The 60,948-nt window shown below is 48.6% G+C and overlaps 1 protein-coding gene across 1 annotated transcript; it reads left to right on the plus strand.

Annotated features, from left to right (window-relative positions):
• Positions 1-3,484: 3,484 nt before the first annotated feature.
• Positions 3,485-41,356, plus strand: LOC116957181 (uncharacterized). The gene is made up of 2 exons (XM_076055247.1): positions 3,485-4,444; positions 39,242-41,356. The coding sequence occupies exons 1-2, from the start codon at positions 3,485-3,487 to the stop codon at positions 40,238-40,240; spliced, it is 1,959 nt and encodes a 652-aa protein (XP_075911362.1). The 3' UTR covers positions 40,241-41,356.
• Positions 41,357-60,948: the final 19,592 nt, after the last annotated feature.

A 60,948-nucleotide genomic window follows, 5' to 3' on the forward strand; every position in this document is an offset into this window, starting at 1 on the left:
TTAGTTTTACACAACACTGCAACATTATCAAAATCAATTGAGCGTCCTTGTGACAAGCATGTTCTGCCACTGCCGACAGTTGTGTTTGAGGATGTTCTTTTAGTCTTACGCTAATGTTACGTCCCGTCTGTCCAATATAGCATCTGCCACATAAACAATTAATCCGATATACACCTTCTGTCGATAATTTAGGTAATGCGTCTTTAGTGCAAGATACTAGTTTTTGGATTTTGTGTACTGTACCAAATCTTACTGTAATGTTTTGCTTTTGCAAAACACGGGCTAATTTGTCAGTTACTCCTGAGATATATGGGATTTTTATTGTTTTAACAATCTGATCGCTTTCAGCAGTATCGCTTTGCGATCGTGATTTGGCATTCAGCGCTCTGTTAATTTGAGCATTATTGTAGCCATTCTGTCGTAGTGCGTCTTTAATGTGTTTGATCTCTCTCACTAGACTCTCACCATCTGACACTGTTTTAGCTCGATGTATGAGCGTCTTGATAAGAGAGGATTTCTGAGCTGGATGATGATATGAATCTGCATTCAGATAGGCATCAGTGTGTGTTTGCTTTCTGTAAACGCTGTGTGTTATTTTACCGTTTTGGCCATGTCCAATCAAAATATCTAGGAATGGGAGTGTGTTATTCACCTCCATTTCCATGGTGAACTGGATGGCCGGGTTTTGTGCATTAAGATGATTTAGAAAATCATTAAGTGTATCTTTACCATGTGGCCAGACAACCAACGTGTCATCCACATATCTAAACCAAAAGGATGGTTTTAATGTGCTCAATGCAAGTGCTCTTATTTCAAAGTTTTCCATGTACAAATTTGCTATAGCAGGGGATAAAGGAGAGCCCATTGCTGCTCCTTCCTTTTTTTAAAGAAATCCCCTCTCCATAAGAAGTGTTATTTAAACAATGGTCAGCAAGTTAGGGAAAATCTTTTGGTAAACCGGTATTCTTTACTAGTGTATCAAGTAATTTAAACGATTCGTTCACTGGAACCTTAGTGAATAGAGAAATAACATCAAAACTTACCAGAATATCTTCAGGAGTAAGTTTAATATATTTAATCACATTCACAAGATGTTCTGAATTTTTTTATGAATGAAGATGTCCTACCGATGTAGGGCTGTATTTATTTGGTTATATATTTTGCCAATTGATATGTGGCAGAGCCAATTGTACTAACTATGGGTCGTAATGGGATGCCGATTTTATGAATCTTTGGTAGCCCATAGAGTCTAGGTGGTTTTGAGGCCCTTGGCTTAATTTGGTATTGCTCATTTTTAGGGATTAATGAATTTGCAATTATTGCAGTGGTCTTATGTTTCAAAGTATTTGTTGGATCTCGTTTAATTTTAATGTAGGTACTTTCCTCTAGTAAATTTCTAATTTTATTATCATAATCGGCTCGTGACATCACTACAGTAGTGCGGCCTTTATCAGCTGCTAGGATTTGGATATCCTTATTTACACGCAGCTCTCTTAAGGCTTTTGCCTCGTTAGAGCTAATATTTACTTTTGGAACTTTGCTATTCTCAATTATTTTGGCAACCTCATGTCTAGTCATCTCTGCCTTATTATGTGGAAGGAGTCTAATATATCTCAGGAGTAACTGACAAATTAGCCCGTGTTTTGCAAAAGCAAAACATTACAGTAAGATTTGGTACAGTACACAAAATTCAAAAACTAGTATCTTGCACTAAAGACGCATTACCTAAATTATCGACAGAAGGTGTATATCGGATTAATTGTTTATGTGGCAGATGCTATATTGGACAGACGGGACGTAACATCAGCGTAAGACTAAAAGAACATCAGATAAATATTAAATTATCTCAAACACAACTGTCGGCAGTGGCAGAACATGCTTGTCAACAAGGACACTCAATTGATTTGGATAATGTTGCAGTGTTGTGTAAAACTAATTATTACTGGCAAAGACTAATTAGAGAATCCATTGAAATTGAGAGGAATAAAAATAACTTTAATCGCTCTGACAGCTACAGGCTTAGTGCGGCCTGGAAGAGTATTATTAAATAATACACATTACATTTTGACTTAAAGCTTTCGTGACTGCAGTAATTCATGTTCTTGGCTCTTTCGGTGGAGTCGTGTTGGTGGGAAGCAATCAAATAACAAAATATATATTTGTTGTTTTGTTGTTTCCCTTCAGCGTGGCTTTGCCGAGGGAGCTAAGAATATGAATGCACATTACAATTCCTTATAGGGGAAACACATACTAATTAACGGATTACTAACATAGCATAAAATCACTAACACACATTACAACTAATTACTAATCTACAACTCATTACTAACCATAACCATTGACTGATTACTAATCGATTATATGATTACAATACCCCCCCCTCCACCTCAAATCACTGCACCTGATATGATTTAAATGATGACGTCACCCTGCTGCTCTATTTAAAACCGGGAGCAAGCGAGGGCTTTACCATTCTGGCAAATTTCCGATGATGCTGGATGTATTTACGAGCGAAACGTCGTACTCAAACTGTAAATGTTGTGGATTCACTCTTCAAAACACCGGTGGGCTAAAATAGTGAATTATTTGTCTTTTGTCAACGTGACACTTTTTTTTGCTGATTGGCCGTGCCGGGTGGTGGAGGGTTACGACACATTTATAAATAACGCGATCTAACTCAAAAACCTTTATTATGAGGAAGGCTAATAATTTACCCTTTTTTATTTACAATTTTACTGTGCAATACAGTATTGTCATTAATAAATACATACAGTATATAGTTTATACAGTACGGTACTGTGAATTGCTCTGTTTTGCTAAATTATAACCATTCTATAAGACTCCTGGGTAGACTAGGCCATTTTCGACTTATGATATTTTCGACTTACGATGGGGTCGTCGTAACGCATCTCCATCGGAAGTCGGGGACTACCTGTAGTCTACACGCATGGTTATAATTGCGGAGAAAACCAATCCACATGACCACGGGAGAGAACATGCAAACTCCAAATGCACAGCAGGCATGAGGATCGGGATCTAACCCCCGAACTAATGTATACGAGGCGAGGTAGATGACATCTCAAAACGGAGAGAGACACACAGACTCCAAATATAAATCAGGCATCGTCAGGTTCAGAATAGGCACCCACAACCTCCCGCATACCGGGCGATGTAGTTAACATCTCCTTGCCACCGTGGAGCCTTTAAATAAGTTCAAATTGCATTATCGGGGGTATCACTCTTTTTCATTTACTCATGGAGATGTAGTGACATGTTTCTTTCACAGCGGTATCCAGCCGAACGTGCGTCGCCGCTCAACGAACGAACTGAGCACTCGCTCAAACTTAATCCCTCCCCCCGCCCCCCCCCCTCCCCCACAGTCCCACCCTCGAGTTTTTTGGGAGGAGCAAAGGGGAGAGGAGTCACGTGGGAGGGGACGGCGACAGCAGTGGCCGCCATCTTCCCGCTCGCAGCAAATTACAAAATGGAGGACGGCCCCGGGCCCAACGTCTCCGCACCCCTCCTCGCGGCCGCCGCCGCCGCGACGGACCTCATCCACATCCAGATGGTGTTCCGTGAGCCGCCCACTGTCAGGCGCTCCGTGTTCGCCTTCCTCCTCCTCGTCTACGCCCTCACGCTGGCGGGCAACTCGCTGCTGTGCCTCGCCATCGCCCGCGACCGTCGTCTGCACAAGCCCATGCACCTGCTCGTCGCCGCGCTGGCCGTCACCGACCTGGTGGAGAACACCAACGCGCTGCCGCGCACGATGTACGACCTCGTCGGCGACTCCCCCCGCATCTCGGCGCCCTGGTGCATTGCCAAGATGTTTGCCTACCACGTGTCCTTCCGCGTGCACGGCTACATCCTGGCGGCCATGGCTGCCGACCGCTACCTGGCGGTGTGCCGACCGCTCGCCTACCGCGGCGCGGCATCCAACGCCGTCGCCCTCAGGGCCCTGGCCTTCGCCGTCGCGCTCGCCGCCGCCCAGAGCCTCGGCAACGTCGCCATCGCGGTCGATCTCGACCTGTGCAAGCCGCGCTCGTTGATCACGTCCACGTGCGACTTCCTGGCCCTCAGGGTGCTGTCCTGCAACCACGTCGCCCTCGGGCAGGCGTACACCTACGCCATGTCGGTGGCGGGCATAGCGCTGCCTCTGTGCGCCATCGCGGCTTTCTACGCGCTCGTCCTGCACGAGTGCCGCAAGCCGGCGCTCCGCCGCGGCCGGAACAAGGCCCTGCGCACGTGCGGCACCCACCTCGTGGTGGCGGCCATTTACTTCGGCGCCATCCTCGCGACGGTCGCCAGCGGCGCGGGGGGCGGCACCCCGTCGTCCGCGGCGTCGCCGGAGCTGAGCGTGTCGCTCCAGAGCCTGCAGTTCGTCCTGCCGCCGGTGCTCAACCCCATTGTCTACGGCCTGCGGACGGCCGAGGTGAAGGAGAGCCTTGTGAGGTTCTTGCGAAGCCGGGTTAGGCCTGCGAAGCCTCTCGCCCCTCTGCAGGAAGACACGAGGATCGGGTAGCCCTCTCAACTCCCCTCGGGATGTACGGTACCACGTTCACGCGGACGCATAAATAACACCGGATCTCCTCGGTGGTGCCGGACGATAACGCCGTGATTGTTGTGAGCAACGCCACATGAGGAATGGTCAATTTTTATTGGCTTATCCCCTCAATGGCGCTTGTAGCCACCACAGCGGCCATTGGGGTCTCTAAACGGGTGTGAGAGGCTGGTAACCCCTCCACCTCCAATTAAAATACCACACTAAGACATGTAGAAAATCTTACTAAGCTTGTCCCGGAGGTCGCGGGGGGGACAGGCGTCTATGACGTTACCTGGCCATACCCCATTTGGCTGAGTCAGGAGTCTCATCTCATATCCTCGGGGTTGCTCCAGAAATGGCAAACAAAATCCTGCAAGTGGCCATGTTGAATGTTCAAACGCTCACTGCGCAGGAGAGCTGCCACTCCTCTGTCGGGATCTGGACCGGTACCACCTGGATCTCTGCGGCTTTCTTTAGGTACGGTGGACTGAATCTGGCTCCAGTCCCCATGGGGGGTGGACAGTCCTCTACTATTGAAGGAGACTGCCAAACAACAGGGAGTGGCTCTTCTTCTGAACAAAAACATGAAGGGAGCATGGGAGCGTGGAGGTAATGTTTGGGAATCTGTAAGCCCCAAGCTACTGTGGGCTCGCCTTCCTATCAACAGGAGATGAGGGATGGTGGCGGTTCTAGATTTAAAGCTTTCGTGACTGCTAGGATCCATACTCTTTGGTTCTATTGGGTAAAGTCACGTAGGTGAAAATAAAATAACAAAAAATCACGACGTTTCAGCCACAACACAAGCGGCCTTCATCAGGTGAAGGGACGAGACTGTCTGGAGGACAGCGCTGGAGTGGAAGAAGCCACGCTTAGATCACGACCTTTAAGCTGTGTGAGAAGAAAAAGACCACGCGCCTTGACAACGGAATTAGCATATAATTTAGCATTGAAATGGCTCATTGAAATAGCTAAGTTAAAGTATACACATCCGTAGAGGTACCCCTTGACAAAGGAATTAGCGCTGGAGTGGAAGAAGCCACACTTAGATCACGACCTATGAGCTGTGTGAGAAGAAAAAGGCCAAGTGCCTTGACAAAGGAATTAGCATATAATTTAGCATTGAAATGGCTCATTGAAATAGCTAAGTTAATGTATACACATCTGCAGAGGTACCCCTTGACAAAGGAATTAGCATCGATGCTAATTCCTTTGTCAAGGGGTACCTCTGCGGATGTGTATACTTTAACTTAGCTATTTCAATGAGCCATTTCAATGCTAAATTATTTGCTAATTCCTTTGTCAAGGCGCGTGATCTTTTTCTTCTCACACAGCTTAAAGGTCGTGATCTAAGCGTGGCTTCTTCCACTCCAGCGCTGTCCTCCAGACAGTCTCGTCCCTTAACCTGATGAAGGCCGCTTGTGTTGTGGCCGAAACGTCGTGATTTTTTGTTATTTTATTTTCACCTACGTGACTTTACCCAATAGAACCAAAGAGTATGGTGGCGGTTGCTTACGTCCCTACAGAAGGCGGAATGCAGGCAAGGCTGATGAGTCAGATGCATTCTATGACCTCCTGTCACAGGTGATAGCTAAGTGGCCCCTCGAGAGTGATCCTGTTGGGTGGCTTTAATGCCCGATTGGGTCATGACACTGGCACCTGGTTTGGAGTGATTGGAAGCGATGTGCCAGACATGTCAATAACGGTAGGAGGCTGCTAGACTTCTGTGAAGCCCATGGACTTGTAACTATCAACATGCTATTCCAGCATCGGCAGATCCACACAACATCATGGATGCATATCGGGTCCAAACAAGAACATCTGCTGGACTACATAGTGATGGAGCGGCAGATGCAGGCCCATCTCTTTGACTTCAGAACCTAACATGGAGCTGATCTAGCCACTCACCATCACCTTGTCATCTGTAAGATGCGCCTTTTAATGTTTCCATTTCGGTGGTAGGTGTCCATACATAATATCATTAAAACCCACAGAATTCGCTCGGAGATTTGGAGAGCCGTGCGGCGCTGTAAGGATGAGTGGTGGTCGTGGGTGTCTGAGGAGATGGAATCTGCCTCAGTAGCCCGCGATCACAAATCATTCTTCAATTCCATCAAAAAAATAACTTGCAGCGCCACACCTATCACCATCCTTAAGGGAAATATTGGTAATACGATGTCTGACCCCCAGGAATAGGTTTTCTGGTTTGCTTAGCATTTCTGTGAGATCTTGGGGGAGGCGAAATCCCTCAGTCAAGAAAACATCGTGGCACAAAGTGGGGATGAATCTGCTGAGGCTGTCGTGCCTCAAATATAGGAAGAAAAAGTCAGCCCCTGTGAGTGGCTGGCTGAAATGCCATCTGTTGAGGAAGTACAGAAGGCAATCCACAGTCTGAGACCAGGAAAAGTGCCGGGCAGAGATGATCTCCCAAACGAAATACTGAGGGAAGGTGGCGTTTGTGTGCAGACTGCTCTAGATGACATTATCATAACATATTCTTAGCTCTTTCGGTAAAGTCACGTTAAAGGGAAACAATAAAACAATAAAATATATATTAAACAATAAAAATTTCACGACGTTTCGACCATAACACAAACGTTCGTCATCAGGTGTGAAAAAACCAACGGCAATAGAAGTCTGATAGATGCCCGGGTGCGGTCATGGGATGGCTCTCTATTGGTCAACCATGTTACGTATGCCGATGATCTGGTGATTGCTGCTCACTCAGAGGAAAAGTTGGAGGCGCTGCTGCAAGACCTAGAGCATGCCACGAGGAGGTGGGGTCTTATCAAATGCAACCGCCACTTCTTTCAAATGTTTCTTGCCGTTGGTTTTTCACACCTGATGATGACCGTTTGTGTTATGGACGAAACGTCGTGAGACTTTTTACAGTTTAATATATATTTTATTATTTTATTGTTTCCTTTCAACGTGACTTTACCGAAAGAGCTAAGAATATGAATTACTGCATTCACGAAAGCTTTAAATCATCATAATAACAGTCTGTTTAAGAAGAGGGACTGCACAGACTGTAACAACTAGAGGGGAATCCCTCTTTCCAGTGTGCCGGGAAAGGTCCTGGCAAGGATTATTCAACATTGCTTAGCCAGGCACGCTGAGGAGAGGCTTGCGGAGACCCAATGGTTTCACCCCAGGGCGGTCCTGCACAGATGCCATATTTTCTGTCTGTTTGCTACAGCAGAGGTGCATGGAATTCCAAAAGGACCTACATCTCTGCTTTATTGACCTGGCCAAGGCCTGTGATACCATCAAAAGGCCTGGGCTCTGGGTTGTTCTCCATGCTTTCGGAGTTACTGAATCTCTGCTAACAATATTTAAGGACCTTCATGATGGTGGGCAGTCCCAGGTAAAGATGCGTTGCCAGGAGTTGGAGCCATTCCCTGTTCACCTTGGGGTGCGACATGGATGTCCTCTGGCTCCCACTTTATTTAACATCTTTATTGACCACGTTGGTCGAGAAGCTTTCCATCCCTGTACTGGAGGAATCTCCATCTGGTACAGGTACAATAGAGGTCTGATAGATGCCCGGGTGCAGTCATGGGATGGCTCTCTATTGGTCAACCATGTTACGTATGCCGATGATCTGGTGATTGCTGCTCACTCAGAGGAGGTGCTGCTGCAAGACCTAGAGCATGCCACGAAGAGGTGGGGTCTTATCATCATCCCCACCAAAACTAAGCACCTTCCTGGGTATTGCTTGCCATCAAACACTTTACCTCCTCAGCTCCCCATTGGTTGTTGGGCAGTTGTGGAGAGAGTGGAGAGTTTTCCGTACCTGGGAAGTGTGCTTAAGACAGGCGCTGGTTTGAAAGCAGAATTCTCACTCCGAATCAGTCTAGCCGTATTATATTTTAATCGGCTAAAATTACGCTGTGTGGAAGCTACCTGGTCTGTCACTCCACTCAAAGCCTCAGGTCTTCCAGGCAATGATCATCCCCTCCCTTCTCTACACTTGCGAAACGGGGACCCACCTAATGGAACATCTTCGGCAGTAAGAAACATTCAGGCTGGCCTGCCTACAATCCATCCTTGGTTTATCAAGCCTGGGTTGTGGGAGGAGCTTACAAATCCTTGAAAGATTTAGACAAAGTTACATCGGTGAGCTCAGGGCCGGAACCAGGGGGGTGACAGGGGTGACATTCTGCGTATAAGTGTACGACACTCGGTCTGGCGGACTCCGTGCAACTGCATTGTCAGAGTGTGTCGCCAACCGATGGCGTCTAGTTCAACAAGCCTGACTCTCTAATCATTCTTGAAATAAAAATTTGTTGAATGTCACCCCGGGCTGAAAATCCTGGCTCCGCCCCTGGGTGAGCTCCTCCGGCAGGCAAGGCTGCGTTGGATGGATCATGTAGCCCGCATGCCCAGCCGCCGCATGCCTACATAGCTTTTGTTCAGCCAGAATGAGGGGGCTAAACGGGCGCGGCTAGGACTTGAGATGAAATTGAGTGATGTGGTACCAGTAGACGTGGAGCTGAGTGGATTTGCCGATGACTGGTACCAGTGGTGTCAAGATCGGTCCTCTGTGGAGGAGGCTCGTGAAGCACACAGCTCCTGGGCAGCTGAAGGCAGTCGCCCTAACAGCAATATCGGGGGGCAGAGGAGCAACGCTCAACAGCAATGAGCGGAGCGCCGGGTGGCTAAAACACAGCAAGCTGGTATAGTAGGTTCATCAGCCAGTCATCTCAGTCAGTCAACCCTTGGCGCCTGGGTCTGTCCCGTGGCCTCCTGCCAGCGGGCGTTCAACACTTCACGTGGCCTCAGGGTGCACATAGCCTGGCACAAGCGTCGTGGTGATGTCACCACCACTTAGTGGCGAATGGCGGTTGTTGTTGTTGTTGTTGTTTTCGTTGTGTTCGTGGTACTGTGTGGTAAGACTTCGCTAAATGCACGGCGATCACGCTGTGAATCACTCCTCCTCCCCTCCCCCTCCCCGCTCCACCCTCCCCCCCATCCTCCACCCTCCTCCCTCCTCCTTCTTCTTCTATTCGGGAAGACTTTCCATACAGCGTGGAACGCGCCCCTCCTACCCCCGCCCTGTTATAACACAGAACGGACCCCCATTATAACGCGGAACACACACGCCATTGTGACGCGCAACACACACGCCATTGTGACGTGGAACACGCACGTCATTGTGACGCGGAACACACACGCCACTGTGACGTGGAACACACACGCCATTGTGACGTAGAACACACACGCCATTGTGACGTGGAACACGCACGCCATTGTGACGTGGAACACACACACGCCATTGTGACGCGGAACACACACGCCATTGTGACGCGGAACACACACGCCATTGTGACGTGGAACACACATGCCATTGTGACGTGGAACACACACGCTATTGTGACGTGGAACACACACGCCATTGTGACGCGGAACACACACGCCATTGTGACGTGGAACACACACGCCACTGTGACGTGGAACACACACGCCATTGTGACGTGGAACACACACGCCACTGTGATGTGGAACACACACGCCATTGTGACGTGGAACAGACACGCCATTGTGACGTGGAACACACACGCCATTGTGACGTGGAACACACACGCCACTGTGACGTGGAACACGCACGCCATTGTGACGTGGAACACACACGCCATTGTGACGTGGAACACACACGCCATTGTGACGTGGAACAGACACGCCATTGTGACGTGGAACACACACGCCATTGTGACGTGGAACAGACACGCCATTGTGACGTGGAACACACACGCCATTGTGACGTGGAACACACACGCCATTGTGACGTGGAACACACACGCCACTGTGACGTGGAACACACACGCCATTGTGACGTGGAACACACACGCCACTGTGATGTGGAACACACACGCCATTGTGACGTGGAACAGACACGCCATTGTGACGTGGAACACACACGCCATTGTGACGTGGAACACACACGCCACTGTGACGTGGAACACGCACGCCATTGTGACGTGGAACACACACGCCATTGTGACGTGGAACACACACGCCATTGTGACGTGGAACACACACGCCATTGTGACGTGGAACACACACACCATTGTGACGCGGAACACACACGCCATTGTGACGTGGAACACACACACCATTGTGACGTGGAACACACACGCCACTGTGACGTGGAACACACACGCCATTGTGACGTGGAACACACACGCCACTGTGACGCGGAACACACACGCCAGTGTGACGTGGAACACACACGCCATTGTGACGTGGAACACACACGCCATTGTGACGTGGTACACACACGCCATTGTGACGTGGAACACACACGCCATTGTGACGTGGAACACACACGCCATTGTGACGTGGAACACACACGCCATTGTGACGTGGAACACACACGCCATTGTGACGTGGAACACACACGCCATTGTGACGTGGAACACACACACCATTGTGACGCGGAACACACACGCCATTGTGACGTGGAACACACACACCATTGTGACGTGGAACACACACGCCACTGTGACGTGGAACACACACGCCATTGTGACGTGGAACACACACACCATTGTGACGTGGAACACACACGCCACTGTGACGTGGAACACACACGCCACTGTGACGCGGAACACACACGCCACTGTGACGTGGAACACACACGCCATTGTGACGTGGAACACACACGCCACTGTGACGTGGAACACGCACGCCATTGTGACGTGGAACACACACGCCACTGTGACGTGGTACACACACGCCATTGTGACGTGGTACACACACGCCATTGTGACGTGGAACACACACGCCATTGTGACGTGGAACACACACGCCATTGTGACGTGGAACACACACGCCATTGTGACGTGGAACACACACGTCATTGTGACATGGAACACACACGCCATTGTGACGTGGAACACACACGCCATTGTGACGTGGAACACACACGCCACTGTGACGCGGAACACACACGCCACTGTGACGTGGAACACACACGCCATTGTGACGTGGAACACACACGCCATTGTGACGTGGAACACACACGCCATTGTGACGTGGAACACACACGCCATTGTGACGTGGAACACACACGCCATTGTGACGTGGAACACGCACGCCATTGTGACGTGGAACACGCACGCCATTGTGACGTGGAACACGCACGCCATTGTGACGTGGAACACACACGCCATTGTGACGTGGAACACACACGCCACTGTGACGCGGAACACACACGCCAGTGTGACGTGGAACACACACGCCATTGTGACATGGAACACGCCTCTTTCCCCCCTCCCCCTCTACCCCCCCCTTCAGTCAACCTGTCCCACCGTCGCAGTAGCTCCCTCGCCAAAACGGATCGCCGACGCGGCGTTGTACGCGGGGCGGGGCGGGTGGGGGCTGGTGGGGGCGGGTGGGGGGCGGGTAGGGGGGGGGGAACTCGACGTGCTGGAGGTGCGAACGTCGAAAGTTACCACGGCCCTTGGTGGTGGGTGGTAGGTGGTGGTGGGTGGTAGGTGGTGGTGGGTGGTAGGTGGTGGTGGGTGGTAGGTGGTGGTGGGTGGTAGGTGGTGGTGGGTGGTAGGTGGTGGCGGGTGGTAGGTGGTGGCGGGTGGTAGGTGGTGGTGGGTGGTAGGTGGTGGTGGGTGGTAGGTGGTGGTGGGTGGGGAGGGGATAAAGGAGGCCATGTTCACCGCGTCATCGCGCGGCACTTACAAATGTGGGGCGGGGGGTGGATATCGGAGGACCCGGAGAAACATCCACAGGCGTCAGGCTTGGGATCGAACCCACGACTTCCTGTATACCCGGCGAGGTAGTTAACATCTCACAGCCAACGTGATGATGATGATGAGAGAGACACACGCAAACTCCAAATATACAGCAGCAGGCGTCAGGGTAGGAATTGAAACCCACGACCTCCTGCATACCAGGCGAGGTAGTTAACATCTCCTAGCCACCGTGATGATGAATCAAACGTGTCATAGCTCCGGGCGGCTTCCTAAAATCTGAAGCAAGAGACCCATGGAGACCCACCGAGACCCACCGAGACCCACAGAGACGCACAGAGACCCATTCTCACATGTCTATATGTTGAACTTCGAACGCACCGTACGTAGCCAACCCGTGCTAATCGGAGGTGTGGGGGAAGGACGGCGAACTTAACACAACAAGCCACTCTGAAGAAATATGTTTGTCAATCCAGATGATGACAATGATTTAAAAGTGGCACGATAGCTCCCAGAGAGGCTTCCTAACATCGGAAGGAAAAGATCCATAGAGACCGACAGATATCCAGACTCGTATAGAAGCACAGAGACCCCCAGACACCCATAGAGACCTGTTCTCAAGTGTATATGTGTTGAACTTCCATAGCGCCGTACGTAGCCAACCCTCCTAATCGGAGGTGCGAGGGAAGGACGGGAAACAAAGCGCACAAAACCAGCTAAGAAGAAGGTCCATTGCCTGAAACGTCGCCTATTATATATCTAGCTTTTCTTTCAAGGCTGACACACACGGAGTGTTGTTGACCAATGTCTATAGAAGTCCGCCGGAACCTCATTGAGTCTCTGCGGCGGATCGCGGCTCGTCCATCACCGCTATTGTCCCAAAAAGGGATTTACTTCCGTGCTATTGCAAAAGGGCGATGGCCTGAAACGTCACCCATTATACACGTATGCGACTTAAGGCCACGCACAAAGATCAAAGATCCCCCGTGGTGGCCTTAACATACTGTCGGGGCAATTGCTGTTCGCGAGCACCTATGAAGGCCGGCACGGCACACTTGGGGGTGGGGTGGCCAACACCACGCCCGGCCGCCTTTGTCTCCCCCAGTGGCGATGTTTACTCCACACCGCACCAGGCCACTCATTTGAGGCTGAGTCGACCTCACACACGTGGCCCTGAGATGTTGACCAACTCGCCCGGTGTACGGGAGGTCGTGGGGTGATCGAACGATGCCGTGTGGCGAGGCGCTGGGTCACGCGTCCTCACCGGGGGGGCCACTCGCTCTGAGCTGTGTGTAAAAAATATATATAAAAAAATTAAAACACGCTTTTATGAAATGTACTAATCAATCACATCGTAAACATGAATATACTGTAGTAATAGAAGGACTCCACGACTTCAGGAAGTGGCCCCGAAGCTTGCCACAACGTAAGGGGACCGTGGGCAATTACAGCCAACGTCAGTTGACCGTGGGACAATTAGACCCAAGCCGAAACATAACATATGAAAAAATTAATGTTTCAAAATATAAAAATTTTCTTTTTCACGATAGAATATAGTATTGTCATCAGTATGACATAAAGTACACCGAGTTTGTAGTCGATACCATAGTGGGAAGTGGGTTAAAATTGAGCTACAAGATTTGAGGATACAACAACGACAAAAACAACGACAACAGACAGAGTGAGTTTAATAAAAGCGTGTAATTAAAAAAAAGAAGTTCAATGAATCTCAATGTAAACGCGGACGGGATAATAAAGTTGCCTCTAAACCCGCTCAAGCATCCAGTTAACCACGTGACTTCTGTGTGGCCACTCCCACTCACTCTGAACCCCACCCCCTCTCATCGCTCTCTCACTCTAAACCCGCTCAAGCCTCCAGTAGACCACGTGACTTCTGTGTGGCCACTCCCACTCACTCTGAACTCCTCCCCCTCTCATCTCTCTCTCTTTAAACCCGCTCAAGCCTCTAGTAGACCACTCGGCTTCTGTGTGGCTACTCCCACTCACTCTGAACCCCTCCCCCTTTCATCTCTCTCTCTCTAAACCCGCTCAAGCCTCCAGTAAACCACGCGACTTCTGTGTGGCCACTTCCACTCTCTCTGAACCCCTCCCCCTCTCATCGCTCTCTCTCTCTCTCTAAACCTGCTTAAGCCTCCAGTAAACCACGTGACTTCTGTGTGGCCACTCCCACTCACTCTGAACCCTCCCCCTCTCATCGCTCTCTCTCTAAACCCACTCAAGCCTCCAGTAAGTCACGTGACTTCTGTGTGGCCACTCCCACTCACTCTGAACCCCTCCCCCTCTCATCTCTCTCTCTAAACCCGCTCAAGCCTCCAGTAAACCACGTGACTTCTGTTTGGCCACTCCCACTCACTCTGAACCCCTCCCCCTCTCATCGCTCTCTCTCTCTCTCTAAACCTGCTTAAGCCTCCAGTAAACCACGTGACTTCTGTGTGGCCACTCCCACTCACTCTGAACCCCTCCCCCTCTCATCGCTCTCTCTCTAAACCCACTCAAGCCTCCAGTAAGCCACGTAACTTCTGTGTGGCCACTCCCACTCACTCTGAACCCCTCCCCCTCTCATCTCTCTCTCTCTCTAAACCCGCTCAAGCCTCCAGTAAACCACGTGACTTCTGTGTGGCCACTCCCACTCACTCTGAACCCCTCCCCCTTTCATCTCTCTCTCTCTAAACCCGCTCAAGCCTCCAGTAAACCACGCGACTTCTGTGTGGCCACTCCCACTCTCTCTGAACCCCTCCCCTCTCATCGCTCTCTCTCTCTCTAAACCTGCTTAAGCCTCCAGTAAACCACGTGACTTCTGTGTGGCCACTCCCACTCACTTTGAACCCCTCTCATCGCTCTCTCTCTAAACCCACTCAAACCTCCAGTAAGCCACGTGACTTCTGTGTGGCCACTCCGACTCACTCTGAACCCCTCCCCCTCTCATCTCTCTCTCTAAACCCGCTCAAGCCTCCAGTAAACCACGTGACTTCTGTGTGGCCACTCCCACTCACTCTGAACCCCTCCCCCTCTCATCTCTCTCTCTCTCTCTAAACCCGCTCAAGCCTCCAGTAAACCACGTGACTTCTGTGTGGCCACTCACTCTGAACCCCTCCCCCTCTCATCTCTCTCTCTCTCTACACCCGCTCAAGCGTCCAGTGAACCACGTGACTTCTGTGAGGCCACTCCCACTCACTCTGAACACCTCCCCCTCTCATACCTCTCTCTCTAAACCCGCTCAAGCCTCCAGTAAACCACGTGGCTTGTGTGTGGCCACCGACCCTGAACTAAAACTAAGCGGTTTTTTATTTTAATTTAAACCACTTCAGGCCCCACAGGACCACATCGCTTTTTTTTTTTCACAAGCGACCTGCCTATCGCAAATGACAGCAGCGCAACCAACTGGCGGCTTACCACGTGGACATTTATAGCGGCTAGCCAAATAACTCTGAACGCGTGCAGACGGTGATTCCGAACGTCGAGGGTGAAAACCGGTAGGACCCGGAGAAAAACCCATGCCACCACAACAGGGAGAGAGAGAGAGAGAGACACGGAGACTCTAAATGTACAGCAAAAGGCGTCAGGGTCGGGATCGAACCCACGACTACCTGTAAACCTGGTGAGGTAGTCAACATCTCATAGCCACCGTGATGATGAGCGAGAGACACGCAGACTCCAAATATACAGCAGGCGTCAGGCTTGGGGTCGAACCCACGACCTCCTGTATACCAGGCGAGGTAGTTAACATCTCACAGCCAACGTGATGATGATGATGAGAGAGACACACGCAAACTCCAAATATACAGAAGCAGACGTCAGGGTAGGAATTGAAACCCACGACCTCCTGCATACCAGGCGAGGTAGTTAACATCTCCTAGCCACCGTGATGATGAATCAAACGTGTCATAGCTCCGGGCGGCTTCCTAAAATCTGAAGGAAGAGACCCATGGAGACCCACCGAGACCCACCGAGACCCACAGAGACGCACAGAGACCCATTCTCACATGTCTATATGTTGAACTTCGAACGCACCGTACGTAGCCAACCCGTGCTAATCGGAGGTGTCGGGGAAGGACGGCGAACTTAACACAACAAGCCACTCTGAAGAAATACGTTTGTCAATCCAGATGATGACAATGATTTAAAAGTGGCACGATAGCTCCCAGAGAGGCTTCCTAACATCGCAAGGAAAAGATCCATAGAGACCGACAGATATCCAGACTCGTATAGAAGCACAGGGACCCACAGACACCCATAGAGACCTGTTCTCAAGTGTATATGTGTTGAACTTCCATAGCGCCGTACATAGCCAACCCTCCTAATCGGAGGTGCGAGGGAAGGACGGGAAACAAAGCGCACAAAACCAGCTAAGAAGAAGGTCCATTGCCTGAAACGTCGCCTATTATATATCTAGCTTTTCTTTCAAGGCTGACACACACGGAGTGTTGTTGACCAATGTCTATAGAAGTCCGCCGGAACCTCATTGAGTCTCTGCGGTGGATCGCGGCTCGTCCATCACCGCTATTGTCCCAAAAAGGGATTTACTTCCGTGCTATTGCAAAAGGGCGATGGCCTGAAACGTCACCCATTATACACGTATGCGACTTAAGGCCACGCACAAAGATCAAAGATCCCCCGTGGTGGCCTTAACATACTGTCGGGGCAATTGCTGTTCGCGAGCACCTATGAAGGCCGGCACGGCACACTTGGGGGTGGGGTGGCCAACACCACGCCCGGCCGCCTTTGTCTCCCCCAGTGGCGATGTTTACTCCACACCGCACCAGGCCACTCATTTGAGGCTGAGTCGACCTCACACACGTGGCCCTGAGATGTTGACCAACTCGCCCGGTGTACGGGAGGTCGTGGGGTGATCGAACAATGCCGTGTGGCGAGGCGCTGGGTCACGCGTCCTCACCGGGGGGGCCACTCGCTCTGAGCTGTGTGTAAAAAATATATATAAAAAAATTAAAACACGCTTTTATGAAATGTACTAATCAATCACATCGTAAACATGAATATACTGTAGTAATAGAAGGACTCCACGACTTCAGGAAGTGGCCCCGAAGCTTGCCACAACGTAAGGGGACCGTGGGCAATTACAGCCAACGTCAGTTGACCGTGGGACAATTAGACCCAAGCCGAAACATAACATATGAAAAAATTAATGTTTCAAAATATAAAAATTTTCTTTTTCACGATATAATATAGTATTGTCATCAGTATGACATAAAGTACACCGAGTTTGTAGTCGAAACCATAGTGGGAAGTGGGTTAAAATTGAGCTACAAGATTTGAGGATACAACAACGACAAAAACAACGACAACAGACAGAGTGAGTTTAATAAAAGCGTGTAATTAAAAAAAAGAAGTTCAATGAATCTCAATGTAAACGCGGACGGGATAATAAAGTTGCCTCTAAACCCGCTCAAGCATCCAGTTAACCACGTGACTTCTGTGTGGCCACTCCCACTCACTCTGAACCCCACCCCCTCTCATCGCTCTCTCACTCTAAACCCGCTCAAGCCTCCAGTAGACCACGTGACTTCTGTGTGGCCACTCCCACTCACTCTGAACCCCTCCCCCTCTCATCTCTCTCTCTTTAAACCCGCTCAAGCCTCTAGTAGACCACTCGGCTTCTGTGTGGCTACTCCCACTCACTCTGAACCCCTCCCCCTTTCATCTCTCTCTCTCTAAACCCGCTCAAGCCTCCAGTAAACCACGCGACTTCTGTGTGGCCACTCCCACTCTCTCTGAACCCCTCCCCCTCTCATCGCTCTCTCTCTCTCTAAACCTGCTTAAGCCTCCAGTAAACCACGTGACTTCTGTGTGGCCACTCCCACTCACTCTGAACCCTCCCCCTCTCATCGCTCTCTCTCTAAACCCACTCAAGCCTCCAGTAAGTCACGTGACTTCTGTGTGGCCACTCCCACTCACTCTGAACCCCTCCCCCTCTCATCTCTCTCTCTAAACCCGCTCAAGCCTCCAGTAAACCACGTGACTTCTGTTTGGCCACTCCCACTCACTCTGAACCCCTCCCCCTCTCATCGCTCTCTCTCTCTCTCTAAACCTGCTTAAGCCTCCAGTAAACCACGTGACTTCTGTGTGGCCACTCCCACTCACTCTGAACCCCTCCCCCTCTCATCGCTCTCTCTCTAAACCCACTCAAGCCTCCAGTAAGCCACGTAACTTCTGTGTGGCCACTCCCACTCACTCTGAACCCCTCCCCCTCTCATCTCTCTCTCTCTCTAAACCCGCTCAAGCCTCCAGTAAACCACGTGACTTCTGTGTGGCCACTCCCACTCACTCTGAACCCCTCCCCCTTTCATCTCTCTCTCTCTAAACCCGCTCAAGCCTCCAGTAAACCACGCGACTTCTGTGTGGCCACTCCCACTCTCTCTGAACCCCTCCCCTCTCATCGCTCTCTCTCTCTCTAAACCTGCTTAAGCCTCCAGTAAACCACGTGACTTCTGTGTGGCCACTCCCACTCACTTTGAACCCCTCCCCCTCTCATCGCTCTCTCTCTAAACCCACTCAAACCTCCAGTAAGCCACGTGACTTCTGTGTGGCCACTCCGACTCACTCTGAACCCCTCCCCCTCTCATCTCTCTCTCTAAACCCGCTCAAGCCTCCAGTAAACCACGTGACTTCTGTGTGGCCACTCCCACTCACTCTGAACCCCTCCCCCTCTCATCTCTCTCTCTCTCTCTAAACCCGCTCAAGCCTCCAGTAAACCACGTGACTTCTGTGTGGCCACTCACTCTGAACCTCTCCCCCTCTCATCTCTCTCTCTCTCTACACCCGCTCAAGCGTCCAGTGAACCACGTGACTTCTGTGAGGCCACTCCCACTCACTCTGAACCCCTCCCCCTCTCATACCTCTCTCTCTAAACCCGCTCAAGCCTCCAGTAAACCACGTGGCTTGTGTGTGGCCACCGACCCTGAACTAAAACTAAGCGGTTTTTTATTTTAATTTAAACCACTTCAGGCCCCACAGGACCACATCGCTTTTTTTTTTTCACAAGCGACCTGCCTATCGCAAATGACAGCAGCGCAACCAACTGGCGGCTTACCACGTGGACATTTATAGCGGCTAGCCAAATAACTCTGAACGCGTGCAGACGGTGATTCCGAACGTCGAGGGTGAAAACCGGTAGGACCCGGAGAAAAACCCATGCCACCACAACAGGGAGAGAGAGAGAGAGAGACACGGAGACTCTAAATGTACAGCAAAAGGCGTCAGGGTCGGGATCGAACCCACGACTACCTGTAAACCTGGCGAGGTAGTCAACATCTCATAGCCACCGTGATGATGAGCGAGAGACACGCAGACTCCAAATATACAGCAGGCGTCAGGCTTGGGGTCGAACCCACGACCTCCTGTATACCAGGCGAGGGAGTTAACATATCACAGCCAACGTGATGATGATGAGCGATACGCAAAATCGAAATCAACAGCAACAGGCGTCAGGATCGGGATCGAACCCACGACCTTCTGTATACCAGGCGAGGGAGTTAACATCTCACAGCCAACGTGATGATGATGAGAGACACGCAAAATCGAAATATACAGCAACAGGCGTCAGGGTCGGGATCGAACCCACGACCTTCTGTATACCAGGTGAGGTAGTTAACATCTCACAGCCAACGTGATGATGATGATAAGAGCGGGGGAGAGAGACACACGCAAAATCGAAATATACAGCAGGCGTCACGGTTGGGGATTGAACCGACGACCTCCTGAATACCAGGCGATGTAGTCAACATCTCACAGCCAACGTGTAAACAGCGTGGCACTAACCAGCACGTGCCCAGAGTGAATCGGAGCGTTTCCGTCAGGCGGTGCCCCTTACCCCCCCCTCCCCCCTTCAGCTTCCACCGTTCTGCCCCCCCCTCTACGGCAACAAACATTGAGAGTGGTGGGAGGACTTCAACTTTGGTTACCGAAGTATCGGGGGGGGGGGGAAGGAGGGGGGGGGTGGGGATTTGTGAACCCCAAGCGGCAACTTTTCCTCCCGTCTCCCCCTATCGTTTTTTGCGGTTTTGCTACGAAGCGCACGTCGTTATAAATACACGAGGCCGGCAGGCGGCCGCCTCTGTCCCCATGGTGGCACGGGTGGAAGATTGAGAGATCCCTCGGGTGGCGGTGGGGGGGAGGGGGGGGTGAAGGGGGTTTGCAGGAAGGAGGGGTACAGGAAGGGGTTGGGTTTACACATTTATACACATATACGTATACACATATATACACATACATCTATACACACATATATACACATATATATTATTCATCCTTCGGGGCTCTGTGGGGGCTAATGCTCCCCTCACCACTCCCCATTATGTGGGGGCTGATCTCCCCCTCGCTCACCTCGAGCGGGGGGGTGGGGGGCGACACTTCTAATTGGTGGGGGCTGATGCCCTCCCCCCCCCCCACCGGCCATTGGGGGGGGCGGGGGGGTCAATCACCTCCCCCCCCCTCCTCGCGCGTCCTAACCACGTGGATTACTTAATTGTTTGACTCGCCAGCTGTGTGGGTTTAATTAATAATTTCCTAATTTCCACGAACGCTCCCGAGCGGTTTGGATATTAATAAATTAATCGGCGCTCGAGCGGGCGCCCCCCCACCCACCCCCACCCACCCACCCCCACCCACCCCCCCACCCACCCACCCACCCCACCCACCCCCCCACCCACGCGTTTTGTCCCGGCGACACTCGCGCGCGTCGCACCGTCTTGGGACAGTCGGGAATTCTGTGGAGACGCGGGGAGGAGGAGGTGGAGGGGGAGGGGGGGAGGGGGTGGAGGGGGATGAGGAGGAGGGGGTGGAGGGGGATGAGGAGGAGGGGGAGGAGGGGAATGGGGAGGGGGAGGAGGAGGTGGAGGGGTGGATGGGGAGGAGGGGGAGGAGGGGGAGGAGATGGAGGATGGGGAGGGGGGGAGGAGGTGGAGGGGGTGGAGGGGGTGGAGGGGGAGGAGGAGGAGGGGGAGGAGATGGAGGGGGAAGAGGGGGAGGATGGGGAGGGGGTGGAGGGGGATGAGGAGGAGGGAGAGGAGGGGGAGGAGGTGGAGGGGGAGGAGGGGGAGGAGGGTGTGGAGGGGGAGGAGGGGGTGGAGGAGGTGGAGGGGGAGGAGGGGGAGGAGGGGGAGGAGGAGGTGGAGGGTGAGGAGGAGGTGTAGGGGGGGGGGAAGAGGTGGAGGCGGACCAATGCAATGGAATAAAAAGCGAGAGATTGAAGAGAGAGGGAGCGGGAAGACGCGGAGAGAGCGTCCAGCGGCGTCTTCACCAGCATCATCATCAGCATCATCACCAGCGTCAGCGACATAATCATCAGCATCATCATCAGGGGCATCATCAGCAGCAGGAACAGCATCGGTATAATCATCATCAGCAGCAGGAGAATCAGCAGCAGCATCGGCACCATCCGTAGCTTCATCATCATCATCATCATCAGCAGCAGCAGGATCATCATCATAAGTAGAATCATCATCAACAGCAGCAGGATCATCATCATAAGTAGAATCATCATCAGCAAGTTGTTCTTCACAACGCTACCATGACGGTAATGTACACGACAGCGAGGTTATGTCTGCGTGTATATATATACATACACACACGTGTATATGTATGTATATATGTGTATATGTATGTATATACACATGTGTGTGTATGTACATACACATACACACGTGTATGTGTATATATATACCCATACACACGTGTATATGTATTTATATATACATGTGTATATGTATGTATATACATATATATATGTATGTATATACATATACACATACACACGTGTGTGTATGTACATACACACACGTGTGTATGTATATATATACACATACACACACGTGTATATGTATATATATATACATGTGTATATGTATGTATATACACATGTGTGTATGTACATACACATACACACATGTGAACATACATACACACACATGTGGGGAGCGGTGGTGCAGCGATTAGCAGAATGCGCTACGAACCCGGCGACCCGAGTTCGATTCCCGCATCACGGCCACGAACACCGTGTGACGATTGTCGAAACCAGTCCTGGGCCATCCCTAGGTCGACTCAGCCTAAGAATGAGTATCTGGTGCGGTGTGTAGTAAACATCGCCACTGGGGAGACAAAGGCGGTCGGGCGTGGTGCTGGCCACCCACCCCCTCGTGTGCCACAGTGCCGGTCTTCATGGGTGCTCGCGAAGAGCATTTGCCCCAAAAGTTTGTTAAGGCTACACGGAGGATCTTTTTCTTTGTTTTGTTTGTGATAAATGGGGGGAGCGGTGACGCAGTGGTTAGCGAACTCGTTCACTCGCCTACTCACCCACTCACTCACCTACTCACCCACTCACTCACCTACTCACCCACTCACTCACCTACTCACCCACTCACTCACCCACTCACTCACCTACTCACCCTCTCACTCACCTACTCACCCACTCACTCACCACTGGTGGAGCTCTCAACTCACCCACCCACTCGTTCACTCACCTACTCACCCACTCACTCACCTACTCACCCACTCACTCACCTACTCACCCACTCACTCACCTACTCACCCACTCACTCACCTACTCACCCACTCACTCACCTACTCATCCACTCACTCACCTACTCACCCACTCACTCACCAATGGTGAAGCTATCAACTCACCCACCCACTCGTTCACTCACCTACTCACCCACTCACTCACCTACTCACCCACTCACTCACCTACTCACCCACTCACTCACCTACTCACCCACTCACTCACCAATAGTGAAGCTATCAACTCACCCACCCACTCGTTCACTCACCTACTCACCCACTCACTCACGACTGGTAGAGCTCTCAACTCACTCACCCACCCACTCGTTCACTCACCTACTCACCCACTCACTCTCCACTGGTGGAGCTGTCAACTCACTCACCCACCCACTCGTTCACTCACCTACTCACCCACTAACTCACCACTGGGGTTACCATTAACTCATTCACGCACCCACTCGTTCCTCACCATGGTACCTTGGACCACATAGTAAACCCATAGAGACCCATATACATACAGAGATCAGTAGACATACACACAGACACATAGACATTCATAGAGATACATCAAAGACACACGCCACAGGAGTGTGACTGTGGTCATGCAACCTCCGCTATGGACCACACAGTGAGCCCGTAAAGACTCAAAGAGATACAGAGACCCATAGGGAAACCTATATACTCATAGAGATACATAGAGACCCATGGAAATACATAGAGATCCACAGAGACGCAAGAGATAACCCACTACACGTAGATAATCATACACATACACAGATACCAGGAAAGATAGATAGAGACCCATAGATATGTATACACCCATCGAGATACATAGGGGCTCATACAGATGCATAGAGACCGATAGAGATACATAAAGATCCACAGAGACACAGAGAGATACATAGAGACCCATAAGCATACACAGAGACTCACAGAGATAGCTAGATACCCATAGAGATTCATGGAAACTCACCATTACAGATACATAGGCACATAGAGACGGAGAGAGACACATCAATAGTGATACATAATTTACCTATATAGATACATAGAAACACATCCATATAGACACTTGAAGCTCCACAGAGATGCATAGAGATACGTTGATACCGCACAGTGAACCCATGGAGACCCATCCATAGAGATACATAGATACTCGTCCATAGAAATACATAGAGATGCACAAAGATGCAAGAGATACATAGAGACTCATCCATAGAGATACATAGATATGCACAGATACATAGATATACTTAGAGACCCAAAGGGACACATACCGATACACGGGGACCAATATAGATACATTGGGGCTCATAGAGACACACATTGACACATAGCGATACATGGAGACCCATAGATATGCACAGAGATGCATAGGGATGCGTAGAGACCGCAGAGTGAGCCAGTGACTGTGGTCTACTCTTCTTCAACGCAGGTGCAGGGACAGCACAACCACACGAACTCGCTCTCTCTCTCTCTGCTGGAGCTCACTCTCTCTTTCAAGGTAGCAGCAGAAGTTGCAGCACCTCCATGTTGAGTATCGAGACTCCTAAATCGCAACAAAATGGCTGCTGTTGTTGCTGCTGCCGTTGTCGTGGGCAAGAACACGCCAGCAACTGGCCCACTGGCTCACCGAAGCAGTGCTGGGCACCAGTGGTGAGTGAGTGAGTGGGTGAGCAGGTGAGTGAATCAATGGGTGGGTGGGTGAGTTGACGGCTCTACCAGTGGTGAGTGAGTGAGTGAGTAGGTGAGTGAACGAGTGGTGGGTGAGTGAGTTGAGAGCTCCACCAGTGGTGAGTGATTTGGTGAGTAGGTGAGTGAACAAGTGGGTGGGTGAGTGAATTGACGGCTCTACCAGTGGTGAGTAAGTGGGTGAGTAGGTGAGTGAACAAGTGGGTGGGTGAGTGAGTTGACGGCTCTACCAGTGGTGAGTGAGTGGGTGAGTAGGTGAGTGAGTGGGTGAGTGAGTGGGTGGGTGAGTGAGTTGAGAGCTCCACCAGTGGTGAGTGAGTGAGTGGGTGAGTATTTGAGTGAACAAGTGGGTGGGTGATTGAGTTGACGGCTTTACCAGTGGTGAGTGAGTGGGTGAGTAGGTGAGTGAACGAGTGGGTGGGTGAGTGAGTTGAGAGCTCCACCAGTGGTGAGTGAGTGAGTGGGTGAGTGAACAAGTGGGTGGGTGAGTGAGTTGACGGCTTTACCAGTGGTGAGTGAGTGGGTGAGTAGGTGAGTGAACGAGTGGGTGGGTGAGTGAGTTGAGAGCTCCACCAGTGGTGAGTGAGTGAGTGGGTGAGTAGGTGAGTGAACAAGTGGGTGGGTGAGTGAGTTGACGGCTTTACCAGTGGTGAGTGAGTAGGTGAGTGAACGAGTGGGTGGGTGAGTGAGTTGAGAGCTCCACCAATGGTGAGTGAGTGAGTGGGTGAGTAGGTGAGTGAACAAGTGGGTGGGTGAGTGAGTTGACGGCTTTACCAGTAGTGAGTGAGTGGGTGAGTAGGTGAGTGAATGAGTGGGTGGGTGAGTGAGTTGAGAGCTCCACCAGTGGTGAGTGAGTGGGTGAGTAAGTGAGTGAGTGGGTGAATAGGTGAGTGAACCAATGGGTGGGTGGGTGAGTTGACGGCTCTACCAGTGGTGAGTGAGTGGGTGAGTAGGTGAGTGAACGAGTGGGTGGGTGAGTGAGTTGAGAGCTCCACCAGTGGTGAGTGAGTGGGTGAGTAGGTGAGTGAGTGGGTGAGTAGGTGAGTGAGTGCGTGAGTAGGTGAGTGAACGAGTGGGTGGGTGAGTGAGTTGACGGCTTTACCAGTGGTGAGTGAGTGGGTGAGTAGGTGAGTGAACGAGTGGGTGGGTGAGTGAGTTGAAAGCTCCACCATTGGTGAGTGAGTGAGTGAGTGGGTGAGTAGGTGAGTGAACAAGTGGGTGGGTGAGTGAGTTGACGGCTCTACCAGTGGTGAGTGAGTAGGTGAGTGAACGAGTGGGTGGGTGAGTGAGTTGACGGCTTTACCAGTGGTGAGTGAGTGGGTGAGTAGGTGAGTGAACGAGTGGGTGGGTGAGTGAGATGAAAGCTCCACCATTGGTGAGTGAGTGAGTGGGTGAGTAGGTGAGTGAACAAGTGGGTGGGTGAGTGAGTTGACGGCTCTACCAGTGGTGAGTGAGTGGGTGAGTGAACGAGTGGGTGGGTGAGTGAGTTGACGGCTCTACCAGTGGTGAGTGAGTGGGTGAGTAGGTGAGTGAACGAGTGGGTGGGTGAGTGAGTTGAGAGCTCCACCAGTGGTGAGTGAGTGGGTGAGTAGGTGAGTGATTGGGTGAGTAGGTGAGTGAACCAATGGGTGGGTGGGTGAGTTGACGGCTCTACCAGTGGTGAGTGAGTGGGTGAGTAGGTGAGTGAGTGGGTGAGTAGGCGAGTGAACGAGTGGGTGGGTGAGTGAGTTGAGAGCTCCACCAGTGGTGAGTGAGTGGGTGAGTAGGTGAGTGAGTGGGTGAGTAGGTGAGTGAACGAGTGGGTGGGTGAGTTGAGAGCTCCACCAGTGGTGAGTGAGTAGGTGAGTGAGTGGGTGGGTGAGTGAGTTGACGGCTCTACCAGTGGTGAGTGAGTGAGTGAGTAGGTGAGTGAACGAGTGGGTGGGTGAGTGAGTTGAGAGCTCCACCAGTGGTGAGTGAGTGGGTGAGTAGGTGAGTGAACGAGTGGGTGAGTGAGTGAGTTGAGAGGTCCACCAGTGGTGAGTGAGTGGGTGAGTAGGTGAGTGAGTGGGTGAGTAGGTGAGTGAACGAGTGGGTGAGTGAGTTGACGGCTTTACCAGTGGTAAGTGAGTGGGTGAGTAGGTGAGTGAACGAGTGGGTGGGTGAGTGAGTTGAGAGTTCCACCAGTGGTGAGTGAGTGGGTGAGTAGGTGAGTGAATGAGTGGGTGGGTGAGTGAGTTGAGAGCTCCACCATTGGTGAGTGAGTGGGTGAGTAGGTGAGTGAACGAGTGGGTGGGTGAGTGAGTTGAGAGTTCCACCAGTGGTGAGTGAGTGGGTGAGTAGGTGAGTGAATGAGTGGGTGGGTGAGTGAGTTGAGAGCTCCACCATTGGTGAGTGAGTGGGTGAGTAGGTGAGTGAACGAGTGGGTGGGTGAGTGAGTTGAGAGCTCCACCAGTGGTGAGTGAGTGAGTGGGTGAGTAGGTGAGTGAACAAGTGGGTGTGTGCGTGAGTTGATGGCTCTACCTGTGGTGAGTGAGTGGGTGAGTAGGTGAGTGAGTGGGTGAGTAGGTGAGTGAACGAGTGGGTGGGTGAGTGAGTTGAGAGCTCCACCAGTGGTGAGTGAGTGGGTGAGTAGGTGAGTGAGTTGGTGAGTAGGTGAGTGAACGAGTGGGTGGGTGAGTTGAGAGCTCCACCAGTGGTGAGTGAGTGGGTGAGTAGGTGAGTGAACGAGTGGGTGGGTGAGTGAGTTGATGGTTCCACCAGTAGTGAGTGAGTGGGTGAATAAGTGATTGAACAAGTGGTTGAGTGAATACATTGATGGAAATACCAGTGGTGAGTGAGTAGGTGAGTGGGTGGGTGAGTGAATTCAGCAGTAGCAGAACACACGTGCCAACAAGGACACTCAATTGATTTTGATAATGTAGAAGTTCTGTGCAAAACTAGCTACTACTGGCCTAGACTAATTAGAGAATCTATCGAAATTGAAATAAATAAACATATTTTTAACCGTTCGGATAGCTACCGCCTTAGTGCTGCGTTGAAGCAAATCGTCAAATAATTCGTTGTTTTAAATGCGTGCCTATACAGGGCACCATACTTCAATGGGGATTTTTTAATGCACACAATGGACAGGAAGGACAATATTAAAAGGGCTCGCAACATGCGCATGCATAATGTACGTTGAATCATTAATCCCCACACTTTGCGCCTCTATATAAGAAACGAAACAGGTGGACTTCTGGCTATCACCTGATGAAGCTGGTTGTAATTACTGGCGAAACGTTCTACCCAGATTGTAAATGTTGTGACGTGGCTCCCCAACACACCGGTGTGCTGCACTAGTATACTACACTATACACGACACTTTACGCTATACTATACACTACACTATACACTACACTACTTTACACTACACTATACACTACACTATACACTACACTATGCACTACACTATACACTACACTATACACTACACAACTATACACTACACTACTATACACTACTATACACTATACACTACACAACTATACACTACACTACTACACACTAGTGTTGTACTAGTGACGAATTGGCCACGTTCTGTTTACATGGCAACCCTTACTAGTTGGCTGCGTCGGGTGGTGGCGGGTTTTAACGACACATGTATACATTTACGTGATATAACAAACAAAAAAACGTTATTAAGGAAGAGAAACACAATCAAATAGACAAACAATTATTGTATCACTCAATTTCCATGTACAAGAATACGGGTGAACCATATGGGTTGACAGATATGGTATAGTGTAGTGTATAGTGTGGCGTATCATGTAGTGTATACTGTAGTGTATAGTGTAGTGTATAGTAATGTATAGTGTAGTGTATAGCGTACTTGTCAACCCCTTATCAGTACCCTACCTGTTTACAGACCATTTCAGACCTCATTGGTAACCCCTTGCCCCTTATAAATCTCAACGTTCATCGTCCAATGTCCCATCACAAGGGAGAAACACAAACAAATACACAATAACTATATTTTTTTACATTGGAGTCTATGGGAGACTTTAACGTTGGAGTCTGTGGGAGACTTTAACGATTTAGTCTAAGGGAGACTTCAACATTTGAGTCTGTGGGAGACTTTAACATTGGAGTCTAAGGGAGACTTCAACGTTGGAGTCTGTGGGAGGCTTTAACGATGGAGTCAAAGGGAGACTTTAACGTTGCAGTCTGTGGGAGACCTTAACGATGGAGTCTAAGGGAGACTTTAACGTTGGAGCCTATGGGAGACTTTAACTTTGGGGTCTGTGGGAGACTTTAACGTTGGAGTCTGTGGGAGACTTTAACGTTGGAGTCTGTGGGAGACTGTAACGTTGGAGTCTGTGGGAGACTTTAACGATGGAGTCTAAGGGAGACTTTAACGTTGGAGTATGTGGGAGACTTTAACGATGGAGTCTAAGGGAGACTTTAACGTTGGAGTCTGTGGGAGAATTTAACGTTGGAGTCTGTGGGAGACTTTAACGTTGGAGTCGGTGGGAGACTTTCACGATGGAGTCTAAGGGAGACTTTAACGTTGGAGTCTGTGGGAGTCTTTAACGATGGAGTCTAAGGTAGACTTTAACGTTGGAGTCTATGGGAGACTTTAACGTTGGGGTCTAAGGGAGACTTTAACACTGGAGTCTATGGGAGACTTATCGTTGGAGTCAATCGGAGACTTTAACGTTGAAGTCTATGGGAGACTTCAACGTTGGAGTCTATGGGAGACTTTAACGTTGGAGTCTGTGGGAGACTTTAACGTTAGAGTCTGTGGGAGACTTTAACGATGGAGTCAAAGGGAGACGTTAACGATGGAGTCTAAGGGAGACTTTAACGTTGGAGTCTATGGGAGACTTTAACGTTGGGGTCAAAGGGAGACTTTATCATTGGAGTCGAAGGGAGACTTTAACATTGTAGTCTATGGGAGACTTCAACGTTGGAGTCTATGGGAGACTTCAACGTCGGAGTCTATGGGAGACTTTCACATTGGAGTCTATGGGAGACTATAACGTTGAAGTCTATGGGAGACTTTAAGGTTGGAGTCTATGGGAGACTTTAACGTTGGGGTCAAAGGGAGACTTTATCATTGGAGTCGAAGGGAGACTTTAACATTGTAGTCTATGGGAGACTTCAACGTTGGAGTCTATGGGAGACTTCAACGTCGGAGTCTATGGGAGACTTTCACATTGGAGTCTATGGGAGACTATAACGTTGAAGTCTATGGGAGACTTTAAGGTTGGAGTCTATGGGAGACTTTAACGTTGGGGTCTAAGGGAGACTTTAACATTGGAGTCGAAGGGATACTTTAACGTTGGAGTCTATGGGAAACATTAACGTCGGAGTCTATCGGAGACTTCAACATTGGAGTCTATGGGAGACTTTAACTTTGGAGTCTATGGAAGACTTCAACATTGGAGTCTAAGGGAGACTTTAACGTTGGTGTCTATGGGAGACTTTAACGTTGGAGTCTATGGGAGACTTTATCGTTGGAGTCTATGGGAGACTTTAACATTGGAGTCTATGGGAGACTTTAACATTGGAGTATATGGCAGACTTCAACATTGGAGTCTATGGGAGACTTTAACGATGGAGTCAAAGGGAGACTTTAACGTTGGAGTCTATGGGAGACTTTAACGTTGGGGTCTAAGGAAGACTTTAACATTGGAGTCGAAGGGAGACTTCAACGTTGGAGTCTATGGGAGACTTCAACGTTGGAGTCTATGGGAGACCTCAACGTTGGAGTCTATGGGAGACTTTAACATTCTAGTCTATGGGAGACTTTAACATTGGAGTCTATGGGAGACTTTAACGTTGGGGTCTAAGGGAGACTTTAACGTTGGGGTCTAAGGGAGACTTTAACATTGGAGTCGAAGGGATACTTTAACGTTGGAGTCTATGGGAGACTTTAACATTGGAGTCTATGGGAGACATTAACGTTGGAGTCTAGGGGAAACTTTAACGTTGGAGTCTATGGGAGACTTTAACATTGGAGTCTACGGGAGATTTTAAGATTGGAGTCTATGGGAGACTTTAACGTCGGAGTCTGTGGGAGATTTTAACATTGGAGTCTATGGGAGACTTTAACGTTGGAGTCTATGGGAGACTTTAACATTGGAGTCTTTGGGAGACTTTAACATTGGAGTCTATGGGAGACTTCAACATTGGAGTCTATGGGAGACTTTAACATTGGAGTCCATGGGTAGAGACTTTAACATTGGAGTCTAAGGGAGACTTTAACATTGGAGTCTATGGGAGACTTTAACGTTGGAGTCTATGGGAGACTTTAACATTGGAGTCTATTGGAGACTTTAACGTTAGAGTCTGTGGGAGACTTTAACGTTGGAGTCTATGGGAGACTTTAACATTGGAATCTATGGGAGACTTTATCATTGGAGTCTATGGGAGACTTTAACTTTAACGTTGGAGTCTATGGGAGACTTTTACATTGGAGTCTATGGGAGACTTTAACGTTGGAGTCAATCGGAGACTTTAACGTTGAAGTCTATGGGAGACTTCAACGTTCGAGTCTATGGGAGACCTTAACGTTGGAGTCTGTGGGAGACTTTAACGATGGAGTCAAAGGGAGACTTTAACGTTGGAGTCTGTGGGAGACTTTATCGATGGAGTCTAATGGAGACTTTAACGTTGGAGTCTATGGGAGACTTTAACGTTGGGGTCTAAGGAAGACTTTAACATTGGAGTCGAAGGGAGAATTTAACGTTGAAGTCTATGGGAGACTTCAACGTTGGAGTCTTTGGGAGACTTCAACGTTGGAGTCTATGGGAGACTTTAACATTGGAGTCTAAGGGAGACTTTAACGTTGAAGTCTATGGGAGACTTTAACATTGGAGTCTACGGGAGATTTTAAGATTGGAGACTATGGGAGACTTTAACGTCGGAGTCTGTGGGAGATTTTAACATTGGAGTCTATGGGAGACTTTAACGTTGGAGTCTATGGGAGACTTTATCGTTGGAGTCTATGGAAGACTTTAACATTGGAGTCTATGGGAGACTTTAACATTGGAGTCTATGGTAGACTTGAACATTGGAGTCTATGGGAGACTTTAACATTGGAGTATTTGGGAGACTTTAACATTGGAGTCCATGGGTAGAGACTTTAGCATTGGGGTCTAAGGGAGACTTTAACATTGGAGTCTATGGGAGACTTTAACGTTGGAGTCTATGGGAGACTTTAACATTGGAGTCTATGGGAGACTTTAACAGTGGAGTCTATTGGATACTTTAACGTTAGAGTCTGTGGGAGACTTTAACGTTGGAGTCTATGGGAGACTTTAACATTGGAATCTATGGGAGACTTTAACATTGGAGTCTATGGGAAACTTTAACATTGGAGTCTATGGGAGACTTTAACATTGGAGTCTATGGGAGACTTTATCATTGGAGTCTATGGGAGACTTTAACTTTAACGTTGGAATCTATGGGAGACTTTAACATTGGAGTCTATGGGAGACTTTAACGTTGGAGTCAATCGGAGACTTTAACGTTGAAGTCTATGGGAGACTTCAACGTTGGAGTCTATGGGAGACTTTAACGTTGGAGTCTATGGGAGACTTTAACATTGGGGTCTATGGGAGACATTAACGTTGGAGTCTATGGGAGACTTTAACGTTGGAGTCTATGGGAGACTTTAACATTGGAGTCTATGGGAAACTTGAACGTTGGAGTCTATGGGAGACTTTAACATTGGAGTCTGTGGGAGATTTTAAGATTGGAGTCTATGGGAGACTTTAACATCGGAGTCTGTGGGAGATTTTAACATTGGAGTCTATGGGAGACTTTATCGTAGGAATCTATGGGAGACTTCAACATTGGAGTCTATGGGAGACTTACCATTGGGGTCTATGGGAGACTTTAACGTTGGAGTCTATGTGAGACTTTAACATTGGAGTCTATGGGAGACTTTAACATTGGAGTCTACGGGAGACTTTAACATTGGAGTCTGTGGGAGATTTTAACATTGGAGTCTATGGGAGACTTTAACGTTGGAGTCTATGGGAGACTTTATCGTTGGAGTCGAGACTTTAACATTGGAGACTATGGGAGACTTTAACGTTGGAGTCTATGGGAGACTTTAACATTGGAGTCTATGGGAGACTTTAACATTGGAATCTATGGGAGACTTTAACATTGGAGTCTATGGGAAACTTTAACATTGGAGTCTATGGGAGACTTCAACATTGGAGTCTATGGTAGACATTAACATTGGACAAATAATTCACTACTTCAGCCCACCGGTGTGTTGAAGAGTTAATCCACATTTACAGTTTGAGCACGACGTTTCGCTGGTAAATACTTCCAGCATCATCGGGCAACTGCCCGATGATGCTGGAAGTATTTACCAGCGAAACGTCGTGCTCAAACTGTAAATGTGGATTAACTCTTCAACACACCGGTGGGCTGAAGTAGTGAATTATTTGTCTTTGTCAACGTGACACTTTTTTGCTGATTGGCCGTGTCGGGTGGTGGAGGGTTACGACACATTTATAAATAAACGCGATCTAACCCAAGAACCTTTATTATGAATAATATTGGTCGCGAAAGCCTACGTGTTAAACTGATTAACATTGGAGTCTACGGGATACTTTAACGTTGGAGTCTATGGGAGACTCTAACATTGGAGTCTATGGGAGACTTTAACGTTGGAGTCTATCGGAGACTTTAACTTTGGGGTGTAAGGGAGACTTTAACATTGGAGTCGAAGGGAGACTTTAACATTGGAGTTTATGGGAGACTTTAACGTTGGAGTCTATCGGAAACTTCAACGTTGGAGTCTATGGGAGACTACAACATGCCTGTCAACCCCGTTTCATTTCCTACCTTATTGCAGACCAATTCAGACCTTATCGGTCACCCAGTGCCACTTATACATCTCAACGTTCATCCTACAAAGTACCCAAGCACAGATACACATTTTTTTCTATAGCCTGTATTGAAACGTCTCTTCGCCGTACGGACGTGAGAACTCAATTGCCCTGTACATTCATACGGGGTAAACCCGTACGGGTTTGCCAGGTACGCAGTTGCACGCAACCAGCTTGCACGCATGGGTTGACAGCTAAGGTGTTGGTGGGTGCTGGTGGTGTGGGGAGCGGTGGTGCAGCGGTTAGCGCCACGCCGCGCTTCAAACCCGGCGACTTCGAGTTCGATTCCCGCTCACGGCCACCAACAAGAGCAGTGACGATTATCTGAACCGGTCCTGCCCCCCCCCCCCCCCACTAGGTCGACTTAGCCTCCAATGACTAACCTGGTGCGGTGTGTAGCTAAACATCGCCACTGGGGGAGACAAAGGCGGCCGGGCGTGGCGCTGGCCACCCACCCACCTCGTGTTCCGTGCCGGCCTTCATAGACGCTGCTTGCTAACAGCACTTGCCCCAACAGTCTGTTAGAGGCTACACGGGGGATCTTTGTCTGTGTATTGGAACTGCTGCTACTCTCTACTAACAGCACTTGCCCCAGCAGTCTGTTAAAGGCTACACGGGGGATCTTTGTCTGTGCATAGGAACTGCTGCTACTCGCTAGTAACAGCACTTGTCCCAGCAGTCTGTTAGAGGCTACACGGGGGATCTTTGTCTGTGTATAGAAACTGCTGCTACTCGCTACTAACAGCACTTGCCCCAGCAGTCTGTTAGAGGCTACACGGGGGATCTTTGTTTGTGTATAAGCGCTGCTGCTACTCGCTCCTAACAGCACTTGCCCCAAGAGTCTTTTAGAGGCTACACGGGGGATCTTTGTCTGTGTATAGGCGCTGCTGCTACTCGCTACTAATAGCACTTGCCCCAAGAGTCTGTTAGAGGCTACACGGGGGATCTTTGTCTGTGTATAGAACTGCTGCTACTCGCTACTAACAGCACTTGCCCCAACAGTCTGTTAGAGGCTACACGGGGGATCTTTGTCTGTGTATAGGAACTGCTGCTACTCGCTACTAACATCACTTGCCCCAGCAGTCTATTAGAGGCTACACGGGGGATCTTTGTCTGTGTATAGGCGCTGCTGCTACTTGCTACTAATAGCACTTGCCCCAACAGTCTGTTAGAGGCTACACGGGGGATCTTTGTCTGTGTATAGGAACTGCTGCTACTCGCTACTAACAGCACGTGCCCTGACAATCTGTTAGAGGCTACACGGGGTGTCTTTGTCTCTGTCTTTGATGGCGACTTACGCATCAAACGAGTGCCTGGTGCGGTGTGGAGTAAACGTCACCACTGGGGGAGACAAAGGCGGCCGGGCGTCCGCGCTCGTTGTTGTTGGCCATCCACAACCCCTGCAGTGTGGCCGTTTTGGCCTTCATAGGCGAGTGCTGTTCGCGAACAGCGCTCGCCCCAGCATTCTGTCATTCTTCCCGCACACCTCCGATTAGCACGGTTGGCTTTTGTGTGCTAGTTTAACAGTTCAACACGTTAAGCTTTCGCGACCAATATTATTCATAATAAAGGTTTTTTGGGTTAGATCGCGTTATTTATAAATATGTCGTAACCCTCCACCACCCGACACGGCCAATCAGTAAAAAAAAGTGTCACGTTGACAAACGACAAATATTGATTTAAAGCTTTCGTGACTGCAGTAATTCATACTCTTAGTTTTTTTGGTAAAGTCACGTTTTATTATTTTGTTGTTTCTTTTCAACGTGACTTTACCGAAAAACCTAAGAGTATAAACGACAAATAGTTCACTACTTTAGCCCACCAGGTGTGTTGAAGAGTGAATCCACAACATTTACAGTTTTTGAGTACGACGTTTTGCTGGCAATTACATCCGGCATCATCGGGCAATTCACCAGAATGGTGAAGCCCTCACTTGCTCCCGGTCTTAAATAAAGCAGCAGGGTGACGTCATCATTTAACTCATTCAGGATGCGACGATTTCAGGCGGGGTGGGGAGTATTGTAATTATATAATAGATTGGTAATCAGTCGATGGTTATGATTAGTAATGAGTTGTAGATTAGTAATTAGTTGTAATGTGTGTTATTGTGATTATATGCTACGTTAGTAATCCGTTAATTCGTATGTGTTTCCCCTATAAGGAATTGTAATATGTATTATTTAATAATACGCTTCCAGGTTGCGCTAAGCCTGTAGCTGTCAGAGCGACGAAAGTTATTTCTATTTCTCTCAATTTCAATGGATTCTCTAATTAGTCTTTCGCGTGCTATCCGGTCCTTCTATCCCCGGGAGTGAGATCTGTGTCCGGATCCTTGATGTCAAATCGAAGTCGTTCGCTGTTGGTGTTGAACTCTGCCAAGGATGCCTCTCGTCTCCGCTCTTAATCTACGATTGAAGCTTCCGTGACTTGCAGGAATTACTGTGATCATTGGTTCTTCCCACGTGCTTTCCTCTCCATTTTCGTTTTCCCACGTGTTTCCCCCCGATTTGTTGCCTGCGTTGGTATTTGCACGTCCATGCACGGTTACCCTCCCCTTCTCCCCACCTCTACAGCCTACATAAGTTCCTGTACGTTATCCTTTCCGGGCGTCTTTCTGCGCGTGCCTCTGCATGCGTTGTGTATGTCACTCGGTGTGGTGTTGCTCGTTGTGTCCCTCTGTACTGCACGAAACACATTTCACCGTGTGCCTTCTCTGTGTATGCACCGCTGCTACCGTGTACCTCGTGTATGTTCACGAGTCCGTATCCTCTGTTTACGTTGGTGTGCATTCAACCGAGAAAATGAACGCGAGATTTAGCAGTCGTTTGAAATACGTGGTCAACCGGGGTTTAGTGTCTCAGCTGTGTTGTTGGCCGACTGCGTTGCATCGCATTATATTTCTAAGGGCTTGCCGAGTTCGCGTCTCCCATCTTCTTGCTGTATTTGCCTCCGTGCAGTTGGCCGTTCTCGGCGAGCTCTCTGTGTGCGTGACGTCCCTCTGTGCGTTCCCTCGCTGTGTGGTTTGCGACTTTTTCGCCTGAGGACGAGCGCTTGTGTTGCGTTCGAAACGTGGTGATTTTTTTTGATTTTTTTTTATTTTTTTAAATTTTATTTCTACATACGCGACTTTACCGGAAGAACCAATGAGTATAGTCCACCACTCTTGTTTGCGATTTTCATGGACAGGACATCGGGGCGCAGACGATGTATGGAGAGTATCCAGTTACGGGGGCATGGAGGTGGCGTCACCGCTTTTTGCAGATGACGTTGTCCTCTTTGCCTCGTCGGTCTGTGATCTCCAGCGTGCACGTGGAACGGTTTAATGCCGAGTGTGAAGCGGCTGGGATGAGCATCGGCACCTCCAAATCGGAGGTCATCAGATGAGGGGTGGGGGGGGGGGACAGCTGCCCTTAGCAAATGAGTTTAGGTTTCTCGTGGTCTCTTGTGTATAGTAGTGTATGGTAGTGTATAGTAGTGTAGTGTATGGTAGTGTATAGTAGTGTAGTGTGTAGTAGTATAGTAGTGTAGTGTATGGTAGTGTATAGTAGTGTAGTGTGTAGTAGTATAGTAGTGTAGTGTATGGTAGTGTATAATAGTGCCGTGTGTAGTAGTGTATAGTGTAGTGTATAGTCGTTTGCAGTGTAGTGTGTATTAGTGTATTGTGAATTGTGTAATGTGTAGTAGTGTACAGAAGTGTAGTGTATAGTAGGGTAGTGTATAGTAGTATATTAGTGTAGTGTATGGTAGTGTATAGAAGTGTAGTGTGCAGTGTATAGTAGTGTAGTGTATAGTAGTGTATAATAGTGTCGTGTGTATAGTGTAGTGTATATTAGTGTAATGTGTAGTAGTGTATTGTGAATTGTATAGTAGTGTAGTGTGTAGTAGTGTACAGCAGTGTAGTGTATAGTAGTGTAGTGTATAGTAGTATATTAGTGTAGTGTATGGTAGTGTAAAGTCGTGTAGTGTGTAGTAGTGTGTAGTGTGTAGTAGTGTATAGTGTAGTGTATAGTCGTTTGTAGTGTATAGTAGTGTTGTGTGTAGTGTATAGTAGTGTGGTGTTTAGTAGTATATTAGTGTAGTGTATGGTAGTGTATAGAAGTGTAGTGTGCAGTGTATAGTAGTGTAGTGTATAGTAGTGTATAATAGTGCCGTGTGTATAGTGTAGTGTATATTAGTGTAATGTGTAGTAGTGTATTGTGAATTGTATAGTAGTGTAGTGTGTAGAAGTGTACAGAAGTGTAGTGTATAGTAGTGTAGTGTATAGTAGTATATTAGTGTAGTGTATGGTAGTGTAAAGTCGTGTAGTAGTGTGTAGTGTGTAGTAGTGTATAGTGTAGTGTATAGTCGTTTGTAGTGTATAGTAGTGTTGTGTGTAGTGTATAGTAGTGTTGTGTGTAGTGTATAGTAGTGTGGTGTTTAGTAGTATATTACTGTAGGGTATGGTAGTGTATAGAAGTGTAGTGTGTAGTAGTAGAGTAGTGTAGTGTATGTTAGTGTTTAGGAGCGTAGTGTGTAGTAGTGTATAGTGTAGTGTATAGTAGTGTGTCGTGTGTAGTAGTGTATAGCAACGTCGAGCTGCAGGTTGTCGCGAGGCAAAGGGAGGTCTGGACCGCCACTACTCAAGATGCTGGCACCGCGACCCTCACCAGGACAGGCGGACCTTGAAACGAACGAACGAACGAAATTTCTAATTCTTTCTTCAGCGCCTTGGTGAACAAATAAATAGGCCCACTGAGCTGTCATTTGGCTCTTTTTCCAATGCGACCTTGCTGCCACAAATTATAGCCCAACGAAGTGGCTTATCAACATCACCGTCGTTTATCGCAGTAGGCCAAATCAATTTTGCCCCAAAAAACTTCTCGTGACCGCTGGAATGCAATGTTATTTGGTTCTTTCGGTAAAGTCACGTAGATGTGAAAAAAAGAATAATTAAACGTAAAAAAACCACGACGTTTCGATTGTAACTCAAGTGGTCATCGTCAGCAAAAAGGCTTTTCCTGATGTCATCAACACACGTGGTCGTCATCAGTAAAAAATAATTTTCCTGATGTCATCAACACACGTGGTCGTCATCAGTAAAAAGGCTTTTCCTGATGTCATCAACACACGTGGTCGTCATCAGCAAAAAATGATTTTCCTGATGTCATCAACACACGTGGTCGTCATCAGTAAAAAAGGCTTTTCCTGATGTCATCAACACACGTGGTCGTCATCAGCAAAAAAAGGCTTTTCCTGATGTCATCAACACACGTGGTCGTTATCAGCAAAAAGGCTTTTCCTGATGTCATCAACACACGTGGTCATCATCAGTAAAAAATAATTTTCCTGATGTCATCAACACACGTGGTCGTCATCAGCAAAAAGGCTTTTCCTGATGTCATCAACACACGTGGTCGTCATCAGCAAAAAAGGATTTTCCTGATGTCATCAACACACGTGGTCGTCACCAGCAAAAAGGCTTTTCCCGATGTCATCAGGTAAAGGCTTTTCCTGATGGCGACCGCTTGTGTTGCGATCGAAACGTCGTCTTTTTGTTTTTCCATATTCTTTTTCTAACTGAATTACTTTACCGCAAGAACCAAAGAATACATAGCCCGAATATTCTAAACGCATGTTTCTACAGTCCAATAGAGACCCATAGAGACCCACGGAGACCCACATAAACTTATAGCAGACAAATACCCTAGATGCACGTCGTGTCTCAAATGTGGGTAGAAACACCGATGGACACCTGAGAAAAAATCCACGCGACCACGGCGGAGAGACAGAGAGAGACAGAGAGAGAGGCACGCACACTCAGAAAACACAACAGCCGTCAATACCCACGACCTCCAGCATACTGGGCGAGGCAGTTAACATCTCGCCACCGTGGGCCAACGCGCTGTGTGTTCCACTAGGAGACGGGCGAGTCGAACTCGTCGACGAACTCGTCCGCGGACGTCCCCGCGCACCTCATCTTCATGTCGACGCTCTTCCGTGAGCCGGCCAGCGTCCGCTTCACCTCGTTCGCCCTCGTCCTCCTCATCTACCTCGCGTCGCTCGCCGGCAACTCGCTGCTCATCGTCACCGTGACGTGCGACCGCCGGCTCCACAAGCCGATGTACGTGCTCATCGCGGCCCTCTCGCTCGCCGACCTCGTCCAGAGCACGTCGACGATGCCGCGAATCCTCTACGACTTCTTCTCCGACAACTACATCACGACGGGCCAGTGCTTCGCGCAGGTCTTCTTCTACCACGCGTCGCTCCGCGACCAGGGCTACGTGCTCGCCCTCATGTCGGTCGACCGCTACCTCGCCGTCTGCCGGCCCCTCCGGTACCCGTCGCTGATGTCGGTGCCCGTGGCCCTCAAGGCGCTCGCGCTCACCCTGCTGCTCGCCGCGGCGCAGGCCGCCGGCTACGTGCTGCAGGTGACGAGCCTCGACTTCTGCCGGCCCAAGGTGATCCTGGCGGCGAACTGCGACAACCTGGTGCTCATCAACACGTCGTGCACGCGCAGCGTCGCCAACGTCGCCTACTCGTACGCGAACGTGCTCTCGGGCGTCGCGGCGCCCCTCGTCCTCGTCGTCGCCATGTACTCGCTCATCCTCGCCGAGTGCCGGAGGCGCGGCGGGCAGAGGCGCGCCGTCGAGACGTGCGGAGCCCACCTGCTCGTCATCGCCCTCTACTTCGGCTCGGTGTTCTTCGCGATCGCCAGCGGCTTCCAGGTGTTCGCCCAGCTGCCGCGCGAGGTGCGCGCCCCCTTCCAGACGATGCACTACACCCTGCCGCCCGCCCTCAACCCCGTCATCTACGGCCTGCGGACGGGCGCGATACGCCGGGGCGCGTCGAGGCTGCTGATGCGGAGGCGCGGGTGGTCGGTCGGCGACGCTGTCAAGGGTGGCGGCGGCGGGCAGTGAGAGGGATTTAGTGTTCGCTGCTTGTTGTGGTTGTTGTGGTTGTTGTTTGTTGTTGTTGTTGTTGTGTTTGACGGTGTGAGGATCCGGTAGGGGTGGGGGGAGAGGTGGAATGTCCTGGTGAATACTGCGGTTGTCTTCATCGCCACTCGCAGAATCATCATCATCATCATCACACGAAGCGTCGTCACGTGCAGAATCATCATCATCATCGTCGTCATCATCATACAGCGTCAGTATCACACACAGTATCATCATCATCATTATCATCACACACAGCATCATCATCACACACAGTATCATCATCATTATCATCACACACAGCATCGTCATCATCACACATCATCATCATCATCACACAGCATCATCATCACACATCATCATCATCATCATCACACAGCATCATCATCACACACAGCATCATGATCACAACACTGGGCGCCGGTCTGCTTCGTTCTTGGGGGGGGGGGGGGAAGGTTAAGATCCTGTGACGTCATCCCAAAACGTGCAGTCGGCCATTTTGTGTGCGTGTGGCATTCACGGACAGACATTTTGGCAAATTATAAAGTACGAATCGTTTAGGGTGAAGCAGGACTTAATGTCCGAAACGTTGTTGATTATATACATATACAATTAGACATTAAAAACCACAATGTTGTTTTTATTGATGAATGTGTTGCGTTTTACGTGTTTTAATACACACACACGCGTAGGGTAACGTGAAGTGGTAACTGCATAGCTATCGGTTTAGAGACATACTCCATTTATTTGTGGTGCCACGGTGGCTCGGAGATGTTAACGACCTCGCCTGGTGTGCATGAAGTCGTGAGTAGTTCGATCCTGACCCTAACGATGCCTGCTGTATATTTGGAGTCTGCCTGTCCCTCTCTCTCTCTCTGCAAGGTCGCTTGGATTTTTCTCCAGGACCTCCGGTTTTTTTCCCCCTCCACATTTACAATCAACGTCTCTACGAGTTCAGAGTTATTTGGCCGCTGCTATAAACGTCCACGTGATGATGATGTTGAGCCGACAGTTCGTCGTGCTTTCATTTGTGATAGTCAGGTCGCTACTGAAAAACAGGCACTGCGTAGCAGGTCAGTGGGGGACTTACCTGGTAAAATACGCATATATATTTTTAATTATCTAAATGTGTATATATGCAAAGGGTGAAACAAATTCTAGGGAGTCAATTCAGTGGGGGGGGGGGGGGGGGGGTGTCACGAGACATCTGGACCACCTTGTACATGAACATTCCGTGAAAGACCTCAATGAATTATGGTTGTTTTCAGATAGATGATAAAATTAAATGATGATGGTGATGATGATAATAATATAACAACAATACACCATCGTCTGGTGGGAAACTTGACGACGCTGAGCCAGAGGTCAGAGTTCATCGGACAGAGCCTGAACCAGGTGAGCGCGTGAACGGGTGAGATGATGTATGGGTGAGCGCATGAACGGGTGAGATGATGTATGGGTGAGCGCATGAGCGGGTGAGCGCATGAACGAATAAGAGTCTGAACGGCTGATTGCATGAACGGATGAGAGGCTGCGCATGAACGGGTGAGCGCATGAACGAGTGGGAGGCTGTATGGTAAGCGTACGAACGGGCGAGAGGCTGTACGACTGAGCGCATGAATGGGTGATAGTCTGAGGATGGGAGTGGGGAGAGGGAGGGAGGGGGTTAGTATACTTAAGTTAAATCCTGCAATCATTGTAATGTAATTACGTATGGGTTTAACATTTTTGCACCTTACGTGAACCGTATAGACAGTATTTATTTTAATTGTAACATCATCTCCACTCAGGGGGTGGGGGGGGGGGAACAACCCATTGTGTACAAATGAAATGCTAAGTTAAATTAAATCATATTCTTTGGATCTTTCAGTAAAGTCGCGGAGATAGGTTCAAATAAGATAACAAAAAAAACATGAAGTTTCGATCACAACACAAGCGGTCGTCATCAGGAAGCTAACCCCCTCTTGTTATTTTATTTGAACCTATATACGTGACTTTAACCAAAAGACCCAAAGAATAGGAAAAAGGGGGTTAGCCTCTAAAAGCAAACTGTTTATAAAGGTTCAAAATGGGCGTAGCCCAGGTGTCAACAGCATGGGCAGGGTAGCCAATGTTAATGTAAGGGAATACAAACGGTGTGGCCCAGCATGTAGGGCGGTGCTGGTAGTGCAGGGCAAACGATGACGCTGGTGGTGGTGTAGGTTGCTGCTAATGGTGATGGTAGTAGTGGGCAGCGATGGTCCTGGTGGTGGGCTTCCACTATCAGTGGGTTTGCAAAGTACCTTCGTGTTAGAAATGCCGGCCTTCACAGGCGCTGCCGCTCGCTAACAGCACTTGGCCCAACTGTCTGTTGAAGGCTGCATGCGGGTATCTTTGTCTTTGTGCGTGCATCACGGGGCGCTGATGGATATTCGGACGGGCGAATTTTGTCATTGGAGTCGATGGGAGACTTTTACGTTGGGGTCTATGGGAGACTTTAACGTTGGAGTTTATGGGAGACTTTAACATTGGAGAATATGGGAGACTTTAACATTGGAGTCGAAGGGAGACTTTAACATTGGAGTCTTTGGGAGACTTTAACGTTGAAGTCTATGGGAGACTTTAACGTTGGAGTTCATGGGAGACTTTAACAAAAGAGTCTATGGGAGACTTTAACATTGGAGTCTATGGAAGACTTCAACGTTGGAGTCTATGGAAGACTTTAACGTTGGAGTTCATGGGAGACTTTAAGAATGGAGTCTATGGGAGACTTTAACATTGGAGTCTATGGAAGACTTTAACGTTGGAGTCTATGGGAGACTTTAACATTGGAGTCTACGGGCGACTTTAACGTTGGAGTCTATGGGATAATTCAACGTACCTGTCAACCCCTTATCAGTGCCCTACCTTATCACAGACTAAATTCAGACCGCATTGATCCGTGGGAGATCCGTTAGCACAGCAAACAACAACATCAACAGACAAAAAAAAACCCCGCAAAACAATACAATATAATATTTGCAGAGAGACAAAGAATCGGAATCTCAGAATTCTTAATTAGTTCATTATTATGGGGCGAAAGGTCACAGAGGCTCGAATCGTGAAACGTATTTGTGGGTTTTTAACTCTCCTGACACACAGCAACGGGTTAGGGGCCGTCCATAAATGACGTCACGCACCTAGCGGGGGGGGGGGGTTAAAAAATGTGACGTCACATAAAAATGCGCAAATTTAAATAAATATAGACAACACGTTCTACTTAATTAAATAGATTTTTTAATAAATGTTTTCTCCCACATCATCAGAGTGCAGCGCCACATTAAATATGCACTATAATGACAATAGTTTAAAGCGATTTGAAGCATGTTTTATTATTTTGTTGGGGAGGGGGGGGTCAGAGCTTTGTGACGTCACATTTGAGGGGGGGTCTGAGTTTTTGTGACATCGTGTGACGAAGGGGGGGGGAGGTTAAAAATAGTCCAAAATCGCGTGACGTCATTTATGGACGGCCCCTTAGCGCAGCTGAACTGGCAAACCAAATTGTCCGCGTGCTATTTACTTGACACAAACCCCTTACTTATTGGCTGTGTTGGACGGTGGACGGGCGTAACGACACATCATTCATATTGACACGATCTAGCCACACCCCCCTCCCACCCCCCCCCCCCCCGCTTGATTTATCCTTAAGAAATCCGATAATCTGTGAAGCATCTCACCGTGGGGAGACAGAGAGACACGCGCATTCCAAATACACAGCAGGCGTCCAGGTTGGGGTAGCACCCGCGACCTCATGTATACCATGCGAGGTTGTTAACATCTCACCACGGGGAGAGGGAAAGAAACGCAAACTACAAATATACAGCAGGCATCCTTAGGGTCGATATCGAACCCAGAACCTCCTGCGTACCGGGCGAGGTAGTTAACATCTCCGAGCCACCGTGATGATGATGATGAGAAAGAGAGAAACGCAAACTCCAAATATACAGCTGCAAGCATCGTCAGGGCCGGGATCGAACTCACGACCTCCTGCGTACCAGGCGAGGTGGTTAACATCTCCCGGCCACCCCAGGTTATCCCCTTGTGAACGCGTTCGCTCCAGAAAGGAAGGTCGCTCGCAGTTGAAACTTTACTCTAATTAACACGATCCTAAGGGCTCGGCTATTTATAAAAGCGCTCGACCGGGACGTGATGAAAAAAAAAAACCCTCGGGTTGACGATTTGGCCCCTGTACCTTGAATGCAAGATACCCCTTGCGACAAAAGAGACACACACCACCCCCACACACACACACCCACACACACAGCCACACACACACATACCAAGAATCACAGCGACCCACCTCTATCCAGTATGTAAATAAGGGTGTGTGTGGTGTGTTGTGAGAGTTGCATCCAAAAGGTTTTGCTGGTTGTCTGACCAAAGAATATTTTATGGTTTTTTTTCGTGTGTATCTACTATAGCAGCCGGATGGTTCTTGCTGGACGTCCACAATGGTGAAGGTGAGCGTATTCTCTTGATAGACACGCACCATCATCATCACCACAACCACCACCACTCCTTCCTTACCTTATCGATCTCACAACAACACCAAGCAAAAAGATCCCCCGTGTAGCTGTAACAAGCTGTTAGTGCCAAGCGCTGCTCGCGAGTAGCACCAATGAAGGCAGGCATGGCACACGAGGCGGTGGGTGGCCATCTCCACGTCCGACTGCCTTTGTCTCGCCGGTGGCTTAGAGACTCAACACTGCCCGTAGAATCAGCACTGCCCATAGACTCAACACTGCCCATAGACTCAACACTGCCCGTAGAATCAGCACTGCCCATAGACTCAACACGGCTCATAGACTCAACACTGCCCATAAACTCAACACTGCCCATAGACTCAACACTGCCCATAGACGCAACACTACGTATAGACTCAACACTGCCCTTAGAATCAACACTGCGCGTAGACTCAACACTGCCCATAGACTCAACACTGCCCATAGACTCAACACTGTACCATAGACTCAACACTGCCCATAGACTCAACACTGCCCATAGACTCAATACTGCCAATAGACTCAACACTGCACCATAGACTCAACACTGGACCATAGACTCAACACTGCCCATAGACTCAACACTGTCCATAGACGCAACACTATCCATAGACTCAACATTGCCCATAGACTCAACACTGCCCATAGACTCAACAGTGCGCATAGACTCAGCACTGCCGTTAGACTCAACACTTCCCATAGACTGAACACTGCCCATAGACTCAACACTGCCCAGATAATCAGCACTGCCCGTAGACTCAACACTGCCCATAGACTCAACACTGCCCTTAGACTCAATACTGCTCATAGACTCAACACTGCCCGTAGACTCAACACTGCCCATAGTCTCAACACTGCCCATAGACTCAACACTGCCCATAGACTCAACACTGCCCATAGTCTCAACATTGCACCATCGACTCAAAACTGCCCGTAGACTCAACACTGCCCATAGACTCAACACTGCCCATAGACTCAACACTGCACTTAGACTGAACACTGCCCGTAGACTCAACACTGCCCGTAGACTCAACACTGCCCTTAGACTCAATACTGCTCATAGACTAAACACTGCCCATAGACTCAACACTGCCCATAGACTCAACACTGCCCATAGACTCAGCACTGCCGTTATACTCAACACTGCCCATAGACTCAACACTCCCCATAGACTCAACACTGCCCATAGAATCAGCACTGCCCATAGACTCAACACTGCCCGTAGACTCAACACTGCCCGTAGAATCAGCACTGCCAATAGACTCAACACTGCCCATAGACTCAACACCGCCCATAGACTCAACACTGCCCGTAGACTCAACACTGCCCATAGACTCAACACTGCCCATAGACTCAACACTGCCCAAAGACTCAACACTTGATGAACCAAGTCTTCAATTGCAATCACTGAAGACTTGGTTCATCAAGGACTAAACATTGAGGTGCCCCCCCTATCTGGTTCCGTCTGTAAAAGATGTGATTCCGGACATACAGTACCCTGGCGTCTACAAACTAAGTTGCCTCTGTGGTAGTAGTTACATTGCAGAAACCAAACGACATGTCTCGGACCGCATTCGTGAACACAAAGCAGACCTTAAACACGGTAGGACCAACCCCTCGGCCGTGGCAGATCACTGTTATAATTCATTAGGCTCACATGACATTGACTTCTCCAAGACAGAGGTTCTTTGCAAGCCATCTGGCTACCATGAAACATTCGTTCATGAGGCTATCCACATATACAAAGACAGAGACAATTTCACCCGAGAAGATGGATTCTGGCTTAGCAATCATTGGAAGGATTTGATAAACCATTTCGGGTCTTGATTCTTCACGCTTACGGTGGCTTTCAGACCGCGTCTATTATTTTCGTCTCTCCCCTCCTCTTTTCTGAATATAGATGGACTCGTCCATCTGAATAACTGCCGAATCGCTCTCCGTGGTGCTAACGTTAAAAAAACGCCACTTTTTTCAAAATTTCTTGCTGTGGTTTTCACACCTGGTGATGATTGCTTGTGTTGCATTCGAAACGTAGTGAGAATTTTATTGTTTTATATTTTTATTATTTTATTGTTTACCTTCTACGTGGTGACTTTACCTAAAGAACCAAGAATATGAATCCCTGCAGTCACGAAAGTTTTCAATCAAAATCATTTTTTTTTAGTGTTGAGTCTCGGGGTCGTGTTAAGTCTACGGGCAATGTTTATAATACTTACCTTTTGCTATAAATCCCCACGTCGTTATGATGATGATACCAGCCACTTTGATGATGTTCTATCGCGACTTGTGGCCAGGATCGCCTCCGAATAAGAGGAGGACTTTACCCGGCACAACCTTTCTATGCGGATCGTGCCACGATGGGTTTATTCGTAGTTCGGGGAGTGTCTGCGTCTCTGATCTCAGAGTTGGTTCAGCATTTCATTGAGTTTGGCTCTTTGTTGAACGATAATACGTCTGAAAAATGTAAGAATAGTTTTTTTTCCTTTTCTGGCGATAAAACAGGTGTAAAGATTTTGATTTGAAGCTTTCGTGACCGCGGCAATCCATACTCTTTGGTTCTTTCGGCAAAGTCACGTCGGTAGAAAAATAATAGATCACGACGTTTCGATCGCAACACAAGCAATCATCATCAGGTGGGACAACCACAGCAAGAAAAACTGCTGAACTAGGCTTGAGCAGTTTATTTTTCCTCCGCAATCATGACCGTGAGTTTAGACTATTTTGATAATTTTACCGCTGTAAATGTCCAAATTGTGGGCCACTTTGTTGAGCGGCTATCATTTGCAGTGGCCAGTCCACTTTTCAAAAGTAGGTTGCTACCTCAATGGGCTTTGCCCGATAGGATGGGAGATGGTTTAGTGTTGCTTATGTATGTCTGGGCTATTTGTTCACCTTTTTTTGCACTTTGATCTCCTATCATGTTTTTTTGGTATTGTGTTTGTTGTGACATTCTTACCCCGTGCCCATACTGAACATTTTTTTTTAAAAAGAGCTTCATAGCTCATCAGATTCCTCCAAATATTCTGAGCCTGAACTCTGGCAACGATGTTTTCTGACAGCGAATTGACGTCACGGGAAACGCATGTGCTTGAAAATTAATAATAGATTTTTTATCTCTTTGGTTTTTTCGGTAAAGTCACGTAGAAATAATAAAAAATAAAATTATATAATAGCATACGACGTTTAGATTGCAACACAAGCAATCATCATCAGGTGCAGAAGAGCTAAATTTAAGAGAGAGAGGAAACACATAACCGCAGATATATACAGACCCTAAGTAGAGGGAATTAACAAAGACACACCAGGGGACACAGAGAGAGACGGAGGAGCACACTAAATCAAACAGATTTAGCAAAATTTGGAAACTATATAAAGCAACACAGACGGTCGGTTAAAACACAATTAACGCATGGTCTGGTTGATTACGCTATTTCAAAGATTGCTAAATTGTAAGTTAAGTGTGAAATTTAAGAGAGTGATAGAACACAGACCGCAAAGAGACATATGGGGAGAGACACGCACACAGTGAAGAAGTGAAGCAGCATCTCTGTGCCGAAGCCTTAAATAGACAGAGACGGTGGGGCTGGGACTCAGAGACAATGGGACAACAAATTAGCATGAAGAGAGCACATATCAAAGGACGGTGCGGGTAGAGGGCACGAGTTGTCACACACACAGGCAGAGACAACACAGCGATACAAACCCAAGTCAAGATGATCAAACACCAAATGGAAACCCTTTGCAAGGAATTTATTCTGCATTAACTACACACGGTACCTGTGGTGAACATGCAAACAAACATGCTCTGATAATCGATGGCATTGCCCGTGAAACTGTTCGCCTTTTGGCGTTATCCTCTGGCCTGACACTGGCAGTGAGACGAGGCCCTCAAGGAGGCCGCTGCTGTCGCTGATGTTGGCCAATCAGTTTCAAAGACAATGCCATCGATTGTCTGAGCCAAGTTTGTTTGCATGTTCACCACAAGTACCGCGTGGTGTGGTTAATGTGGTAACTTGATTCCTTGCAAAAAGGTTTGTATCTGGTGTTTGAACATCTTAGCACAACTCCTGTTTCAGTAGACCTCCTTTGCCAGGACCAAAATATAATAATAAAAGGGTTTTCCCCCTTTTTTCTGGCAACAAAACTGAAGCCGTTTTACAAGGATTCATGTTACTGCATTAACCACAATACCTGCAGTCAAAAATACAAACAAAAAACATACTATTTTTATTATTTTATTGTTTCCCTTCTACGTGGTGACTTTACCGAAAGAACCAAGAATATGAATCCCTGCAGTCACGAAAGCTTTAAATAAAAAAAACATACTTTGACATTATATGCATTGTCCTTGACACTGATTGGTCCACACCAAGGGACGGCTTTCTTTTGAGCCTCGACCCAATTGGTGCTCGACCAGATGACGCCAAAAGGCGTTACGTCACACAGCTCAAAGACAATGCCACTATTAAAGTAATGAGGGCTTGGGGTGAGCATCTACATCATTAGACCTCCTTTGCCAGTACCTAAATGTAATAATAATAACAGGGTTTTTTGCCTTTTTGTCTGGCAACAAAACTGAAACCTTTTTACGAGGATTAATGTTTACTGCATTAAACACAATACCTGCAGTCAAAATTCAAACAAAAAAACATACTATGATAATATATGCATATGTAAGCCGTCCCTTGGTGTGGACCAATGAGTTTCAAGGACAATGCATATATTATCATAGTGTGTATTTTTTTCGCATGTTGACTGCAGGTATTGTGGTTAATACAGTAACATGAATCCTTGTAAAAAGGTTTCAATTGTGTTGCCAGAAAAAAAGGGGGAAAACCCTATTATTATTATTATTGGTGAAAACCTGTTATTATTTTTTTTCACACTTTGATACTGCCAAAAAGGTCCCAGTTAATATATATATAATTATTAACAACAATCTAGGTTTTGAGTTTCCTTGGCTGGCTTCTGGCTGGGCTCTGTTGTAACACCGCAGCAATAACTCTGTTTTAACGAGAATTGTTACAGGCAGAGACAGCGCAGACGTGGGAGTAATGATGACTTTGGGCACGGCTCATTTTGAAATCTCTCCAATACGTACTCCTATCAGTTTATTTATTTGGCCAGCATGTTCTTTACATATATATAAAAAAAAATCTCACTAAACATATTACATTGCCATTTTGTGATTACATTAAACGGACAGATTGTTTTTAGCGCTTCGAGTACAAGAGGATGAAGAGGAGAGCAGAACTATATTGGTATTTTATTATTACACGATAAAGGCGGATTATTTTTCGTGCTTCGAGTAATTGCATTTTTGGTTAATTAATTTCTCCGTCCGCATGTCCTGGTGAGGGTCGCGGTGGCAGCGTGTTGAGTAGTGGCGGTCCAGACCTCCCTTTCCCTGGCGACACGAGGAGAGAGAGACGCAAACTCCAATTATACATCAGGCGTCAGGGTCGGGATTGAATCCACGACCTCCTGTATACCAGGCGAGGTAGTTAACATACCACCACGGGGAGAGAGAAACCCACACAAACTCCAATTATACAGCAGGCGTCAGGGTTGGGATTGAACCCACGACCTCCTGTATACCAGGCGAGGTAGTTAACATCTCCTAGCCACCGTGATGATGATGAGAGAGACGCAAACTCCAATTATACAGCAGGCGTCAGGGCCGGGATTGAACCCACGACCTCCTGTATACCAGGCGAGGTAGTTAACATATCACCACGGGGAGAGAGAAACACATGCAGACTCCAATTTTACAGTAGGCATTAGGGTCAGGATCGATCCCACGACCTCCTGTAGACCAGGCGAGGTAGTTAACATCTCCTAGCCACCGTGATGATGATGAAAGAGACGCAACCTCCAATTATACAGCGGGCATCAGGGTCAGGATCGATCCCACGACCTTCTGTAGACCAGGCGAGGTAGTTAACATCTCCTAGCCACCGTGATGATGATGAGAGAGACGCAAACTATAATTATACAGCAGGTATCAGGGTCAGGATCGATCCCACTACCTTCTGCATACCAGGCGAGGTAGTTAACATCTCACCACGGGGAGAGAGAGACACATGCAAACTACAATTATACAGCAGGTATCACGGCCAGGATCGATCCCAAGACCTCCTGTATACCAAGCGAGGTAGTTAACATCTCCTAGCCACTCTATCGCCACCGTGTTATAGATATGTAAACTTCATCCTGGTTGTTAATGTTGTTATTCGTACAGTTATTGTCGTAGAGTTGTTATTGTTTAGTTATCCATTCATCGTGGTTAATATTATAGCGTTATTGTTGTTCTTTTAGTTGGTATTGTTACAGTTCGTTTTGTTCGTGTTAGAGTTGTTATCGTTGTTATAGTTATTGTTATACTTTTTGTTGTTATTATTGTAATTGTAATACTTGATTTAATTGTTTGTATTGCTCTAATTATGATTGTTGTTATAGTTGTTATTGCCAATGTTATGGTTATTATAGCTGTTATAGTTATAGTTAGTCTTATTATTGTTATTGTTATAGTTGTCATTGTTATAGCTGTCATTGTTATAGTTGTTATTGTTATGTTGTTATTGTTATAGTTGGTATAGCTGTTATTGTTGTTATTTCTATAGTTGTTCGTGTTATTGTTACGGTTAGTATTGTTGTTAATCTTACGTTTGTTATTGTTATAGTTGTTATGTTTGTTAGTGTAACATGTTTTCGTTATTTGTCTTGTTATTTTGATTTAAAGCTTTCGTTACTGCAGGGATTCATATTCTTGGTTCTTTCGGTAAAGTCACGTAGAAGGGAAACAGTAAAATAATAACAATTTAAAACAATAAAATTATCACGACGTTTTGACTGCAACACAAGCAATCATCATCAGGTGAGCAATCATCATCATAACCTGATGATGCTTGCTTGTGTTGCAGTTTTATATATTTTTTTATTGTTTCCCTTCTACGTGACTTTACCGACAGAACCAATAACATATCTTGTTAGTGTTATATTTGTTATTGTTATAGTTTTTTTTGTTATCCTCGTTACTGTTGTTGGTATGTTTGCTAATGTTATTATTGATCTTGTTGTTATTGTTGTTATAGCTGTTATAGTTGTTATTGTTGCTGTTATAGTTGTAATTGTTATTGTTATTATTGTTATTCTAGTTGTCACTGCTATTGCAATGTCCTCCACAAGCCTTCTGATGCCAATGTACACCAGCGACGACGATGCTGAAGAACATCACAGTGACGATGACGATGATGACAACAACAGCAGTGACAACAACAACAACAACAACGGCGTCCAACACAGCCCACTCGCCCGAAATCACTCCACCAACTCGACCCTTTGCCCTGATCCTGGTCGACGTCGCCCTCCGCGAGCCCGCCGCCATCCAGACACGTCAACAGTCGCCCTCTTTGTGACGTCGTACGCCCTCACACCGCCCTGCGACTCGCTCCTCTGCCCGGCCATCCTCCTCGAGAGGACCCTCCGCAAGCCCATGTTCCCACTTCATGGCCTTCCTCTGCGCCACCGACGCCCTGGAGGCGACCGGCAAAGTCCCGCGCATCATCCTCGACCCCGCGACGCGACCTTCCTACTTCCCGCTGCCCTCGTGCATCGCGCAGATGTCCTTCACGCACGTGTCCGCCAGCATCCGGTGCTTCAAACATGGCCGCCATGTCGGCGGACCGCTGCCTGGCCACCTGCCACCCGCTGCGCCACGCGACGCTCATGCCCAGCGGGGAGGGCGGCGGCACTCTGCCTGGTCGAGTCGGCGTTGGACACCGCCTCCTCGCCGGGCAGGGTGCTACTCGTCTCCTCGCTCGAGTCCCGCGGGCCCATCGCGTTGCCCAACGTCGCCCACGGCCTTTTTCGACGGCCGCCGTCACCCTCGTGCCCCGCTCGCGTGCCTGATCACCGTCACCTACCGCCTCGTCGTGGCCGAGTGCCCGCAAGGGGGATGGCCGCGGCCGGGGCCGCGGTGACGACGCGGGTTGAGGTTGGCGACGTTGGGATGGGGAGGTGGGGTTGGTGAGATTGGTGATGTTGGGTTGGGGAGATGGGGATAGGTGAGGTTGTTGAGATTGAGGATATGGGGTCGGTGAGATTGGTAACGTTGGGTTGGGGAGATGGGAATAGGTGAGGTTGAGATTGAGGAGATGGGTTGGTGAGGTTGGTGACGTTTGGATGGGGAGATGGGATAGGTGAGGTTGTTGAGATTGAGGAGATGGGGTCGGTGAGATTGGTGACGTTGGGTTGGGGAGATGGGGATAGGTGAGGTTGTTGAGATTGAGGAGATGGGATGGGGAGGTGGGGTTGGTGAGATTGGTGACGTTGGGTTGGGGAGATGGGATAGGTGAGGTTGTTGAGATTGAGGAGATGGGGTCGGTGAGATTGGTGACGTTGGGTTGGGGAGATGGGAATAGGTGAGGTTGTTGAGATTGAGGAGATGGGTTGGTGAGGTTGGCGACGTTGGGATGGGGAGGTGGGGTTGGTGAGATTGGTGACGTTGGGTTGGGGAGATGGGGATAGGTGAGGTTGTTGAGATTGAGGAGATGGGGTCGGTGAGATTGGTGACGTTGGGTTGGGGAGATGGGGATAGGTGAGGTTGTTGAGATTGAGGAGATGGGGTCGGTGAGATTGGGACGTTGGGTTGGGGAGATGGGATAGGTGAGGTTGTTGAGATTGAGGATATGGGGTCGGTGAGATTAGGACGTTGTGTTGGGGAGATGGGATAGGTGAGGTTGTTGAGATTGAGGATATGGGGTCGCTGAGATTGGTAACGTTGGGTTGGGGAGATGGGAATAGGTGAGGTTGAGATTGAGGAGATGGGTTGGTGAGGTTGGTGACGTTTGGATGGGGAGATGGGATAGGTGAGGTTGTTGAGATTGAGGATATGGGGTCGGTGAGATTGGTGACGTTGGGTTGGGGAGATGGGATAGGTGAGGTTGTTGAGATTGAGGATATGGGGTCGGTGAGATTGGTAACGTTGGGTTGGGGAAATGGGGATAGGTGAGGTTGTTGAGATTGAGGAGATGGGTTGGTGAGGGTGGCGACGTTGGGATGGGGAGGTGGGGTTGGTGAGATTGGTGACGTTGGGTTGGAGAGATGGGGATAGGTGAGGTTGTTGAGATTGAGGAGATGGGGTCGGTGAGATTGGGACGTTGGGTTGGGGAGATGGGAATAGGTGAGGTTGTTGAGATTGAGGATATGGGGTCGGTGAGATTGGTAACGTTGGGTTGGGGAGATGGGAATAGGTGAAGTTGAGATTGAGGAGATGGGTTGGTGAGGTTGGTGACGTTTGGATGGGGAGATGGGATAGGTGAGGTTGTTGAGATTGAGGAGATGGGGTCGGTGAGATTGGTGACGTTGAGTTGGGGAGATGGGATAGGTGAGGTTGTTGAGATTGAGGAGATGGGGTCGGTGAGATTGGTGACGTTGGGTTGGGGAGATGGGGATAGGTGAGGTTGTTGAGATTGAGGAGATGGGTTGGTGAGGTTGGCGACGTTGGGATGGGGAGGTGGGGTTGGTGAGATTGGTGACGTTGGGTTGGGGAGATGGGATAGGTGAGGTTGTTGAGATTGAGGAGATGGGGTCGGTGAGATTGGTGACGTTGGGTTGGGGAGATGGGAATAGGTGAGGTTGTTGAGATTGAGGAGATGGGTTGGTGAGGTTGGCGACGTTGGGATGGGGAGGTGGGGTTGGTGAGATTGGTGACGTTGGGTTGGGGAGATGGGGATAGGTGAGGTTGTTGAGATTGAGGAGATGGGGTCGGTGAGATTGGTGACGTTGGGTTGGGGAGATGGGGATAGGTGAGGTTGTTGAGATTGAGGAGATGGGGTCGGTGAGATTGGGACGTTGGGTTGGGGAGATGGGATAGGTGAGGTTGTTGAGATTGAGGATATGGGGTCGGTGAGATTGGGACGTTGTGTTGGGGAGATGGGATAGGTGAGGTTGTTGAGATTGAGGATATGGGGTAGCTGAGATTGGTAACGTTGGGTTGGGGAGATGGGAATAGGTGAGGTTGAGATTGAGGAGATGGGTTGGTGAGGTTGGTGACGTTTGGATGGGGAGATGGGATAGGTGAGGTTGTTGAGATTGAGGATATGGGGTCGGTGAGATTGGTGACGTTGGGTTGGGGAGATGGGATAGGTGAGGTTGTTGAGATTGAGGATATGGGGTCGGTGAGATTGGTAACGTTGGGTTGGGGAAATGGGGATAGGTGAGGTTGTTGAGATTGAGGAGATGGGTTGGTGAGGTTGGCGACGTTGGGATGGGGAGGTGGGGTTGGTGAGATTGGTGACGTTGGGTTGGGGAGATGGGGATAGGTGAGGTTGTTGAGATTGAGGAGATGGGGTCGGTGAGATTGGGACGTTGGGTTGGGGAGATGGGAATAGGTGAGGTTGTTGAGATTGAGGATATGGGGTCGGTGAGATTGGTAACGTTGGGTTGGGGAGATGGGAATAGGTGAAGTTGAGATTGAGGAGATGGGTTGGTGAGGTTGGTGACGTTTGGATGGGGAGATGGGATAGGTGAGGTTGTTGAGATTGAGGAGATGGGGTCGGTGAGATTGGTGACATTGGGTTGGAGAGATGGGGATAGGTGAGGTTGTTGAGATTGAGGAGATGGGTTGGTGAGGTTGGCGACGTTGGGATGGGGAGGTGGGGTTGGTGAGATTGAGGATATGGGGTCGGTGAGATTGGGACGTTGTGTTGGGGAGATGGGATAGGTGAGGTTGTTGAGATTGAGGATATGGGGTAGCTGAGATTGGTAACGTTGGGTTGGGGAGATGGGAATAGGTGAGGTTGAGATTGAGGAGATGGGTTGGTGAGGTTGGTGACGTTTGGATGGGGAGATGGGATAGGTGAGGTTGTTGAGATTGAGGATATGGGGTCGGTGAGATTGGTGACGTTGGGTTGGGGAGATGGGATAGGTGAGGTTGTTGAGATTGAGGATATGGGGTCGGTGAGATTGGTAACGTTGGGTTGGGGAAATGGGGATAGGTGAGGTTGTTGAGATTGAGGAGATGGGTTGGTGAGGTTGGCGACGTTGGGATGGGGAGGTGGGGTTGGTGAGATTGGTGACGTTGGGTTGGGGAGATGGGGATAGGTGAGGTTGTTGAGATTGAGGAGATGGGGTCGGTGAGATTGGGACGTTGGGTTGGGGAGATGGGAATAGGTGAGGTTGTTGAGATTGAGGATATGGGGTCGGTGAGATTGGTAACGTTGGGTTGGGGAGATGGGAATAGGTGAAGTTGAGATTGAGGAGATGGGTTGGTGAGGTTGGTGACGTTTGGATGGGGAGATGGGATAGGTGAGGTTGTTGAGATTGAGGAGATGGGGTCGGTGAGATTGGTGACATTGGGTTGGAGAGATGGGGATAGGTGAGGTTGTTGAGATTGAGGAGATGGGTTGGTGAGGTTGGCGACGTTGGGATGGGGAGGTGGGGTTGGTGAGATTGGTGACGTTGGGTTGGGGAGATGGGATAGGTGAGGTTGTTGAGATTGAGGAGATGGGGTCGGTGAGATTGGTGACGTTGAGTTGGGGAGATGGGAATAGGTGAGGTTGTTGAGATTGAGGAGATGGGTTGGTGAGGTTGGCGACGTTGGGATGGGGAGGTGGGGTTGGTGAGATTGGTGACGTTGGATTGGGGAGATGGGGATAGGTGAGGTTGTTGAGATTGAGGAGATGGGGTCGGTGAGATTGGGACGTTGGGTTGGGGAGATGGGATAGGTGAGGTTGTTGAGATTGAGGATATGGGGTCGGTGAGATTGGGACGTTGTGTTGGGGAGATGGGATAGGTGAGGTTGTTGAGATTGAGGATATGGGGTCGCTGAGATTGGTAACGTTGGGTTGGGGAGATGGGAATAGGTGAGGTTGAGATTTAGGAGATGGGTTGGTGAGGTTGGTGACGTTTGGATGGGGAGATGGGATAGGTGAGGTTGTTGAGATTGAGGATATGGGGTCGGTGAGATTGGTGACGTTGGGTTGGGGAGATGGGATAGGTGAGGTTGTTGAGATTGAGGATATGGGGTCGGTGAGATTGGTGACGTTGGGTTGGGGAGATGGGATAGGTGAGGTTGTTGAGATTGAGGATATGGGGTCGGTGAGATTGGTAACGTTGGGTTGGGGAAATGGGGATAGGTGAGGTTGTTGAGATTGAGGAGATGGGTTGGTGAGGTTGGCGACGTTGGGATGGGGAGGTGGGGTTGGTGAGATTGGTGACGTTGGGTTGGGGAGATGGGATAGGTGAGGTTGTTGAGATTGAGGATATGGGGTCGGTGAGATTGGGACGTTGGGTTGGGGAGATGGGATAGGTGAGGTTGTTGAGATTGAGGATATGGGGTCGGTGAGATTGGTAACGTTGGGTTGGGGAGATGGGAATAGGTGAGGTTGAGATTGAGGAGATGGGTTGGTGAGGTTGGTGACGTTTGGATGGGGAGATGGGATAGGTGAGGTTGTTGAGATTGAGGAGATGGGGTCGGTGAGATTGGTAACGTTGGGTTGGGGAGATGGGGATAGGTGAGGTTGTTGAGATTGAGGAGATGGGTTGGTGAGGTTGGCGACGTTGGGATGGGGAGGTGGGGTTGGTGAGATTGGTGACGTTGGGTTGGGGAGATGGGATAGGTGAGGTTGTTGAGATTGAGGATATGGGGTCGGTGAGATTGGGACGTTGGGTTGGGGAGATGGGATAGGTGAGGTTGTTGAGATTGAGGATATGGGGTCGGTGAGATTGGTAACGTTGTGTTGGGGAGATGGGAATAGGTGAGGTTGTTGAGATTGAGGATATGGGGTCCGTGAGGTTGGTGAGCTTGGGGTGGAGGTGGTGGGGAGTTGCGTGGACATTGCTCGTCGATGATTTGTGGTCACCAGTACCAACACCAGCAGCAGGAGCATTGCCACTTCATTCATTTATCCATCACATCCTCATGTCGGTCTGTGTTGTCCACCTGTCGGAGGAGCGGTGGTGCGCCGGTTAGCGCTGTTGCTGTTGCTGCGAGAACCCGGCGGACTCGAGTTCGATTCCCGAGCCCCCAGCCGCCAACACCGGCGAGCGACAATTGTCTGAACCGGTGCTGGGCTCTCCTCTAGGTCGACTCAGCCTCAAATGAGTGCCTGGTGCGACGGTGTAATAGATGTCAACACTGGGGGGAGACAAAGGCGGTCGGGCGGGCGTGGTTGCTGGCCACCCACCCCCTTCGCGTGCCGTGCCAGCCATCATAAGGGCAGCTCACTAACAGCACTTGCCCCAACGGTCTGTTGAGGCTACACGAGGGGGGGAGTCTTTGCCTTTTGTGTGTGGGGAGCGGCGGTGTAGCAGTGTAGCGCGATGCACTACGAACCATGCCAACCCGCCTTCGAATCATCATCATCATCACCACCATCATCATCACGACCACCATCATCATCACCATCATCACCATCATCACTACCATCATCATTACCATCATCATCACCATCATCATCATCACGACCATCATCATCACGACCACCATCATCATCACCATCATCACCATCATCACCACCATCACCACCATCATCATCACGACCACCATCATCATCACCATCATCACCATCATCATCACCACCATCATCATCACGACCACCATCATCACCATCATCACCATCATCACCACCATCATCATTACCATCATCATCATCACCATCATCACCACCATCATCATTACCATCATCATCACCATCATCATCACATCATCATCACCATCATCATCACGACCATCATCATCATCACGACCACCATCATCATCACCATCATCACCATCATCACCATCATCACCACCATCATCATCACGACCATCATCACCATCATCACGCGGCACTTTCGGATGCGCTTTCTGCGTCCGTCTGGTGCGCTGCGTTCATTCCGATGTTTAGGAAGCCACTGGGAGCGATTATGCCACTTGTAAAGCCATTATCATCATCTAGATTGACAAACTCATTGCTTTAAACAGCGTTTGGTGTTTCACTTGTTGTCCTTCAAACGGAAACCCGATTAGCACGGTTGGCTACGTACGGTGAAAAAGAAGTTCAACATACACACATATCATGGTTGGCTACGTACACTGTGAAAGAAGTTCAACACACAGCACGTTTGGCTACGTACGGTGTGAAAGAAGTTCAACACACACACCGCACGGTTGGCTACGTAGGGTGCAAAAGAAGTTCAACATACACACATATCACGGTTGGCTACGTACGGTGTGAAAGAAGTTCAACACACACACCGCACGGTTGGCTACGTACGGTGCAAAAGAAGTTCAACATACACACATATCACGGTTAGCTACGTACGGTGTGAAAGAAGTTCAACACACAGCACGTTTGGCTATGTACGGTGCGACAAAAGTTCAACACACACACACAGCACGGTTGGCTACGTACGGTGCGAAAAAAATTCAACACACACATAGCACGGTTAGCTACGTACGGTGCGAAATAAGTTCAACACACACACATTGACAAAGCAGGTTTTTACGTGGGTTCGACACCGACCCTGACGATTCCTGCTGTATATTTGGAGTATGATTCTCTCTCTCTCTCTCCCCCATGGTCCCGTGGATTTTTTTTTCTCCGGGTCCTCTAGCTTTACTCCTCTGTGCATTTGGATCCATAATTATAGGGGTTTTTTTCTTTCGGTTAGATCGCTCAAATATATAAATGCGTCGTTAAACCCGCCACCACCCGACACAGCCAATCATTCATTTTTGTAACGTTAACAGAACGTAGCCGGATCGTCAACTAGCTCAGCACACCGGTGTGTTTGAGAGTAAATCCAATACATTTACAATCTGAGTACGCTGCGCTGTACTAGCAAAGAAATGGCTACGTTCTGTTTAAGTGACAAACCTTACTAATTGGCTGTGTCTGGTGGTGGCGGGTTTAACGACACAATTATATATTTACGTGATCTTAAAAAAAAAACAACCCTCTATTATGGATGATATTGGTCGCGAAAGTCTACGCGATAAACTCATGCATACTATAATCACCCAGGAATGTCTGTCCTTAACGCTCGTGACGTCACTCCATATCGACCAGCCCCCCTCATTAATATTCATGAGCAGGTGACGTCCTCCTAATGGACCCACTCCCATTATGATTACCTTCGACAATGAGCCATCTGGCTACCATGAGAGATTCGTTCATGAGGCTATCCACATATACAAGCACAGAGACAATTTCAACCGAGAAGATGGATTCTGGCTTAGCAATCATTGGAAAGATTTGATAAACCATTTCAGGTCTTAATTTATTGTTCACGCTTACAGTGGCTTTCAGACAGCATACATTAAAATTTGTCGTCTCCCCCCTCCTCTTTTCAGAACATAGATGGACTAGTCCTTCTAAATAAACTGCCAAATCGCTGCGCGTGGCGCTAACGTTTTTTTATAAATAAATAAATACACCGTTTAAAAATAATTAAATTTATGCAAACCGACACACCTGATGACGACCGTTTGTGTTATGGTCGAAACGTCGTGAGAATTTGTTTTATTGTTTTATATATTTTATTATTTTATTGTTTCCCTTCAACGTGACTTTACCGAAAGAACTAAGCATATAAAAATGAGCCAAGAATGTCTGTGTGCAACGCTCGTGACGTCACTCCTCGTCGACCAGCCCCCCTCATTAATATTTATGAACAGGTTACGTCCTCCACATTAGGGCTGCACGATTAATCGATTTCAAATCGAAATCGCAATTTTAAAAGGCTGCGATTTTTTGCGATTTGAAAAGTCCTATTACCCTCTTATTGGAATTGTTTTTTTTTAATTATTATAATAACTTTATTTATATAACTTAACAATTGTTCTATGTTCGATTCTTCTATTTCAATTAAAACATTTTAATAGATACATGTTGGAAGCAATTAATATCTTGGAAGCAATTAATATCTTTTAGGTTCTCATTATTATAATAACTTTATGTATTTAACTTAACAATTGTTTTATGTTCGATTCTTCTATTTCAATTAAAACACTTTAATAAATACATGTTGGAAGCAATTCATATCTTTCAAGTTCTCATCCTTGCGTAGTGCGTTATACGAAGGCACACACTGGAGTTGAAGGCAACGCGTTTATTTAACGAGCCAATAGGGTTAACAACATAAACGTGCACAGGTTCTACATCTAGGTGATGACTACACGGT

Source organism: Petromyzon marinus, chromosome 70 (genome assembly GCF_048934315.1).
Source record: "Petromyzon marinus isolate PM22_M1 ecotype Great Lakes invasive population chromosome 70, UKy_Petmar_22M1.pri1.0, whole genome shotgun sequence".
Classification (NCBI taxonomy): domain Eukaryota; kingdom Metazoa; phylum Chordata; class Hyperoartia; order Petromyzontiformes; family Petromyzontidae; genus Petromyzon; species Petromyzon marinus.

What these genes read in the sequence shown, in the direction of transcription:
- LOC116957181 (XM_076055247.1), top strand. Translation starts at nt 3,485, where the DNA reads ATGGAGGACGGCCCCGGGCCCAACGTCTCCGCACCCCTCCTCGCGGCC. An exon ending in CCGAGGTGAAGGAGAGCCTT is followed by an intron (nt 4,445 to 39,241) that starts GTGAGGTTCTTG and finishes GTGTTCCACTAG; the next exon opens with GAGACGGGCGAGTCGAACTC.